Source organism: Rhinolophus sinicus, chromosome 17 (assembly GCF_057876585.1).
Source record: "Rhinolophus sinicus isolate RSI-liver-muscle chromosome 17, RSI-T2T, whole genome shotgun sequence".
NCBI lineage: Eukaryota > Metazoa > Chordata > Mammalia > Chiroptera > Rhinolophidae > Rhinolophus > Rhinolophus sinicus.
In genome coordinates this window covers 211,509,116-211,581,030 of record NC_142517.1, presented here as the reverse complement: position 1 = coordinate 211,581,030, position 71,915 = coordinate 211,509,116, and the positions used below count along the sequence as shown (strand labels likewise).

The 71,915-nt window shown below is 49.9% G+C and overlaps 1 long non-coding RNA gene across 2 annotated transcripts; it reads right to left on the bottom strand.

The window, feature by feature from the left end:
* Positions 1-15,635: 15,635 nt before the first annotated feature.
* On the bottom strand, positions 15,636-30,459 carry LOC141568574 (uncharacterized). Of its 2 annotated transcripts, XR_016019619.1 has the most exons (4): positions 27,520-30,459; positions 27,104-27,182; positions 24,396-25,131; positions 15,636-17,101 (listed from the first exon to the last, which is right to left on the bottom strand). It is a non-coding gene; the product is annotated as an uncharacterized LOC141568574 (long non-coding RNA). The 2 variants fall into 2 exon arrangements; XR_012491745.2 differs by lacking the exon at positions 15,636-17,101 and having other exon boundaries at positions 17,790-25,131.
* Between the last annotated feature and the right edge of the window lie 41,456 nt (positions 30,460-71,915).

Below are 71,915 nucleotides of genomic sequence, written 5' to 3'. Positions count from 1 at the left end.
CTTTTCTCTATTACTTGCAAGAGCCCTTCTCTTACTAATGATATTAGATATTAACTTTTAATTTCATTAATGTTTTTTTCTTTTTCTTTATAATGACACAATTACACACAAATTTGCATGGGGGGAAACTCCCAGCAAAGTGAACTTCTGAATAAAAAGTAGAAAACACTCCAAGAAACCCATTGCCATCGACACAACTCATAGAACCAAGTCATGGGAGAATTCATACCTAATGAAATAGAGGGAAATGGAACCATTTGTTTAAAGGGCTTAAACTTAACTTTAAGCCATTTCTTACACTTAATTTTTGTTAAACTTAACTTTAACAATTTAACTTAATTTTAACAATTTAACTTTAACAATTTAAAGTTAAATTGTTAGAATTTAGGAAAATAGAATGAATAACAACCATTAAGTGAGAATAGAAATTTCATGTTTAAGAAGAATGCCTATGGAAATCTTGGAACTGAAAAACACAGTCATTGAACTAAACAAACAAACCAAAAAAATCAATAGGTGGCTTAAATTGTATACGAGGTATAACTGAAGTGAGAACCAACAAATTAGAACACAGAACTAAGAATATCACTCAGAATGTAGCACAGAGAGATGAAAAATAAATTCAGAGACACACAGGGCTCTTATTGAGACGAAGATATATCTAATAGGAGTTCCAGATGGAGAAAATAAAGAAAGCGGTTGGATGGAACACGTAAGCAGATAACAGCATAGAATTATCCATAATTGAAGAAATAAATGAGTCCTCAAATTGAAGAAATTCAGAGATGAGAACGATTAAATTTTTTAAAATTTTTATTTATTTTAAGTGTGTTTTTCCAGGACCCATCAGCTCCAAGTCAAGTAGTTTCAATCTAGTTGTGGAGGGCGCAGCTCACAGTGGCCCATGTGGAGATCAAACTGGCGACCCTGGTGTTATAAGCATTGCACTCTAACCAACTGAGCGAACCAGCCACCCTGAGAATGATTCAATTTTTAAAAGAGAATCCAGACACAGACATAGGATGAGAGACATCAGGAAAAGATAAAATGTTTACAACATCAGAAAGAAATGACATATTAGCAGCAGAGTTTTCATCAATACAAATACATGCCAAAGCCTTGACAGAATAACTCCAAATGCTATGGAAAAATAACCACCAACCTAGAATTCTATGCTCAACTAAACTACTATCAATATATGTAGACATAGAATGATTAAGAAAAGTTTCTGTGTCCGTACCAGTGGCTTCCAAATTTGTCTACAAATTGGAATCACCTTGAAAGTTTAACAAATGCTGATGTCTATGTCCCACCCCCCAGAGATTGGTGGAACCTGGAAGTCAGACCCCAGAGATTGGGGTCCTGCCGAAGCGCATGACTATGTAAGATGACCGCCAATAAACATATTTTAAAGAGACAGAGAACAAAAAATTAAGTCCTGATTTAATTATAGTACTAACTGTTTGTTGCAAATGTTAGTTACACAATATCAGCTACAAACGCTCCATGAAGAAACACCCTAAAGAAACAAAGAAACAGAGAGGCCAAAAGGAAAAAGATGTGAAATGATACAGGCAATTGCTAAACAAAAGAAAGCTTAAACGGCTTTATGAATATTAGACAAAATAAATTTTAAGGCAAAGAGTATTATTAGGAATAAAAAAGATCATTTTTAATGATAAAAGCAATAACTCTCTAAGAAGATTAATAATCTTTAATACCTATACATCCAATAAGATAGCCTCAACTATACAAAGCAAAAATTGACAGAACTATAGGAAGCTGACAAATCCATAATTGGAGTAAAACTTTTAGTACACCCCTTTTACTAACAGATAAATAAAGCTTTCAAAATATCGGCAAGAATAGAAAAGATGGAAACATCATAATTTATCTATGGGCTATAGATAGATGAGAAACAGAGATGAGGGAGATGCAGGAGAAGAAGTAGGAGATGGAGAATGAGGTGGTGGTGGAGATTGAGAAGGAGAGAAGGAGACGGAGATGATAGAGACGATGGAGATGGAGATGGAGATGGAGAGGGAGAGGGAGAGGGAGAGGGAGAGGGAGAGGGAGAGGGAGAGGGAGAGGGAGAGGGAGAGGGAGAGGGAATCTCCCAGGCTCCCACAAATACAGATTATACATTCTTTTCAAACACATAAAATGTTGTTTTTCAATTTGACTGCATACATAATGGATCACAAAGAAAGTCTTGAAAAATTCCAAAGATTTGAAAACATGAAGTCTACAATGAATTTAAAAATAAAAATGTAAAGTCAGCTAAAATGCATGCATAGATTTGGAAACTAAATAACATTTTAAAATAATTAACGGGTCTGGAAGAAATTGTAATGGAGATTATGAATACTGAGAATTGAATGACAATAAGAGTTATACACAAAAATCTGTGGAAAGTAGATGAAGGGAACATTATAGGGAATTTATAATATCAAATATATAAGTTTTAGAAAAACATGAGAGATTTAAATTGATGAGCTAAGAATTCAATATAAGAATATAGATGATATAGAGCAGGGGTGTCCAAACTTTTTTCAACGTTTTTCACCAAGGACCATATGCGGTAAAATACACAAACAGCCGGGCCACTCACTCGAGGTGAAGTACATATTGCCTCACCTGGTTTATTTAAGTAAACTAAATATATTTTTGGAATTTGCTGCAGGTCAATTAAAAATGGTTTGCAGGCCGCAGTTGGCCCGCGGGCCGCAGTTTGGACACCCCTGATATAGATCAATGTAAAACCAGAGAATACAAAAGACAATAACAAAGGTCAAAACTGTGGAAATAATAAATAAGCAATAGGGAGAACCAAAAACATCAAGAGCAAATTCTTTTTAAAGGACTGAAAAAAATTATCTATTCTTTATTTTTCTTGATCAGTCAAGGAAAAGAAGGCATGAATAAATATTAGACATAAAAAAAGAATTACTGATAAGTAATGATTAAGAAACAAAAATAAACATTTTTGGACTAATATATTTGAAATCATATATATGGTGGACGATGTTAAAAAAAACACAAATTACTGCAGCTTCTATTTTAACTGCTATGCCCCAAAGACTACGATGAAGGGAAGATTATCTCCTTTTAAGAGGCAAGCATCCCTCTGGTAACAAAACAGGATAAGACGGACTGAAAAAGGAAAATTCTGCACAGCAAAGTAAGCAATCAAGGAAATGAAAAGGCAGCCTACAGAACAGGAGGACATATTTGCAAACCATGCATCTGATGAGGAGTTAGTGTCCAAAACACACATGCGCCCAGCAGGCTGGCAGGGTAGTACCACCGAGCACACTCTCCTGCGTGGCTTCAGGTAACAGGTCAAATTCTAGGAAACTGTCTCTTTTCGGCTAGTTTTTAACCTACAAAAATGAGTTTCCTCTGGCCCCACCTAATGTTTGCACTGTTAATCAGAAGGCACCCTACCCCCTGAGGGCGAGAACAGGGCAAGTGCTGGAGAGGGAGGGTGGGGTGGGGTTTAGAACCGTCCCGGAGAGAAAGTCACCAGGGTCAATTTTACAAATGGACGGATGGCCGAGAGGGCATTGGAGAACAGTGACGGTGTCACCAGTGGGCCACGCTACGTAATTTTCTCCCACAGAACTCAGCTCTCCTGCCACTATTGAGCCAGGTTGTGGATTCTGACGAGGCCCAGGGGCTGTGAGAGGCCCACACTCTCTCACAGCCTTCGGGCGGAGGGAAGGGAAGGGAGCTGGTGGGGAGTGAGCTTCCCTGAAAGGGGCTCCGAAGGGCGCATGTGCATGAGAGTGGGTTTCCCGGGTGTGGGGGAGGGAGCCAGGAACAGTGACACGGGCTGTCAGGCTGGGCACAGCAGATGGCGAGGCCCAGTGTGACCAGGAGAGTGTGATGTCCAGGGTTGGCAGAGGCGCGCGTGGTGAGGCCAGCTGGCCTAAGTGCTCTAACGATGCCCTTATCAGTCCTAGAAGCTTCCGTGACAGTGCTGGCTGCAGAAGGGGTCTCCTTAACCAGTTTCTGTGGACCCCTGAGGGGAGAGTTAGTGGACCTAGTTGAGCCATCCTGGGAGGGCCCTCATGACGCTCAGGCTCTGCCCTTGCTTGTGGGATGTCACTGTGGGATGTCCCACTCCTCGCCTGAGCCCTGGGCAGCACTACGTTTCTGTCCTGGGGCCAAGCCTGGGCCTCGGAACTTAGAACCTGGGGTCCGGCCCCGCTCGTGGCTCCTGGCCCCGTCCCTTTGGCAGCCTACAGCCCACAGACGGCCCAGCAGCCTCCAGCCTACATAAGCCCCCTTGCTCTCCTCCTAACCCTGCCTTCAACCCGCAGGGGCCAGAGCCACCTGTCAAACAGTCATGACAGCAGCTTCTCTGAAGCGCCTATGCAGTGTCATGCTTTCCAGCGAAAGGAGGCACAGCCACTATACTCAGGTTATTTGGATGTGGCTGGGGGAGCCATGGGGGTCTCCATCCTCCTTCTCATTCTCCACATCCCCAGGCAGGACATAAAAATGTCACTGGAGCACTCTGCACCAGCTGCTGTGCCAGGAGAGTGACGGGCCATCTGGATGTCTTACCACTGCTTCTGTGAAAGAAACTAAGCTCAAAACCAACTCAGCAAAACAGACCAAACCTTGTCATGGAGTCTCTGCCCCCTTTGTCACTGTTTCCCCTCAGGCCTCTTGGTACCATCAGAAGTATTGTGTCCCTTTAAGTCTCATCCAAGGACACGGCTGCTGTACTGCACAAGTCTCCAGCATCCATGACCTTGGGTACAAGTCTCCAGCATCCATGACCTTGGGGTACAAGTCTCTAGCATCCAAGACCTTGGGTACAAGTCTTCAGCATCCATGACCTTGGGCACAAGTCTCTAGCATCCACAACCTTGGGTACAAGTCTCTAGCATCCACGACCTTGGGCACAAAGTCTCCAGCCTCCATGACCTTGGACACAAATTCTCTAGCATCCACGACCTTGGGTACAAGTCTCCAGCATCCATGACCTTGGGTACAAGTCTCTAGCATCCACGACCTTGGGTACAAGTCTCTAGCATCCACGACCTTGGGTACAAGTCTCTAGCATCCATGACCTTGGACATCCATGACCCATAACTGGGCCTCCCTGCCAAAGGCTACTTGAAAGGGACCGAAAACCCTGAAACAGAAACCTAAAACAACAGACAGCGTTTAGCAATAGGGCCATGTGGAGATGCGGGCAGGCTGGACAGGAGAAGTGAGAGCCCTGCCCCACGTACAGCCCCGAACCCCAGGCCTGGGCCCTTTCCTGGGGGGGGGTGGCCTCTGGCTAACTGAAGGGAGCCTCTGCTCATAGAGGGGAAAAGTCTGCCTAACAAGGAATTCAGAAAACAGAGATTTCAGAGGCCCCGAGAAGAGGGTGAGGAGGTTTGGCACAGAGCCAGGGGGCGCCAGCTGAGCTGGCTGAAGTCTGGGAGATGGGAGGATATGTTTCTTTCTTCCAAATTATGAAGACCAAAGCGCTGTACCCTCCAACAACAAGCCACTTCCAGGGAAAGCCCCGCGTCTCCAGGCACACACGGGTCCGTATCAGCATCCACAACCACTTTGATGAGATGGTTCCTGTTAAAATTAATCTCCTCCATGTGGCGTCCTGCTTGGCCCACTTTTTGGCTAAAAATAAAACCTATTCATCAACAAATACTTTAATATTGACTTTGTTGCTGGAGCCCATGCTGGTTACCAGACTACAGTAACCATGTATAATAAAATGCCCTTGGTGATGAAGCATTAAATCAAGTGACACTCAGGAACACGAGCTTCTCCAGAGCCTTTTTTTATGTATGAACCATAATGGATGGTAACTGTGAAGCGTTTGTGTCCCAGACGGAGAACGGGCTCTTCCCGAGCGAGATCTGGTATCCCCTCCCCCGGGGGATCTCACCCAGACACGCTTCCGCATGGTCCTCCCAGCTCTGACGTGCATCTCCCACACACACTTCTAGTGACAGACGAAAGTGTGCATGAAAGTATGTCAATTTCTGAGTGTGATCTTTTGGCGTTCTAAAGATCTTTTGATGGAAAGCCATTTCTTGGGCAGTCTCCTCACCTAGTTATCATTCTAAAGAGGCACTCAAAGCATGAACACAGAACAACGGGGTAGAAACGGATGTAGCTTCAACTGCGATACCCTAAGATGGAAGTGACTTGTTGGTGAGGCCTAAGGAGTGTCACCAGGGAGCCTCCAAATGCACTAGGACATGTCCAAAAATGAGAATCGTAAAAAGAACAGACGTGAGAGAAGGGCCACAGTGTAGGGTTACAGGGCTGTTGGGAGAGGCCGGCCACCCCAAGCCGCCCACCCCCACCCCCCATGTCCCCGTACCTCCGTGCAGAGTGTGCCACACTACCTGACTTACTGGCCCCTGGCAATGAGCAGTTTCTATAGTTGATCATATGGGCAACCAGGCGGGTCAGGACACAGGTGAGACTGCGTCCACTTGCTCCCCGGGGAGAAGGCGAGTTTAATTGCTGCTACAGAGGTGCTGGGCTCATGGCCTGATCTCCTCCCTCGGCAGCGGCACAGCCCATTCTGTGAGCAGCCAGCATCTGGGCCCAGGGCGTTGCCCCATGGACGTGCGGGACGGGAACCAGTGCCACGTGCTCTGCTCCTGCTGGGCTGTGAGTAAGGACGAATGAACTGTCATGTTTGGCGCCACCGAGTGTCCTTGTGTGTCCTGGCGTGGGTGACTGGCTTCTGTGGTCACCCCCTTTGGTGTCATGTTGCTCCTTGCTGTCCTTGGAGAACTTGGGGTTCTTCCCCCCACAATGGCGGGCGCAGGTTCTAGCCAGGGAATGCACCGGCCCAAATATGCCAACCAGAAAAGAGAAAGGACAGAGAGGTGACGAGCAGGGAGTATGACAGTTCGGCACCTTTTTTCCTTTTCTCATGGACATTTCTCTTATCCTCCGAAAGAAAATAGAAAGAAAAGTCCAACACACACACCTCGTCCTCAGTAGCAGCTCGGTCTTGGCTACAGGGGGGTCTGGGGAGGGCCACGTAGCAGAGAAAAATGAGGGCAGGAGGGCACGACAGACAGTGTGGTGACGTGTGGTTTCAGAAAGCATTCTGGAATTATCCATCAGGGCCAGCCAGATCCACGGGCCAGTGACCTGAGTGGGTGGATTCTGAACCAGGATTTGCCAGTGCTGACCAGATGACCTGGCAGGTTGGGGGAGGGACCTAGAACCTCTCCAAGATTTGGGTGTCCTGTCCCTAAAACAGCGCTAAGGCGGTCCTCACCCAGCTCCAAGGGACGGGTGGTGTAAGGCTGCAATGACGGTACACGGTGGGGGGGAGGGGCCTCCGCTCACGGCCAGGGAGGCCGCAGGCCCAACACCTCCCACCTGGGCCACCAGTCACACCTTCCTCCACCTGCTCTTCCTTTCCCATCACCCTCCTTCCCTGCCTCCCTCCTCTTCTCTCCCTCAATTGCCAGTATGAGGTAGTTACACTTTCTTCCTTCCAAAGACAGTTGCAGGCTCTAAAGTCCCATTATTTTAAATTATCGGAGATGCTTATGTTTGAAGTGGAAGTTAAGCCTGTCAGGATATTTCACCTTCAAAGCCCTTGAGTTGGTTCAAACACCCCTCACATGTGATGCGCCCTTGATGGGGTCTCCAAGTCCCTTGGAGCCTGTCTGAATGAAATGAAATGGTTCACGCTGCGGCCCCTGGGGGGGGGGGGCGGGGGGGCTATGGCGGAGCTCTAGGAACTGTCAGCAGTGTCAGCTTTAACCAGGTAAATCACACGCCACAATCTGAAACATATGCATGCTTTCTTAGGAGGCAACTTCAGTGCTGAACTCGCCAGTTAGCACGGGAAAGCTGAGAATGAGGATGTTTCCTGTAGACGTAAGCAGCCAGTGCCCGGCCTCTGGGAGCCAGGGTGGGGGCTGGGCAGGCCACAGCCTCACCCGTCTGGCTCTGACTGCCGCAAACCCAGCCAAACCCAGCCAACCCTGCCGGGCCGCACCTGGGAAAGGTTGCCCAGAAACCCCATTACTCTAGAACGGCGGCAGGATATCTGCCTCTACAGAGGTTGAAACAAAGTTACAATTACTTTTCAAAATTTACGAAAAGAAAGTGAAATTTTCCCTTAAAAGAAATCATGTCAAATGAACACAGGTGGGTGGTGTGGGAGGGGGTGAGGAGACACTGCCTGATGGGGAATGGGTTTTGCTCTGGGAAGATGGAAATGGTTGGCAGCTTTTCCAGGTGCTGCAAAGGTGGCTGCACAGCCCTCTGAGTACTTGATCCATTAACTGCTCACGTTAGAAATGGTTGACTTTACATTATGCGAAGTTCACCTCTATAAACTATTTAAACAATCATTTCAAAATTCTCTCCCCCCTGGCTTGCAAGGTGGTCGGCTTTGGGTGAGGGTGCTGGGCGTGTGTGACGTACGACCCAGCAAGCTAAGCTCCCAGCTGGCACCTTCCACACTGGGGTCCCCTTCCCAGTTTGGCTCCGAAGCTGTGGGGAGACTGAGGGCAGGTTACCTGTGCTGCTGCTCGGTCCAGAGAGGCTTGGGAGCTGGTCTTGGTTTTTGTTTTTTCAGTAACCATAAGTTAATAAAGCAGTATTATGTTTTATAATAAAAATAAATGTCACATATATCTAATAAATATAATAGAAATAAAGAAAATTAAAATGGCCTGTTTCACTATTCAGAGACGGCATTTTGCATTCTGATGACTTCCCTTCGAGCCCTCTCCATTGTCACACATGCTTCTGAAAGGTTTTTGGATTTCCATCCCTTTCGCCCCACCTCTTGTTTTGGACCTTGTGAGAGACCTAGGCAGAAGTTACAGATACCTCTCTCCTTCCCTCTTCAGATACCCGTCCCAGGGGGAGCGGGAAATCGGAGAGACCTTTGAATCACCTGCATTGAGATGTGCTCTTTTAAATCTTTAGGTTTTTTGTACCTTCCTTTGCCTTCACAGTTTTGATTAAAACAATACCAGTTTTCCATCTCCTCTGAGGCATCTGTTTATTTTCTTTTCTTTGACTTTCAGAAAGCTTAATGTAGGACTTGCATGTGTGTGTGTAGCAAAGTCGAGAGCAAGGGAAGTGAAGTCTGGAGTAATTCTTTGAACTTGGTTCTACAGATATTTCTGTAGGAAGTAAGTGTTGTTTCCCTAACAGGAATTTGCATGTTTGCTAAGAGCCAGGACTGAATTTGGTCAGAGAACTTCCGGTTGAGAGCAGCCACTCTCCTCCGAGTTGGGGGCGGAGTCCACCTGGTGTTCCCGGGCCTCGGACCCAGGCCCCCTGCACATGGGAGGCCCCATGGGCCAGCACGTCAGCCTCTGGAGGCCTCTCCCCAGCCCAGCTCTCCCCACAAGCTCTGTCTCCCCCTGTTCACGCTCCTCTGTCCAGCCTGCTGGTGCCTGTGGCCCACCATCTGACCCAAGTGAGACACGTGCATAGCCCACTGTCCCCACGGGGCAGCTGATGGGGTCAGTCCCACCAGGTAAGTGACTAAGTCCCCAGAGCGGGCCACGTCTCTGGTGCTGGACAACAGAATGACTAAAGCAAACAGACCTCCAATGGTGGAGCCGACGCACCAGGCAGAGGTCAGTGGGACAGCGACTCTGGGGCAGCGCCCGTTCTCCCTGCCTGGTGAGGGTGCGGCTGCTCAGCAGACGTTGGGACAGAGAAGGTCCTATCAGGGATGGCCCTAGATCTTCCAGTCCAACGCAAGGCCCCACACGGCCAGTGCTGCCGGGCGGCCCCTGCCCTGCAGGCGGAGTTCTACTCACATCATCAGCTCTCATGGGAAACCCGCAAAGAAGGGAGTCCTTTGCCAAGAGGACTCAGAAGCTCGACCTGCCGAGCTCCCGGACCTGGGCTGTCCCACAGTTGCCCAGCTGTCTGCATTTGTGGCTCTCCATAGCTTCTAGGTTTACGAAAAGGCTCCACAAGCGAGTCAGCATCCTCACTATGTTCAGGTATTTTCCCCAAACTCCAGTGTTACCTTCCCTTCAGCCTACAATAAACACCCTGCTTCCAAAAGACGATCTGAAAGGCAAGCGGACTGCGGGTTCTCTGGCTTCCTGCACGCGCTTCCCCACCGCTGGGGCGCTCCACCAGGGCAGGATGCCAACACTCCCCTACCTGCCGCTGAGAGCCTGAGAAGGTTCTGCGGGAGGCAGACCCACCCGGACCAGAAGCAGAGGGCAACGAGGTCCCACGTGGTGTTAGAGGCCTTTGGCAAGGTGGTGTGGGAGCAGCCGGCTCCAAGGCAGGCTTCCACCGAGAGGCTGTCTCTCCTTCTAAACCCACATCTAAGCCTTGGCATCCGGTCTTCCCAGGCATGGGACTGTCTCATCTGGAGATCCTTAACTCAGTGACATCTGTATTCCCATCGTGGGACCACATTAGCTCCCCTTGGTGAGAAAAAAGAAAATCATCAGTCTCTCCAGCTAGTAGAGGAACCGTGTCTGGAACCACGTAGGGCTGTCTCTCAGCACTTCCGTGCCCATAACAACAAAGGTCAGCATAAAATTACAGCTTCCAAAGGGAAAGGCAATGTGACTGAGGATTCATACACTTCGCAAATGAAATTTTGGTCACTTCACCAGGTAAAGAATCCCCACTTGTTGAGGTTCTAGCTCAAGATGGGAAAGTACGGGATGCGTTATTGAAGAAGGAAGCACAGATGAGGAATACTGCCCCCGATCAATTACAGAAACGAGGGTGCTAGTGGTTTTGCGTATCTTCCTTTTGCTTCTTACGTGTGTGCTTTATTTAGATGTGCTAACCAACCATTTTTCTTTCCTCTTTCCTCGTTACCATTGTCATTTTATCTACACGTTGGTGCAGGTTGATTCTACAGTTTGGTCATTAGGGAACAGAATACCCATTAAGAGTGTGCACCTCCTTCCCAAGGAAGTCTTACGGGAGAAGGTACTTTCTTTAAGCTTGTTCCTTTCTCAGCTGCTCTGCCTCAGCCTGGAGGCATCCAGATTCCCTACACCTGCTGTCGTGTGTCTCAATGTTCCCTGGTCAAACTACTGGAGTGTTTTTCTCTCCCGACTGGATTCTGAATGATACAAAAAGTACATGAATGTCTTAAAGAGGGACTTGAAAAATATATATAAACCTCCCCTGATGCAAAAAAAAATATGTACCAAAAGATAGAAACAGCACAAATAAAATAGACCGCATAGGGAAAGACAATTTATAGAGACAATCTGGTAGAACTGAAGGCACACATTAATTAGATCAACCAATGTAAATTGGCTTAAATTATCTATAAAAGGAAAAGACTTTGAGCTTGATCAATAAAGCAAAATCCAATATTGTATATGAGAAACACATACAAAATAAAGAAATTCAGGAAAATAAAAGTAAAACTGTGGGCAAATATGTTCTCGACAAAGGCAGATTCAAAGAAAGCAAGGATAAAAATTTTGGTTTCTCAAAAGCTAGACTTCAAACAAAACAAAAATTTAAAATACAAAGTAGCAAACTTTATAAAATTAAAGGCTGCAATTTTCAGTGAAGACATACACACCAACAACTTAAGCCCGAACTTAAGGAGATGCGAGAAGAGAGCAACAGAAATACATTCTAGGAGAATCCAATACGTCTCTCTCAATAAAAGATAGTCCAAGTAGAAAAAAAAAGTTCACATGTAGAAGACAAACCACATCACCAATAAACAAGAAGGTATTATACAATATGGAACTCTGAACTCCAATATTGCAGAATACACATTCTTTTCAAGTGCATATAAAACGTTACTAATAAAAACCTCAATAGATCCCAAAAAATGAGAATAATAGACATTTTCTGACCACAATCAGCAAAACTAGAAATTAGTAACAAAATGAAAAAATAAAGAGGCCCTACAATCCAAAAAAAGTGTTATTTTAAAGCTCTTGGATCAAATAAAAAACAAAGACCAGTATTATAGAATTTTTTATAATAACAATGAAAACATTACATATCTGAATCTATGGTATATAACTAAAAAAATTAGGTATATATTTTCAAAGAAAAAATTTGTCCTATTAAATATATTATACATATAAATGAAGTAAACACCCAATCCAATAACTTATATATAAAAAGAAGCATAAAATAAACCCAAAAAAGGCAGAATGGAGAAATTAATGATTATAAAAGCAGAAATTAATAAGTGGGGGGAAAACAGTGAAACTAATAATAAATTGAAAAGGTAGTTCTTTTAAAATTTCAACAAAATAGACAACTTACTAGCCATCTAATTAAGAAAAAAAATGAAAGAGACAAAGCACAAAATTGAAAATTCATGCAAATATATTCAAAAACCTAGATAAAATAAAAATTTTTCTGGAAAAAATACAGTATATCAAAATTGGCCCCAGTACACCCAGAAAGCCTAAGCAATCCAATTACAATAGAAGAAATAGAAGTAAAGTGTTCCCCTCAAAAAGCACCAAACCCAGATGATATCACAGGGGAATTATATCAAGCCTTTAAAGACTAGATAATTCCACTGCTACACAAATTATTCTAGATCCTAAAAAGTTATGAAAACTTCCAAAGTCTTTCCATTAAGCAAGTGTAACATAAATCCCCAAGTCTGATAAAGATTATATCAGAGCAAAGAGCCGAGTACAAACCAATCACGTTTGTGAATATCAATGCAAATGTCTTAAAAATAATAGCCGTAAACCTAAACCTAAGATCCATCTGTTTAAATAAACTTGAACTTGTCCTTTATTTACATTGGAAGTAACAGAATGAACACACTGATGCATTTTACCTTCAAAAAACAATATAAAAAAATTACTAGCTGGAACCTGTAGAACAATCCAAGATGGTGGAGTAAATAAACACTGTACTTGCCTCATCCCGCGAACACATCAAAATTACAACTAAATTATAGAACAATCAACCTGGAGAACCATCTGAAGTCTAGCTGAACAGAAGTTTTATAACTTCTGGATATATAGAAGCCATGTTGAGACTGGTAGGAGGGCAGAGACTCAAAATGGGCCAGCCCCAAGCTTCCGTGTGGTGGTTGAGAATTAGGAAGGCTATCTCAGCCCCAACGGATCCCCCTCAGAGGCGTGAGGGACCCCAGCCCCAACTAGACCCCCAGAGTATGGGTGTCAGAAAGAGGAACCCCACAACATCTGGCTGTGAAAAACAGTGGGGAGTCTAACCATCCAGGTGGGACAGAAGACTGCAGGGAAACCCAGACGTCCTCTTAAATGGCCCGCGCACAGGTGCACTCGCTCACAGGCACTCACCTTGGGCTCCAGCGCAGGGGTGGTGACTCAGGGGGTGCCTCAGACACATATGGGGAGCAGACTGAGATGTGTGGCCTCAAGGGGAGGCCTAGAAGATCGTCGGCACTCTCCTTGTGTGAAGATCTCCTCTCCAGCTGGCAGGCGGGCACCATCTTTCCTATGTTGAGCCCGCCCCCTACACTTCCTGCCAAATCTGAATCTGCTTGGCCTGGTGGGTTCTGCAGCTCTACCCTACTGACTCACTGAGACCCTGCCTCATTCAACTCCTTACTACAGGAGGCTTTATCGGCAGCTGAATCTTACCGGAGCTGGCAACCAGTAGCAGGCAACAGTTGCCCTCCATGTGTCCTGGCTTTTTGTGACAGTTGGCTTACGTGTGTCCTGGCTTTTTGTGAAGCTACCCCAGGCCTAGTACTGGTGGCAGCTGTCCTCAGTTCGCAGTGTGGCCTCTCCTACAGGCCTCCAGGTCCAGCGCAGGCAGCAGACAACTGCACATTTCTTTGTAGCTCCTACCAGGGAGTCCCACCTGGTCACAGGCAGTGGGTGCCATGGGCCTGCACCGGAGCCCCTCCCAAGAGGCCCCAGAAACAACACACTTGGAGGTTGATGTCAGACCACAGCAGAGCACCACCCAATTAGCCCCACAAGTGGGACACCCCAAAGGCAGTCTCAACAGGCACCAGAGCCCACTGGGGCGAATCCCACTCAGTGGGCTAAGCCCCCTGCACAGCAGTCTACAAGCTGTGGATGTGGCCAAACCCCACAGCCAGTCAGCCTGAGGGTCAATCCCACCCACTGATGTGCCAACAGCAATCAAGGCTCAACTATAACAGGAGGGCACACACCCCCACACAAGGGACACTCCTGGAGCACCCAGAGGAGGTGACCAGGGAGACTGTGCCAGGGCCCCACAGGACACCTAGTACCTAAGGCCACCTGGTCAGAACTGGGAGACATAGCAGATCTACCTCATACATACAAACAGAAAGGCAGTCAAAATGAGGATACGAAATGCATCCCAAAAGAAAGAACGATGCATCTTATGCTAGTACAGTGTCAGATGGTTGCTGGCCTTATGGTGATCACTTCTTTAGGTATATAAATGTTGAATAAGTATGGTGTACACCTGAAACTGATATAATATTGTATGTTAGCTATGTTTTTTAATACAAAATCTTTTTTAAAACATCACTAAAAAAATTACTAACTGTCTGCTAAAAATCCCTACACAAAGACCATTCATTAGCACTGAGCACCCAAAGGCTCCATTGAGCTCTAAAGCAAACCAGGGTCGATTGGAAAAATGGCTGATTCCAGGTCTGAAGCAGGTAATTCACAGGAGAGTCTGGAAGAGCTTCTGACAGCCAGACGCTGTCAAAGACCAGCGGGGTGGGGTCAGCAGGAGTCAGGAGAGACTTCCAGCCTCCAGAGGTGGGAGAGACAACTGGAGCAGCAGTAAAGCGAGAGCAGCAATGGGCTGGAAGCTACCAAAAGATTTACATCTATGAGTTTATAATACTCGTTTAAAAAATTCATCTCAGCTTTGGAGGATGTTAGTAAATCAACACATTACTTTGCAAAGTAAAAAGGTGAAAAGAATCAGGCATCTATCCTGCTTTCCTATAAAGACTCTCCCTCAGAGTAACTGAGAGGAAGTTTCTCTTTATGGCGGTACTCCAATTAATTAAGTAAAGGAATGGCAGGATAAGAATGTGACTGATTTACCGCCCCTCATGAAATAATGGACCTAGCACTGAGCATCGATGCCTGCTCACATCACAGAGAGACAACCAGGCAGTATGCACCTGTGCTGGGATAACACACACCCACTATGAAGGATGCCTGTTGAAAAGTCACATTGGAAACCCAACAGTCGGTCTGCATCTTCCAGTGCCAAGCCTATGGGTGATCGGTCATTGGCCATACTGGGGGCAGGGAGAAGGGCGATCTTTCATTTCCCTTCTTGTCCTTTACTTTCTGATTCAAAGAGAGTTTAGGGTCTTGTAAGATCCTGGATGTGGCATGGTCACAGTTGAAAGAAATAATAAGGTGCAGAGTTGGATTCAAAGTGCCATAACCCCTTGAGACAGGTATTCCTTTTAAGCATTTTACAGATGAAGAAAATGAGTTTCCTAAAGTCTACAGCTAGCTTACACAGACCCAGGATTCAAAACTAGACCTTTTTTTTTAACGCACGTAATGGAGCCTGCCGTATACCTCACATTTCCTCAATAAAAACAGTTGCTTAGGATTTTTCAGCTCACCAGACACCTGATAGTCTCGTGCGTTTTCATTGTAATGGGAATGGTCATGAAATCAGAAAGAAAATACATTCAAAACTTTTTTGTGAATTTGGCATTTTATTTATAGATTTTTAAATCCCTTGTCTCTAAAGGATAAACTATGTTTGTCTTGCAAAGCCTAGCTTTGTAGGGAAAACAAAACAAAATCTTTGGAACATGTGTATTTTCCATAAAAACAAACAGCAATCAATGTTGCTACAGTCATGGAAACTCTGAATGTCTTCACCAAGGCATAATTCAAACACAGCTGAAATATGTTTTATTTAAAAAGTTTCCCCCAAAGTTGTCTCCTACTGGTTGATATCTTCAACATGTCCATTTGTTTGATTTTTAGCAGTTGGCTCTCACTATTACATATGGATGGAAGGAGGAGGATTTGAGGTGAATTAATGAATTTTCTGAAATGTGACATGTGTCCTAGTTTTCTGAGCATTCTTTTAAGTGGCCGATGTGTTGACACAACTGTTTACTTTTACCCTGATCGCTCACATGGTGTGACCTACCAGACGCAGGCAGGTCATGAAGAGCAAGTCACGCTTCTTGGCTCTCCAGAAACGTCCATCTTCATGCTGTCTTGTTGGGATGGTGGCACCTGAGTGGCCTCGGGTGGGGCTGGTTCCTGGGAGTCAGCTCTGTGCTCTGCGCCTGTTTGGGACCCTAACCCAATCAGTCATCAGCACCGAAGTTGACCAGTTCACTAAAGAAACCAAAAGCAGTCTGTTCCACTTCCTCAGACAAATGGCTGTGAGCCGAGCCCCAGAGTGTGGAAGTCAGCCCAGGTGTTACTGTACCAGCTATCACAACACATGGGGACACGCAGGTGATGGCAGAGTCTGGGCTGATAGAATCTTCTGGAAAGTTGCGGCTACCCAAAAACTCTTCAACTTTCTCTTCTAAAATATTTCACTTCACTTCCCTGCCTGTGTCTGCATAGGAACGCTCACTGAGCTGTTCTACGATAATCGGTTTCTGGCGTGAGCCCCCAGGAAAAGAGGCAAGAGTGCCCCCAGCACTGCGCTGGCAAGGAGCAGACAGGAAAGTGAGCTCTGTTCCTCCTGCTCTGCCCTTCTCAGAAAAAGTGGAGGGGATTGAGTTTTCTTTTCCACTTCCTCGGAGGCTTCCAACATTTGAATCCAAATAGCTTCACGATCTCTTTCCTGTGCCCCGAGTTGTAAGTGTCGGTGAGGACGGCTCTCCCACAAACACTGGAGTCCAGGATGGAGGTGGAACAGGCGGCTCTCGTTCTGCAGCAGCGGAGACGTCCATTCTCGGAACCCAGACTGCCCAGAGCTCTGCGGCGGACGTGCTGAGGATGGAAGTCTGCGGTCTTATCCTCAGCAACAACCAGCAGCTGAGCACGTCTCATTCAGACTTCCCAGAAAGCTGAAGAAAAGTCACCTTCCAGCGAGATCAAGCAGAGAAAATGTGACGCTCAAAGGGCTGGGGCGAGGTTCTCACTTGTTCTCAGTTGTTCACAAGTCCCGAGTTCCCAGAAAAGAGAGCCGGAGGGCCGCGTCCTGCCTGTGGGGATGGAAATGCAGCTTTTGTTGCTTAAGCCCCTGGGATGCAGTTTGTCCCTGGTGTCCCAATCCTCTGGCACCGTCGGAGCCAGCTGTCCTGCCAGCCTCAGTGGAGATGTGTGTGACTGAGGGAGGTGGTGGCCCAGCACCTTCCTTGTGTGAGGCACATAACTCTGCACCTACACACAGGTTCTCCTGAGCCCCCGGGAAGCACTGCGCAGCCAGATGGAGGGAGCGGTGCCTGCAATGGCCTTGGCCTCTCAGGATGGAAGTCCACCCCTCGGCTTTTTCCAGCCAATCCCATTGCTCAGACCCGTGCACTCCCACCCAAAGGGAAGGCAGGAGTAGACCAGGTGTCCTGGGCCCTTGGCCTCCTGTCCTCGAGCCGGCCCTGCCCCCAGCCCCAGCCCCCAGAAGAAGTGCATGCTGAGCTCAGGAGAGGGGCCAGGACTCGGATCCGCCTAGGGGAGCCCTCAGGGGGTTGTTAGAAACCTGAGAGGCCGTCCTCTGCTCAGTAGATGTGCTGAATTGGGTGCCTGCAGCCCGCAAGCTTCTCCGGAGGGAGAGGGCACCCTCCACGTCCCCACCCCCCTCCAAGGCTCTGTCACCTGACGTTTCCCACCTGCTCCACCTCCCTGGGAGGTCCACATTAGGGAGGCCACCCCACCCCCACCCCCGACCCCGCAGGATGTGCCTGTTGCAGGTAATTTAGCCCATCAGTCAGCGCTGGCAGGAACCACATTCATTACATCCAAACGACACTTGTCAGGAGAAAAGGAAGGACACGGGAGAGTCCTGAAGCCTCCAAAAGCCAGTCCCCTGCACCCATTTCACGCAGTGCCGAGCAAGCGAGCCACGTGTTCCTTCTGTGCCCTGTGCTTGGCATGAAGCACCACGCGGTCCACAGCACAGAGCAGCAGCCGGCACTCGCTGGGCCCTGGGGTTGCCACTTCCCACCTCTGAGACTGGTTTCTCGTCTCGCAGGATCATGCCAGTCTCCCCGTCTCACCAGGTTAACTGTGAGAAAGGCTGAGCATCTCAAATTGCACCCCAAACGGCATTTCTGGTTTCTTTTCTTTTATATTCATCACCACCCCACACTTGGAAGAGTAGTAAAAGGACAAACTCTGACCCCGGAGGCTGTGCCTCCTCAGATGCTGCCGCGCACACAGCCCAGTCTGAGGTCACCGCTGGGCACGGGCGCCACGCCGGCCCAGAGCTCCCAGGACAGAAGAGGCAGTTCCATGATGTCAGAAATCGCAGGGGCGAGACAAGCTTCTGAAACGGAGACCGTCCTGAAGCACATGTGTTCCCGCGTTTGAATAATTTATTTCTAACAATGAAAGCGCCCTGCTGCCAGGCTCTGTTACCCTGCTGCCCCTCTCACTCGCCACACAATAAGCCACCCGGGGAGTCTGTGTGTCCTGCGAGAGCCCCCCAGGTCAGCGGCTCCTCACCCAGAAGCTGGAGCAAACAGCCTGGGCCAGGGACAAGCCAGGGACAAGCCAGGGACAAAGGGCCCGTGGGCTGGCCAAGATCAGCCGTTTGTCCTCAGACGGCACCTGTCAGAACTTACGTTCCTCTCATCTCCCCACTGGGCACCACAGTACCTCAGCTCTCACTGGCGGGATTTGGGTCAGCCATCTACCTCCAGACACCATCCCTCTCAACGGGGAGGCCTGGCTGGCCCTAGTCCCCCAGCTTGGTGTGAAAGCCATGCAGTTGACAGCTTTCCATACTTGCCCACCAAGTGTCCACTCGATTCCAGGCAGCTCCATCTTCCCGCCTGGGCCCCTCATTCTTAACGCCCAGTGACATTCCTGCCGCCCCGCCTGGCCCTCCGCCTGGCTGCTCCCTGGGCTGCAGACGTAGCGCTAATCTGAACGCGCCCTCTGGCTCCCATGGCCCTGGAGGCCCTGCTGCATTTCCCCAGCTTCCAGGGCTTGTCTAATAAGCTGGCTGCCTCACTGCGCTGTGAGCAATCCATCTTGGTCCCACTTCTGGCTGGTACAGTAACCGGTCCTCCGGCTCACGTGCCTGTGAGCACTGTTGGTCTTTTGCTCCTGTTTCCACACTGTGTCTACACGCTGGCAGGAGCTCAGGTGACATTCTTTAGATCTGAACAGTGTGAGCCAAGCTGACAGTGACCGAGAGGGAGGCGGGGTGGGGCGGGGGCTCCTCTCCTGCACAGGCATCGGTCAACAGGCGGTCCCTTGTCAAGGGCCCGAGGAGCCCAAGTTGTCCATTTCATCAGTGTTATTTTGCTGCGTGACAACCTTAGTGGCCTTAAATGACATATTTCTTCCCTCCCAGTTCCTCTGGGTGAGGAGCCCAGGCCTGGCTTCTCTGGACACTCTGTGTCAGGATCTCACCAAGCTTTAACCCCAGTCTGGGCAAAGCCCCTTCCAGCTCCGATGCTATTGGCAGAGTTCCGCCCTTGAGACTGCCAGGCTGAGGCCTGTTTCCTGGCTGGTTGCTCCAGCACCAAGAAGCTGACCAGAGCTCTTTGCCACGTGGCCATCTCCGTAGACCATGTCAGCATGGGCCAGCAGCTTACTTCTTCCAGGCAGCAAGGGATCGTCTGTCTCTAGTCTAGGACAGAGGGTGACAGGAGGGTCAAATGACAGAACGTGACAGGAGGGTGACATCCCATCACCTGTGGTGGGCCCACACCCGAGCTGCGGGGATCACAGGCGGATGCCAGGGGGCAGGGACCACTGGCCACCACCACACCCTTCTCCCTGAGTCAGGTGCTCTCTGTGCCTCACTGGTCTCCGGTTTGTTTCCGTGTTTGGGGATGTTTTAGAATGCAAGCCCCCAAAGACCAGCATTAAAGCTGGAGGGACCCGGGGCGTCATCAAGCCCAGCCCCTGATTTAGACCTGGGCACCACGGCTACGGAGAGTCAGAGCTCCCGCAAGGCTCCAAGACCAGTAGGCGCGGAGAACGGCGGCGAAATCCGGGACGCGCCCTCTAAGAACCAGCTGCTTGCGCCGCCGCGCTAACTCAGTGGCGGTTTGCCTCAGGCCGCCTGGCACGGGTTGATGTCTCCTGTCACTTTGGATTGGCTGCACCACTTTGTCCTCCCTTTGCGTGGACTGCATTGGTGTCACCCCCTCTGGTTTCGTCCTCTCGATGACAACCACTCGAGATCCTCAGCTGGGAGCTCCCGGAGGGAGACGCTTTACCAGGAAACAACACAAGGCGGGGACGACTTACAAAGGGAACAGACATCTCCTTGGGGATCCTATGATAATCTAAACACTCCTCTGAGAGACATGAGCTTTGTCTGAAGGAGAGAAAGTTGCTCACACATGAAGAATGTGAGGGATAAAGTGAGACCCACTGGTGCCACCGTGGAGCAGGTGTCCTCCTCGCCACGTGACCTCTCTGTCCCCCAGCTCCCTGCTGTGGCACACAGCTCAGGGCTGGACAGCGTTTACACCTGCAGGCCCGAAACAAAATAAGGACAAACATGCACGGATGTGCAAGCAAGTGTGACTCCCAAAGGCAACGTGACCGTGCCGTTGGCAGCCCTGACTCCACGTGCTCATGGAGTCTGGATCACACGGAGTTCTGGAGCCTGCGGCCGGTCCCTCGTCCCAGCCAGCCGCGGCGGCGGCCGCAGTCGCTTTCTACTCCCTGCTGGTCTTTACAGGAAAACAGATTGAGGCACCCAAGTAAGCAGACAGGAAACAGATACCCCCCTTTCGGATGGCGACTTCAGAAAATCTTTTTAGAAACCTAGCTCAGGCACCCAAATTAGGTGTGTTTCAGTTAAAATAAACTCCCTGGCCATTCCACTCCTCATCCCACAAAACAAGAACCTCATAAAGAACCTTCCGGCAACTTCTAACCAGTGTTCAGTGCCCCCCCCACCCCCGCCCCCGGGGACATCTGTTTCTGAAAGCAGATTGCATTCAGCTGATGTATTCGCCAGATCAGTGGGACGTGCCCCTCGGCTTAAAATTGTCGAGTGTGTGCTGTTGGGGGGGCTGGAGGGGCACAGATGTCAGGCAAACCTTTTTAGCACACACAACCTCTGACGCACGAGTGTCTGCTGAAGTTAATTCGGGGCGGCATCTCCCCCCATGACTCACCAGTGGGTGGACGAGAGAGCCTCCTGCTGACCTCTGCAGCCATTGGGGCCCTTCAGAGTGTGAAATTTCAATTTCTACATCAGAGCTTTGCATGTCAGGCCCGAAAAATGCTTCATGTGGGAGCGACGTTGATGCTTTCCAGGTCGGCATTCGGGCTGGGGGGCCGGGCGGGAGGAGGACAAGGATGACTCCTGCCAGGCACACATCGGGTTTGCAAACCGTGTGGTAAACACACCGTCCCCCCGGCGGTCACTCCTTCCAGAGGATCCAGTTCCCCAAAGCCATATGCGATGGCCGGACTGCGTTCAGCCTCGGGGTTCCCCAAACTCCAGCTCACAGGCCCCCATTCCACCTTTCTGCAGCCAGACATGAAAGGGACACGGGTCGATGACAAAGCAGAGCCCAGAGAGGCCATGGGATCCTTGCCGGGCCACAGAGGAGGCAGGTGACCTGGGACTCTGGCCTCATGGCCTTCATTCCTCATGGTCTCACCTCCCTGTTCTCCCAACACCAGGTCTTCCCACGCACGCCCCCCTCCACCTCCCAACATGCACCCCCTCGCGCCCGAAGCCCTTCTCTCTAAATGGAATCCATGCAAAACCCAAGCACATAGCTGAGCTCTCTGCTCTCGGTGAGATGCAGAAATATGGCCTGTCCGTCTGCCAGGTGACAAAACAACTGTGTGCTCTTCTTCCAGCACTGCTAGCAGTCACAAGGGAGAGGGGATGGGACAAAGGACAAGAAACAGGGCCGTCATTGCAGAGGTGGCTTTGGGCAGGCCTCCACTCCCCTGCGGTCACAGGCTCATTTCTGAGAGTGCCTTCCTGAGGCAGGCTCTAGGATGCAAATTCTGGTAGCCTGGGAGTCCTGTGTGGGCCCCAGAAAGAGGAGGGTGTGGGGCCTCCGGCCTTTGGAAGGGTCACAATCACCTCTGTGCCTTGAGGAAGACCCAGTCACAACGGGCCGACCATGTCTACACCTGGGCAGCGCTTTGCAAACCAGCCCCTTCAGTCCACACCGCGTGGGTGCAGGGTGTTGGGAGCCCAGGCACAAGCTGCTGGTGCCGAAACCAAGGTATGACAGAGCGTGGGGAGCGAAGGGACTTGCCTGAAGAGTATTAGCAAGTAAATTCATCAGTACTCAGTGGCTGACTGGGTGCAGGGAGCGCGGGCGACAGGCAGCGCGGGCCACTCATGTCTAATGTGGGCCTCGGGCAATGAGGAGCAGAGAGCGCGCGGGAGGGGGTGAGCGCGCCCTTCACTGGCTTCCCAGGCTCTCTGTGACATCCAGCCGCAGGCAGCTGGTGGCAGGTCAGAGCCGACGACCTCAATCCGAAGCCCTCCGAGTAAAAGGTTCCAATGGGATCTTTACCCCAAGTCTCGTAACGTGAGGAGTGTGGACTGAGATATGTTTTTGCATTTTACTCAGCTGTGCTTATTGATGGCTGGGAGGTGACAATTCAATGCACATGGATCTAAGGGGACATAATTTGGGTCAGTGGTTCCCAAATAAGAAGTGACACCTTGAGGGCACAAGATGACTCTCTGGGGTATGAGGAAAATGTGGTATTTAAAAAACAAGAAATTAACTTTCCCAATATCTGAAAGACAGACTGAGTGTTGTATGTGTCACATATGTGCAAGGAATCCTTAAGTTTGTATGGATGAGGGGCCATTGTCACCATAGTCAAGAGAGAGAGACAGCCGATTTGGAAAAGACAGCCCCCAGGTGCGGCCCCCGCACAGGTGTGCTCTCCCCCTGACCTGGACAGAGCAGGTGAGGCGCGGGCCTGGAAGCCAGAAGGTACAGTGCGGTTTTCCTGGAGTAACTCAAGGACAAAATATGATCTTGGGTAGAATCATTCCATATCGTCCTGGGTCGCTACACTGCACACAGTCTGCACACACGTGCATGCACACATCTGGTCAGCGGAGTGACGGGATTGGCCTAAGTAGGTGGGGTTCCACACCCACTCTCCCCGCTTCAAGTAGCAAGAAAGGGCTTCTCCATAAAATCCCAAGCAAGATGGTGGGTGTCCTTCGGCCACATACAGGGAAACCTCTGGTTGGTGGCCAGTGCCCCTTAGAACTGGACCACAGTCCCCTTGGTCGGTCACGTGCACGCTCTGCCCCGGGGCACCCGGCTCAGCGCCCCTCCCCCAGCGCACTGTGCTTTGTGAATTCGAATTCACACCAGCCATGTGTGTGCAAGAGCTCGTCCCGCTCTCCATGCAGGATCCTTTACAAGCAGCGAAGACGCCTGCTCCCCAAGTCTCCCCTGGATTGGCTGGTTGCTCTAGCTCCTGCCTCCACACCATACATCTCTCTGCGGAGCCCCGGGTCCATGTGTGGAGAGCGTCCGGAAGGCAGCGCTCCATGTTTTAGGGCTGGGGCCCAGACCAAGGTTTAGTGCCACCAAGCGCCTTGCCAGGTGGCATGAGCCCGCCAGCCACTCCCAGGCGTAGGACTCTGCCCAGCCATGCCACGTGCTCAGCCTCAGTCTGGGCTGTGAGGCGGGGGAGCCCCACGGTGGCACCAGCACTGCGTGCATGAAGGACTCCGTGACCCAAACCAAACCAGCACTTTAGAATAGCAGCCACCTTGTTCCCACGGACACTTGTAAGTCTACGCTCCACCCACGATGTCAAAACAATGAGAAATCAGCTAAAAATGAAATCGGGGCCTGGACCCATCCTCACGAGCTGAGCGACCTCAGCCTGACCTTGCAGCCCAGCGGTAGTTGGTGGGATGCGGGGGGACAACGTGGCTCCAGCAGGGGTTTCTGCCTTTGTTCGGCAGCTGACCGTCGCGCCTCAGCCTTGCTGGACCTCCCTCATGCCTGTGTCTGAGAAATGGTGACAGCCCTAGTTAAACCCAGGAGCCCCACCCCAGCTGGAAGCATTTCCCCTGGACCCCGGGACCCATATTTGATAAATTAACTGAGCGAATGAAGGAAGAAACTGCAAAGCCAGGGCTGCCCCTCGAGGAGGGGGCCTGGCAGTAATGGGGTGCAGATGACCTGGGGACGCACCTCCCAGAGATCACCACCATTCAGAGGTGCCACATATGCCCTATCTGCTCAGAGCTGTAGCGTGGCGTTACCTGGTTCTCCTAGTACCTCTGCGAGGCACCAACTGTCACCATATTGCACGCAGGCGGACTGGGGGACGGAGAAGGGAGAGGCTTCGGAAACTCACCCAGGTCTCCCTGTGGGGAAGTCCCTGTTCAAAGCCAGGTCCGGCTGCCTTTAACTTATGTTCGGAACCGGTGAGGTGCGCTGCTGGTGAACTGTGTGTTAATGCAACCGCGTGCTTGCCAGGCTGTGCAGAGACGGGGCGGGAGCAAAGCAGCAGTGGGCAGCCTGTTGAGAGCCAAATCCAGGGCCCTGGGGCAGGCAGCGGTGATGGAGCATGGCCACCCCCACCCTCCATCTCCATCTTCCTCACGCACAATCCTGTCCAGCCACCAGGTCCTGTCTAACTAGCCCCAGGATGCCCTTCGGCCGCTAGTCAGCCTCCCAGGATTCCACCGCAGGAAACAGTCGTGTCCTGGACCTGGCCTGGAGCAGGCTGCCCTATCCCAGGAAAGCACACTGTGGGCACCTTCCAGTACGTCCCAGCTGCGCGCTGTGCCCACATGAGCACTGCTGCTGCTGCTGCGTCTGTTTAGAAGTAGTAAGTCAGCAGCCGCTGACAAGCGGGATTGGCATCGCGTGAATCAACAGTCCAAGCTGCCCCGGCCCTCGTTCCGCAGGCCACACGTGTGTGGCTTTGTGTTGCAAGAGCACTCGCTCTGCCGCCTCTCCCAAGGCTCATGGCTGCACCTGTGACGGGGCTTCCAGGTGGGCAATGGCCTCCGGGGCGCGGTGACATTGCCAGATATCTCACCTTTTTGTGAGTGTTCAAAAGGGGCACAGAGTAGGATGCTTTGAATCTGCAATTGAAAATAAGAGAGACATTAAAGGCCATCCTGCCATGAATTCCTGGGTGGCCATTAGCAAGCCACTTTAACGGCCTGGCTCTCAGTACCCAAGTCCAAACGCTGGTTTCGACAGTCCCTTCCAGCCACGACAGCCGACGTCCTCACAGCTCCTTGAGCGCAGATAGATCATGATTAAAATGCACCTAAGTACTAGAGACACTTGGACATCTCCCCACCCTTCAACGGCTGTCAGACAGCTTTTCCATTGCCCTAAGAATATCCATCATTTACTGGTCTGTTACTAAGATCCAGACACTGGGCCAAACCCTGAAATCGTGCTCGGATTAGCCCCTCTCCACCACTCTCCCAGGCAGCTCAGCACGGCTGCAGGGTCCTTTCATCCCAAGGCAGGTTGTCACCACCACGGCGGCACCACCACGGCGTCGTGTGAATTGCATTCTACTTTCTCGCAAGGAGCAGAATTAGTGTTGTGTTGGGTGCACGCGGGCTGTCACCTCATCTCCACCCCCCTCCCACATCCCAGATGCCGAGGGCCCGTGGACTGTGAAATTAGCAAAGGGTCATGTGCCTGTGAGGGGACAATAATGGACATGCTACTCAGAGCAGAACCGTGTCGGAGGCCAGGAAGGTGTTAGTATTTGCAGACATTTGAAAGCTATACAATTGAAATCATCTGCAATGAGTGTGTTATAAACAAGTCATGTGTTCACTCTACATTTTTCCTAAATATAAAACAGATTTGGATGGATTGTGTGTCAGTGGTGCAAGAGCCGTGGCCACGAACGTGGAGACGTGTTCATGCAGTCCAGGGGACCTCAGTCACATCTCTGTGAGCAGAACCCCCTCCTCCTTCTGGCCCCAAGGTGACTGTTTCCAGAAAAGCTTTAGCTGCTAAGCCCAGACGTCGGCTACATCAACTCACTCAGCTGCTTAAACTGAAAGACGGGTTCTTCAGAACTTAAGTGCAACATATATTCACGAAGGGGATTTCGTATCTGCAGCTTCCTTATTGTGTGACCATCACACTGTCACATTCTCATGGCGTAGAGTCAGGCGGTCAGTTTTTCCATCAGATTAGAACCACAGAGTCCGGGTTGTTGAACTGGAAGGGGTGTCAGAGCTCCGCTTCTCAGATGGGTCCATTTTACAGATGGGAAACGAGGCGACGTGGGAGACTCGCCTTGTCCGCGGCCACAGGGGTCGGTTCCACTACTGGAACGTGAGTCCAAGTCTTCAGACTCCAAACCGAGTTCTCTCCAGAGCTCATGGGTCCCGTCTTTAATCCACGTGGGAATGAGATCAGAAAACGGAGGTTTGCAAATGTCTTCAATACGCCTTCTGTTGCTCAAGATGAGTCCGTTGTACGAAGACAGAATGTTTATGGAAAATCACCTCCTCAAAAACTTTATTTTTCTGACCATCATCATCTGTTTGTGGAAAAACATAGCCCAGCGATAAACAACATCAGAAGGTCTGGCGCAAACCAGAGTTTGTTGCTGGGGTTTTCTTTTGCTATGTACAGAGGACTTTCGTTCTTGCCAAGCTCATTCCCTGTGTTGTGTAAAACTCTTCATCTGCAGCTGCATGGCCCTGAGATAAAGTAACTACCATTTTATATTGAGCAGAGAGCAGAGGTGAGAAACTTTCTCCATTAAAGGCCAGATAGTAAATAATTTGAGCTTTGAGGGCCAAATGGTCCTTCCTGCAACTGCTCAACGCTGCCCTTCTAGCATGGAAGCTGCCATAGACGCTGCGTAAACAAATGAGCATGGCTGTGTGCTAATAAAACTTTATTTCCGAAAACAGGCAGAGGGCCAGACTGGGCCTGCAGCTCCGAGTTTGCTGACCCATTTTATATGATGCCAACATACTTGAGTGGAAAGTTCAGTGAATCGTTGTGGTATCAATGGATATATTCGGGACTTTTACAAGCATCAGTTAAGCACTCTACCAACTTACTGACCTTTTAACGTTTTGCCTGGGCATGCTGTCATTGTGTGGTTGTCATCGCTGTCACATTTCAGAAAATTTTTCAAGGCATGCTGTTGGGAAACGTAGAGGAAGGGTCAGCCATGAGTATTTTCTAGATGTTCCACAAAGCTAGGGAGCATCTACAAATGCATGAATAATGATAAAGATCTTGGGTACAGGGATTTTTTTTCTCTCTCATGATCACTTTATGAACTAATCCTAAGCACCCTTCTTCCACATTGAGAATATTTCCAGTGAGGTCGAGAAAGCTCCACCTCTGGATTTCTACAGCGTGAACGGTGGCACATCGTGTAACAGCACAGCACACCACCAGCCACGTGGTGCAAGCTGCCTGTTAGGGAAGGTCTGACAAAGTCTGTCTGAGGGAACGCTTCCTGCATCACTCACTTGCCACCTGAGCCTGGCTGCTCCTTACAGATCTGCTGGCGTCACAACAGGCTTTGTTCCCCGGGTGTGCAGGGAAGAGACAGCCCAGAGCATGGGGATGTCTCCAAACCAAGGGACTCGTAAAGCACATCAAAGTATCCTACAGGAAAACATATGAAAAGAATGAATTAAGATGCAAAACAGGGCATAATGAATGAGTAAAGAGAAAAACTGAAATGGATTAATAAATCCAACAGCTGGGTCTCTGAAAAGATGAAAACGTGTAAACCACTGAGAATCCTAATTATTGAGAAAATAAAGAAAAATACACACTGTTGGGACTCTTCAAAGGGATATATAAGATATAGTGGAAATTTTAAAATACTAACAAATGTTCTAATAGACCCATGCTACTGTGTTTGGAAAAAAGAATCTCAAAACAGTAACTTCTCTAAAATAACAAATTGCCGACAGTGGTTCTGTGCAAGGGAGACTATCTGTAAGATTTGGGGGCCTAGTAAACACACCGTGTTTCCCTCTGGGGGAAAACAGGACACGGAGACAGGCAGGTGTGCAGCACAGCATCAGTGTCAACACTGGGACACCATGAGGACGCTGGCTTGGAGCCCACAGGCTTCCTGCAGCCCCTCCCCTGCCTCCCCCAGGTCTGCCCTCAGGCAGCCCAGGAAGTATGTTGTCACTAGGATTGTCACCTCGCCCTCGTCTGGAGGAGAGGAAACAACCCCCCAGTGCTTGAAACCTGGTAATAAATTAGCAAGAGAAATGGAGGTGCAGACACCTGTCTCACCACCCACCAGCCTGAAAACCCCTTTCCATGTGGAAATCCGAGCCAGTGAGCCCTCCACTTGAGGCTGGAGCCTGCCGCACGGAGGCAATTTGGACAGAACAAGGAAACAAGAAATCGGAGAGGAAACAAAAGAACAAAAATCTACCTCCAAAAAGTACCTCATGATGATGGTCTTACCAGAAAATTATTTCAAGCTTTCAAATAACACATAGCAACTGTGGTAAATGGTCTTTCAGAATAGAAAAGAAACTTTTAATTAAAACAAGTGGAAATGTTTACAGTTCATCTTAGAACCAAACATAATTCTTTCACCAGATTTCTCTTGTGAACATACGTGCCAAATTCCTATGTAAAGAACTAGGAAAGAAAGACCAGTGGTCTACAGAGGGAAAAAAAAACACTATCACCACGTAGAGATTACTCCTGGGCTGCAACGTGAGAAATCTATGAATAAAAATCATGTCAATTGGTCAAAGGATAAAAACCATATGATCATTTTAATAAAAGCCAAAAGGGCTTTTGATAAAATTTCATATGCATTCTTCATTTTATGTACACACACACACACACACACACACACACACACACACACGCTCACACTGGCTCCAAGACTGGCTTACCAGCGCTCATGGCAGATTGCATCTTACCCCCTGGTTAGATTGCTCTTACACCATGAGGTTCCGGTGTGTTCACATATGAGAAGGGAAAAAGCAGACGGACAGAGCTGGCCATGAGGGAGGGGTGGGGTGGGGGGAGCTGTGCAGGCACATGAGCGGCCCAGTCAAGAGCCGTCGTCTCACCGGGAAAGAGGAGACGGAAAGGGTAGGGCTGCCAGATAAAATGCAGGACAGCCAATTATATTTGAATTTTAGATAAACAAGAAATATTTTTTTTTACTATAGGAATGTCCCAAATATCCCATGGGACGTACTTATACTAAAAAATTATGTATTATTTGTCTGAAGTTCAAATGTAGCTACATGTCCTGTACGTATTTTTATTTGCTAAATCTGGCAATCCTACTAAGAGGCTACACCAGAGTTGAGCTCCCAGGTCAGAGAAGCATGCAGCACAGCAGACCAGAGGGCTCCCAAGAACTTGAAAACACCCAACAAGGTGAAAAAGCCAGCATTTGCTCCCCAGGCCCATGGACACGCAGCCACAGCCCAAAGAGCAGGCTGAAGTCAGCCCCCTGGCAAGGAAGCAACACCTGCAGCTTGCCGTCCCTTCCCACACACGCTGGAAGCACAGAGCTCAAGCTCTGACAAGCGAGGAGAAGGCAGATATGCTGCCCTGTGCACACTCCCCAGGAGGAGGGGGAGCGGGCGCAGAAAAAGAGGTCAAGGCAGGTCCCCTTCTTGCTTCAAGGTCCTCAGATCACAGCATGGGGGAAGGGATGAGCTTTAAACAGGACTTGAGAGTGGATGGATTTTAATAACCAAAACTGACCAGGGAGTTGTAGAATCTGCCCACCATGTTCCTGAGATGTGTGTTGCCATTGAGATGGTAAGTAGAGGAAAATAAAATCTTTGTATCATTTAATGCACCAGCCAATGCCTTGATTAATGATGAAATACTAGAGCTATTCCCATTATAACAAAAACTAAAACAAAGCTACCTCCGCTGTTATTATTAAATAACCTATGGTTCTGGAATTGCTAGCCAATGCAGGTAGAAAAGAAAACAAAATAGGAGACAGTATATTGGAAAGAAGGTAGCAATTATTATTTGCAAATGCTACAATTTTCCAACTGAAAAATTATGGGAATGAGAATTCAGGAAGCTGCCAAAATAAATATGTCAATATCAACTTGCTCCTTCCTCTCCCCACTCCCACTGAGGTCTACGGACCATCAGAGAGCAACCAAATGCATTTTGAGAGTCAAAGGTTCACAGGCATGGTAGGGATGAAATATTCGGCAATGCATTTGTGTACATTCTTCTTTTGCGTGTCTGAGCATCTCATCCCCTCCTTAATCAGGGGCACACTCTGCCCTGGAGAGGGAGGGAGATTAGGATTATTAGAGTAGGAAAGCAAACTGAAATGAAAGGCTTAACATTCATCTCTTACTTGAAAAATAGGAACTTCGTATCTGTAGCAAGAAAGCAAGACTTTGCTGAGACAGAAAAAGGACGTCTCCTGCTTCAGTACTCAGGAGGTAATCTATCTAGTAGCTTCACAGCAGTTCTGTATAATATGAGATCCTCTCCCACCAGGGAAAGAAGGAGAACGCCCCCTTCCTGTCCGGGGGAGAACTGCAGGTAGAATGAGAGAAGGACTCGTGGACTGAAACTCGTTCCAGGCGCAGTGTCTGAGAGGCCGAGGGGGATGCCACCGGCAGAGGGGCTTCTGCCTGCTTTCCTGCTTGGAAGCCCAGAGAAGATGCCCCTGCACACTGACCATCAGACGTGGTCACGTCCTCAGTGAGCAGAGCAGCATGACTGCACGGAGCCTCCCTCAGCTTGACTGTGCCATGACACGCCCAGAATCCCTGCCCGCCTGGGGGAGGCCAACGGAGGAGTGCTGCGTTCAGAGCCTGCCCTTGGGAGCGGGCTGGGGGTGCGTGACCCTGCGGCAAAGGTCACAAAGGAAGCCAGGGCAGATGGAGAAGTGGGGGAAGCAGAGCGTCTCTGGTGTGCCCCAGCCAGGATGGGTCACAGGTAGCAGAGGGCGATGACAGCACCCACCAGGAACACGACCAAGCACAAGGAGACCAGCACTGACCCCACCACCACAGCGTTCAGAAACACGCCAGCAATGAACTGTGGGGACCCACCAGGGAGCAGAGGGCGGGTCTGCAGCAGAAGCCAGCAAGACTCCAGGGACCCACAAGAACCGGCCATACCCCTGCCCCCAGCCCCGACGCCCACCCAGAGGCAAGCATGGCAGGGATGATGACATTCTTAAGGTGGGGAGTCTGTCTGAGTCACGCAACAGAAGCTGAGAAATTACTGGAATGACTGCAGGCTGTTATATCGCTTTTGCCTGCAGCCCAGCTAGTGGTGAGGACGTGGCGACAGAAGAAACAAACATTTTGTTTGCATGTTAGTTATTAATGAGGAAATGTACAACCCTCCGCAGAATGTTTTGTGTGTTGTTCATTTGGATGATTCTCTAGAAAACAGTGCAGCCCATCCTGAGTCGCACGGACAGCCACATCTGGACCGAGGAATGCCCCTTGACCTCCGTGCCTACGTTTGCTTGGGTGTTGAAACCACACTGGCACTAAGAACTTTCATTTTTTTAAATTGAGGTATAATTGACATATTACATTGGTTGCAGGTGTACTTTAATTGTTTTAGATAACAGAAAATAAGAGAGGGAAGTTTATATTTATACATTTATTCATTTATTCATTCAACAAATACTTGCCACACATATGCTAGGCACGAACAATAGTGAGGTAGATGGATGGATAGACAGACAGACTGGTAGACACATACATACATGGATACATAGACACATAGTTACATAGGTAGAAACTTAGAGACATACACAAACTCTAGGTTAGGTTTTGATAAGTGTCTGTGAAGTTTTCAGTGGAATAACACTGATAAGGATTGCCAGGGCAACGACTGGAGAAAGTTGTTCATTTTGCATCATTTTACATCAGGTAGTCAGGCAGGAGCACTGTGATGAAGTGACATTTGAGCTGAGCAGAGGCCCCTGATGCCGAGGACAGACAGCACACACACCAGTCCTGCTGGTCACTGGGCAAACTCCAGAGATGGGTGAGTTGCGGGTGTGAGGGTCCCTGCACAGGAATGTGACACTGACCGGGAACCAGGAGTGCTGGACAGGAGGCCCAGGAGAGGGAGCCGGACACGGGCTACAACAGAAATCTCTACCTAACTAAACTGACATACAAGAATTAGGGAGAAATGATGAAGAACAAGGCCTTCGAGAATTTATCACTAACCAACTCTCACTAAAAGGGCTTCCAGGGACGTAGTTTAGCAGCAGCTTTTGGTTGCATCGGTCCCCCCATTGTATCTTAGTTTGATGTTTCACTGATCTCTGCTTCTACATGTGTTAATTCCTTGCTTCTCTCTTAGCGTTTACCATGCTGTTCTTTCCATTTCTTTATGGCAGCAATGTCCAGTCTTTCTTCTTTTCTAATAAATGTGCTTACACTATCGATTTTGTTCTAAGTGCTACTTTAACAACATTCCACAAGTCAGGACATGTGGCATTTTCATTATCACTCAGTTCTTACTATTTTCTTATTTCTATTATTAGGTTGGTACAAAAGTAATTGTGGTTTAAAAGGTTAAAAATAATTGCAGGCCGGCCCGGTGGCTCAGGCGGTTAGAGCTCCGTGCTCCTAACTCTGAAGGCTGCTGTTTCGATTCCCACATGGGCCAGTGGGCTCTCAACCACAAGGTTGCCAGTTCAACTCCTCGAGTCCCGCAAGGGATGGTGGGCAGTGCCCCCTGCAACTAAGATTGAACATGGCACCTTGAGCTGAGCTGCCACTGAGCTCCCGGATGGCTCAGTTGGTTGGAGTGCGTCCTCTCAACCACAAGGTTGCCGGTTCGACTCCTGCAAGGGATGGTGGGCTGTGCCCCCTGCAACTAACAACGGCAACTGGACCTGGAGCTGAGCTGCGCCCTCCACAACTAAGATTGAAAGGACAACTTGACTTGGAAAAAAGGCCTGGAAGTACACACTGTTCCCCAATAAAGTCCTGTTCCCCTTCCCCAATAAAATCTTTAAAAAAAAAAAAAGAATTTTTAAAAATAAATAAATAATTGCAAAAACCACAATTACTTTTTGCACTAACCTAATATAAACTCTTCTTTGAATCACAGCATTTATAAGGGTGCTTTAAAATATCCAAATGCATCACTTTATTAAATGTATTGACTTCTAACCATTTCATTGATCAGCGAGCGTAGCCTGCACTATTCCAATTTTGTATTATTTGTTGAATCTTATTCTATGAGCTAATATGAGATCATTATAATAGTTCCTTGTGTTTCTGAAAAGAATATGCATTCTTGTCTTTCAGGTGCAACATTCTTTATCATTAGATCGCAGGTCTTAATTTGTATTTTAAAAGTCCATGTCCTTACTTTGTCACACTACAAGGGTGGACTTGTAAGCCTCTCTTTGGGATTCGGTCAAATAATGCTTTATATATTTTGAGGCTATGCTTTGGGGGCATGTAAGTTTATAAGTTTTTCCTGCTGAAATGTTCCTTTTACCATGTTATAAAGACCCTCTTTATCATGATTCACACTTTTTATCTTAAAGTCTATTTTGTGTGCTAATGTAGTTAACTTTTCACCGGTATTTTCCTGGACTATCTATTTCCCTACTTTTACTTTCTACCTTTCTATTTTCCTTATAGTGTATTTGTCTCACTAAAAGCATAGGGTCATATATTTGTAATTTATCTAATCTATCAGCCTCTTTTTCCAGCAAATTTGATTCGTTTATACTTCTTGTGGTTACTAACCTAGGTGGATTCTTTCTGCCTCCTCTGTTTGTGCTTCCTAGATTTTTCTTCCTTTCCTATTTTCTGGGGCAGTGGGTGGCAAATTACAGCCCACAGCCCAATCCCAGCCAAGTCAGTGCCTGTTCTTGTAAACAAAGCCATATCGGAGCAGAGCCAGCACTGGTTCAGTCTCCCCAGGGTCTGCTTTCAGCCTCAATGGCAGAGTTACATAGTTGCAACAGAGAGCAGAGGGCTCACAAAGTCTAAATATTTCCTATCTGGCCCTTTGCAGAAAAAGTGTGCTGACCCTGGACCTATAAGACTAGAGAGTTTCTTTATTCATTTTTCCTTTACTGTTTTGAAACTTGCAAATTCTACTTCTATTCTCCTAGTAGTTGTGATTAAAATTTTAACATGCAATCTGACAAAGTCCTTTTGTTTATTCAAATCTTGGATTTTTTTCTCCAAGAGGTTTTTTGGGGGGTGGCAGGGTGGGGGGAATAGGGAAATGGACTCCTCATAAAGGGTTTAAACATCATAGCATAGATTTTTCTGATTTTTAAAATCATCATCATTATTATTTTTAATTTTTAAAATGCCTGTATGCCTTTTTTGGTCCAATTGTAAATAAATAGGCCATTGTCCTGTTTTTTAAAAGTTAACCCTTTGTTCACCTGATCACTCAAAGATTTTAGAATCTTTGGATTAGACCCCTGCCACCGTCCGTATTACTCAATCCAGGACTTCAGGTCCTAATGTTTTCATACGTGTAAATAAGTCACGAATATTATATTGTTTACATTGTCAAGCCTTATTGACATTTATTCATATGTTTACTAATATATTTGCTTGCCATTCTGCTTGTTCTTTACTCCTTCCTTCTGGGTGCGATTTTTTACTTGCTAGCTACATCCCTAATGAGAGTCTGTTAGTGATACATTCTCTAAGGCTTTGTTATTTTTAATGTTTTCTCCCTAATTCTTACATGAGTTTAGTTAGGTAGAAATTTCTATTTTCTCTCCACACTGAACATCTAATTTACTGTTCTCTGGTGACTGTAAAGAAGCAGAAGTCGAGCTAATTTCCACTCCTTTTCAGGGAATCTTTTAGTTCTGGCTGCTTCTAAGGTATTCCCTTTGTTTTTGGTGCTCTAACATAGCTTACTATTAATATATCCAGGAGTAAATGTCCTTTTGTCTATCCTTTTTAGAACTACTTTTTTCCCTGAATCAGGGAATTCAGGCCTATGCTCAATTTTGGAAAATTCTCAGTCGTTATTTCTCTGAATATTGACTCACTCCCCTTCTCTGTCTTTGCTCCATGTGGGATTCCTATTGTGCTTGTATTGGACCTTCTTGGCCTGTTCTCCATAACTGTTCACCTTGTCTCCAAACGTTGCCATTCTTTATTTCCATGTGCTCAAAGCGATCTTCCAGTTTACTCATTCTCTGTTTTGTTGTGTCTAATCTGCTTTTAGCCTAACCATTCAGGGTGTTGTTAAATTCCGATCTCTATTTTTATACCTAGAAGTTTTCTGTTGTTCTTTTTACATCTTCCTTGTCTTTTTTTCTTTGTTGGTGGCTTGTTCTTTTCTCATTTTCTTTATGTGTGTTTAATCTTAGTAATTTTATAATTTCTATTTGATGATATTGTTTCCTGAAGTTCTTGAGGATATAATCCTGTTGTTTGTTGTTGTGTCTATGAACTTACTCAGAGTTTGTCTTTCTCTTTGGATTGGAACCTATGGGTTTAGAGCTCATCTTCATTGGGGTTCATCCATGAGAATTCCTTGTGCCATCCACAGAGGTTTGTGTTTTCTTCTGCCAGGTGGGCCAGAGCTATTGCCAGCCCAGGGTTAATTTTATCCTAATCTCTCAGACTGGGGCTCCATGCCACTCAGATAGTATAAATTCAAACCACAAATACCCCCGAGGACAGCCACCAGTGACAAGTCCCAAGGCAATCACTTTTTCCTCTTCATAATTGGGCCAAGGTTGGAAGGTCTGTCATCTCCCTGTGCCATTGCCTGGATTTTTTTTCTGGTCCACTTTTCCGTGAAAGTGTAGCTTTTCAAAGGAGAGGGATGAGTCTTGTGTAGTAATCTCAGTTCTAACTTCCAGTCTCTTATAAGCTCAAAGATTCATCCTGTGTTTCTGCATAGTCATTAAAATCCAAAAACCAATTAATTAAAATGACATACAAAGTAACCTCAACTCACATTTTGCCACTTTGGTACCTGCCCCTAGTGCAGCCCCAGCAACAATTCCCATATGTTTCTGGTTTCTATTCCCTCTTTGGTTTGTGTCCTTTTATAAAAGATAACTTTTAGGAGTGATGTCTGCTGTAGTTGTTATATCTTAGTCCACAATCATAGGCATTTGTATCAAGATGTTTTTCACCTTCTCTAGTCCATCAGAGGTATAAAGTGCGTATTAACACTAAACTACATATTTTAAACATTTAAAGCAAATTCTAATATCCAGATTAATTCATCTCTATTCAAGGGGAAAAAAAAGTGTGACTTAGGGAAAAGGGCCGCCACGTGGAGAGGGACATTTCTCATGCTATTGCCAGTCCCCTGCCTCACAGTCTTGCCACTGAGATTTTTCTGTCGTTGTAAATCCTGAAAGTAAGATGGTGGCCATGGAGGAAATAACTATTTACGTCAGTGAACACCTGAGATGCAAAAAATAATAACCAGAGTAAACAGAGCAGCTGAAAATGTAGCAGTGTCTGGAATCTTTCACAATGCTAGAACGTGGCCCCTTTTGGTGTTTCTGAAACACCAGAGCTTAGTTCCGGCTGAAGCTCTGAGGCCTCCTAACAAAAAGTCCCTCCAATGCCACGACTTTTAAACCCACCGGTATTTTCACGGTGGGAAGAGGAGTTCCCTGTAGCTCGTCTTATGGAAGCCCCACCTGCAAATGAGGGGAATGAGGCTCAGGGGTTAAGCAAGTCACCTAAAATGCCACCGTCAGCATTTTGTCATCGGCAGCTCCAGGATTTGACTATTTTTAGCAGAAAGAAAATAGTTTCCTATGTTCTTGTGAGCGAGAGTACAAGCCAGAATCTGTTCTCTTGCTGTCACGCCATCCCAGACACCACCTATAGGAATGCAAGCCACATTGAAAGGTCAATCAAACAGTTTTTCAAATCTCGTCCTAAAATGGAAACTGCGTGATTTCCAGCCAAGGGTGCTAGGCCAAGGGTGGATGGTCTGCAGCTTGGATGGAAACCAGAAGCGAGCAGCAGGTGTCCAGGCGTTGGAAAGTTGTCCTGGAAGCCGTGGCCCGAAGCAGCTGGAGGTTGTGCGTCTCCAGGACCGCGCTGGGGTCCGGAGCCGCCCATGGCTGGCACCTGTGTCACAGGCCGTTCGGGCTGCAGGGAGAGGTGTCCCACTTCCGCCAGGGACACGGAGGGCTGGTGTGACTCACTGCCTTTCATCTGCATTTGCTCTCTTGGCAGGAACGGTTTCTATTGTACCGTAACTCAGTATGACCCCATCTGTTTGGGGTGATACATTGACTGAAATCGCTCCTCCAGGAGAAAGCAGCTTCCAGTTCAGAGGTCTGACTGCTTGAGTCATGGCTTCCTGGCTTGTCCCCACCAAGAACTGGAAGTCTTAGTGCACAGACAGGAAGAATTGACCGCCAGCCCCTTCGGACCTCACTGGCGGGGGTGCAGGGCCTGAGCAGAGCTCGGGGCTCCTCTCCTGAGACCCCCCCCCCCCCGTAGCCAAGCAGCAAAGCATGGACTGATGGAGGAGCAGGAGCTCAGGACTGAGGTGGCAGAGCTGGACATCAGAGATGGGCATCTGGAGGACAGAAGCACACATCTGGGGATGAGTGTGCAGGAATCTGCGGGGGGCTGGGGTCCCCGACGACTGGCGCTGTGGCTGCTGGCTGGTGTTCCTCACATGTCAGACATGAAGCCGGAGTGGTGGGTCCGCGTACAACCCGTCAGGACGGACAGGCAGCCATTGAGTCACTAGCATGGGAGTCGCCAGAATGAGCAGCTCCCGGCGCATATATGTGTCCTCCCACCAGGGGATTCTGTGCTCGTCTTCCGGGAAAGGGCCAGGGTGAGGGCACGGAGACCACAGGCCCCCAGGCTACGAGCTCGGGCTGGGAAGGAACTCTCCACACTCCTTCCAGCATGGATTGCCCTGTCCATCCCCACTCAGTGCAGTAACTGCTCGGGGTGCCACCTGAGCTGAGCACGGGACTGGGTGCCCTGGGGTGGCCCAGAAGGACAGCCCCCGTCTGTCTCCCTGTCCCGGTCATGCCCTAGCCCACTCAGCCGATTTTCACACCCAAACACACCGGCTCCACTGCCTACACCTAGAACCACCAATTCAGAAGGGCGGTGTGTGAGGCAGGTGGAGCACGGACCTCTCCTCCACGGCACCCACAAACAGGCAAACAAAGGACGGCCTTGGGTGAGAACACGGAGACCCCCACAGACTCAGGAAAGTTATTTAACCTCCACAGCTCCTCCCGTGGGGATCAAACTCATTTTCGGGAGTTACTATGGGGATCAACTGAAAGTGACCATAACGTGTTCTCAAGGATGTAAGTTGTTAATTTCTAGAGAAACCCAAGCAGAACAGACGGAGGAGGGACACAGCAGTTCCCACCCCCACTGGGCAGCCCGAGGTTGGAGGTGGTGTCCCAGGGAGGCAAAGGGCCCGGGTCCTGCTATAGGGGCACCTCAGCTCTTTCAGCCTGGGAGCGTGGAGCTCAGGAGACCAAATGTGACTTTATTTGAGCCAAAGAAAGGCCCCTGAGATGGACCACTCTACAGCCCCGGCGAGAGCCACACAGCACGCCTCTGCCCACGCCCTCCTGTCACGGCCTCCCCAGGGCCACTTTGCAGCATCTGGCAGCCATGGCAGAACCTCCCACTCCGAGGGGGTCTGCCCCCCGTGGGCGTCGCCAGGCGGGAGGAAGATGTGGCTTTCCCTGTGGGCCCACGCAGAGCTCCCCTAACCAGCCACCGCGCCCAGGAGGCCCCGCCACATTCCTGGCAGGCGGGCCTGTCTCCATCATGCATCGCCACACATGTGGGCCCCATTTGCAGGGGGCGCAGCACCGGGGTAGGGAAATCCAGAGGGGTGGCTGCTGGGACTGGGCTTAAACATTTCCACCTGAGAATGTGGAACGGGTACCCCCCAAAGTGATGAAAGGGACTGGAGAGGGCGACCCTGCGCGTGCCAAGAGAACGCGGGGCAGGGGGCTCCCGACGTGGGAGGCAGGAGGGGTCCCTAGGAGGCAGCACACGGACCCAATGAGCCCAGAGACCCCCCAACAAGCGGCTGGCGGTGGGGACAGATGGCGGGTGACAGGAGCTCATGGTTGGCCGCTGGATGTGCTCTGCCACCGGGGTTCCCAGATAAGGGTGAGGCCAGCCCCACGGAGGCTCGGGCCCTCAGCCCTGCCAGGCTCCCGCCAACCGCCAGCTCAGCTGTGGCACATGGGTTGCTGTGCTCATGGGGGCATCAGAGGCTCTGCGGTGGGCAGGGAACCCTGCCCAGGATGTGCCCGGGACCAGCCAGTCCAACTGCCACTTCCCAGGGAAACAAGCTGAAATGCAGGGAGGGCAGGCGGCTGGACCCATACAACCCAGGTGGGCAGTGGCACGCCCACTAGCTGGGTTAGTCAGCGTCCACTGCCACCAGCAGCTCGTCCTTTCCAGGAGGCTCCATGAGCGCTCTTCATAGACCAGGACCCTCTGTCCTGGTGCTAATATTTGAAAACAAAATGAGCAAAACCACAGGAAGGGCCCCCCACCCCCTGGGTCTGGCCACACAGATGCCTGCGGTCAGGCCTCACTACACCAAGCCCACCATCTCCAGAACCAAATCCGCCACCACCAGTGGCAGGCGGGGCCCCACAAGGGAGGACCCACGCCCTCCAGGTCCGTCACCATCCACACACCAGGGCCAGCCCCGCTGCCCCTCCTTGAGTTACTGCGTTCCCTATTTCTTCCAAGACAAAACGGACCCATTAACATTTTCCTATCATCCCCCCTTCCCCTCCCCACCAGTCCCACCCAAAACGATGGCTTTTATTGCCATCTGGGGTCACAAGTTTAGAGGCACACCAATACAAAAGACTGGTGTACGTTGGTGTCTGGGTCACGTCACGGCTAAAAATCAAAACACGGTTTGACTTGCCACAAGGCAGAATCAGATGACACAGGAGAGGGGACAGCATGGGGAGCATGGCCCCTGGTCCTTCATTCACAGGTCACACGGCCCCCCAGGGTCTTATCCGTCGCACATTTTAGGTGATCCCAGGACGTCACCCCTGCCGACGCTGCGGACGTGACCAGGTGTCAGCACAGATGACAGAGTCAGGTGCGCATTTTAAGGGCTGTGTGAGGAGTGCACTGGGAACCACAGAATATGTGACAAAATAACAACACGACACATTTCCCGGGGCTTGCCTTGCCTAGGAGTGTCCCAAGTGCTTTTCAAATAGTAATTCACGCAACGCTGATGACCCCCAGTGAGGTGGCTGGTGTCCTCCCCGGTCTACAGACAAGGGAAATGAGGCACAGAGAGGAAAATCCACAAGGTCTGGGAATGACCCAGAAGAGAAGGAGGAGCACTCCGAACCGGCAGGAAAGAGAGAAGGGATCCAGGGAACATTTAGTGACCTGCTAGGGCTGGGAAGCTGGGAGGACCCCTGGCCTGGTTGGGGTCCCCGGAGGTTCATTTAAAGGAGAGATGAGGAGACTCTATTGGGGACAGCGTGACTGGGGACTTGTGCAGGGCACCCGGGGGACGCATGCTACAGAGGACTGGTCATGTAGGTCTGGATTCTGAGCGACCTGTCCATAGTGGGCTCGAGCAGGCCCAGAGCGGGGTCCGCACGAGGAGTGCAGCCGGGACGGCCGCGGACCCCGCTCAATCGCAGGCCTGGAAAAGAGAACCCCCTGCCAGAGGAAACCCGTCCAGGAAGGAGGCCTCAGAGCATGGCGAGCACAGGCCAGAGGACTCTGGGAGAGCCTGGCAAATGCTGAAGATTGCAGCGAGGAAAGGAACCTTTTACACTTCCAATAAGTGGTTTTCCCTTTTAGGAAGGAAAAACCGCTTTAAAAGAAAGAAGGCTTCCAAAGGGAAAAGTACTGTTTAACCTCCAGGCAAGTCCTAAGGGCAGGAGGAGAGGGTGGCGGGAGGCGGGCAGGATTCTCGCGCCCGCAGAGCCACGCCAGCTTGAGAAGGTGCCGAGCTCCTTGGCGCAGGGCCCGCCAGCTGACTGCAGCTTTGAAAAACAACTTCCTGTCAATAAAGCGAACAAAAGCTTGGACCCATCTTCAAAGTGATGAGTTATGCTGAAAATATGTTCTTGCGAACTGGGGGAATGGATCGTTCGTGGTTCTTTGGCATTCGGGAGAGTTTATAAATAACCACTCAGGTCTGCTTGGGTTACGCCTGCCATGGGAAAACGCGCCGCTCCCGCGAGCAGAGGGAGACCTGGAGACCAGGAGCCATCTGTGATCCATCAGGAGATTAAAATTAGCCCACCGCTGTGCCTGGCCGGCCCCCCGGGCAGGGCTGGACAGGGGGTGCCTGGAGGAGCCCAGGTCACATCCTGGTGTAGGGAGGGCGAGGGCTACCCCAGCCTCTGCTCCGAGCTGCACGAGGCAAACCCCTGGACCAGCTTCTCCATTTGCATTTTGGAGGGAAAAAAAGGAAGGCGAGAGTGTACATGTGGTTCCCATCGGCCTAGGAAAGTAAAAACATGTGCTGTCATTTCTAGCTGACATGGCCCTTGTTCTTTTAATGAGAAAGTCCCAAAGCAGGCGCACGAGTGAAAAAGAAGCCACACCGCCTTCCTCCTGATGCCACAGCGCGCCCACGGGGAAGCCATGGGCCCCGGACGGGCACTCGTCTGTCCTCACCCTGCCTGCCAGCACAGGGGAGGGAAGCGTGGGAAAGACGCACCTCCAAGCCTAGCCATTCCTTCCTCGTGTCGAGGGTGCGGCCCAGGCAGCTCATTTGTCAGCGTTTAAACATCATTACGGCATTAACAGCCTCTCTGGATGCCAAAGAGTTGGCTTTGCACGCCTATAAATTAGAGGACATCAAACCGGGCCTTATTGAGACTCCGCCAATCAGAAGTAAAACGCCCATAACTTTTTACAATTGTCTGCATTCTTCCAATTACATTAAAATATTTATTTGTACCTTGCATGATAGATTTAAACGTTTTATTAGCAACATTTAATAAAACATGAAAGCGGTTCTTTCACCAGAAAGCAAGACACGGTGCCTGCTGGCGGAGCCGCGGCCATCACGCCCTTGGCGCAGCTGACCGCACGTCAGACAGTGAGCGGCTCTGCACGGCTTTGCAGGCGTGTCGGCCCGAGTACACAGCTGGGCGCTCAGCCTGCTGCTCACGTATGGCTGCCCCTCTTCCTCAGCAACTCCCTTCAGAGCGACCTCCTGCTCTGTGTCCCTGGGCCTGTCGTGGGACTTTGTGCCAGGGCCACAGTGCACCCCCTGCCAGTGGCCACAGGCATGTCCTGGTGACCCAGGGAGTAGGACCCCACGGAGAGTAGGACGCTCTTCACCATTCCATCATCGCCGAGAGGACACAGTCAGCCAATCTAAGAGCCCCAAACCCCTTCTTCGCTCCGCCCTTTCCTGGCTGTGTGGTGTGGGCCCTGGGTCTCCCCTCTCTGAATCTCGGTTCCTCTGTCTCTAAAATGGGTGCAGTCATGAGCGCACCTGAGAGCCACCGTCATTCCCCCACCCTCACTCATCACGGATGCCACCTGCCTCGCCATTCCAGAAGCATCTCCTTCCAAGGCCGTCTCCATCCCATCATCCACACGCACACACACACACACACACACACACAAACACACACGCACACAAACACAACGGAAGTCCCTCTGGTGCTAACTGGCCAAGTTCTCGGGAACGGAACGCGTCCCAGCAAAAGGATGCAGGGGCCTCCCTGCGGCTCTGTCCCTGGGTGTAACAACCACGTTACCACCAGGACTCACTCTGTTTAGCTAGTGCTTACAAGGTGCTGAGCCCTGAGCAGGCCCCGTCGCTGTGAGGTCACCCCGCCCTCCAAGGGAGGGACTCCAGCGCGATGAGGAAGCCGGGTCTCAGGGTGGTTGAAGGGCTTGGCCAAGGCAGCGTGGGATGTGCCACGTGGGCCAGTGCCAGGGCCTGGCGTGTGACATGGCTCTCCACTGCCCAAGCAGAAAGGGTCACAGCCAGCTACTCAGGAGCCGAAGGCCAGCCTCGGCTGCCCCGGAAGAGGGTGAACAAGTAGCCATCTCTGCTGCTGGGCCCTTTTTCTCACATAAGAAGAGCACAAGGGGCAAGTTTGGCTGCTCAGATGCGTCCACAGACCAGGGCTCTGTTGTTATTCCCACCAAATCAGCTGCCGCTCGCTCTCATGCTTGTTTCTTCATGGTTGCAAGTGGCTGCTGCAGAACCAGATGTCACATTTGCATTCCAGGCAAGAAGGGGAGGAGGTGGGGAACTGTGCCAGCCCCATCTGACCCCTAGTACAGGAAAGCACAAACTTTCCCAGGAGCCCCCTGGGCACATAAAGCCTCATTGGCTAGACTGGGTCCCATGGCCTCCCTGAGCAGCAAGGAGGCTGGGGGATCCGGGAGGAGGACTCACGGACCGGATCGCTCTAGGGATGTCAGGGTCACGTCCCCTGCCTGGGAAGAGGGGAGTAGGGTGGCACAGACAGCCACGGAGTCCGCTACCGTGGGCAAGAGGACCTCTGCATAGCGCTACAATGGCTGGATAATGTGCCCCCAAAATGCATGTGCACCCAGGACCTCAGAATGTGACTTTATTCGGAAATAGGATTTTGCAGTTCGTTAAGAATCTTGAGATCTAATTAGTTAAGGACCTCCTGTAACAAGAGAACACAGATGGACTCGGGGGAGAGGCTGTGTGAAGGCAGAGATGTGATGGGGCCACCAGCCCAGGACCCCCGGGGCCACCAGGAGCAGGAAGAGGCTGGAAGGACCCTCCCTGGAGCCTCCAGAGGGAGCAGAGCCCTGCCCACACCTCGATTTCAACTTCTGGTCTCCAGACTGTGACAGAACAAATTCCTGTTATTGTAAGTCACCCAGTGAGTGGCCCTTTGTTCCAGCAGCCCCAGGACTCCAACAGTGCTGTGTGAAGTGTTCTAACAGAGGTGTGAAAAAACGGCCCCAGAGGCCAAGGGGGCGGGGAGGACACACATTCACAGAGTAGAGGAAACTGGAGCTGAACTGCTCCACAGGTGGGAGCAGCGGTGCTGGGCGCTGGGAGCTGAGGATGTGTGCCTAGAGCAACTCAAGCTTTCTGCTGCTCTGCTTTGTCCACAAAAGACCCCGAAAGCATCTGAGTATTGATTCGGGGTTACCAATACATTTGGCCAAGTACCTAAGTCGCAAATATGAGATCTGCAAGCACTGATGATTGACTGTGTTATAAAGTCGTTGAACACACTTCTGAGCCCAGTTGCTCGTCCCCATGGAAGCTGCAGTTCCAGGCAGGGGGCAGGCAGTGCCTCTCAGGGGAAGAAGGGCTTCTTTGGGCAGCTGTCAAGGGTGGGCCGCTCTGGAGGGCTTTGGGCTGAGGGGGCTGCATGGAGACACCTCTGGCTTTGGGGGGACCCGAGCAGGACCCGTCTGTACACCTCTGGCTTTGGGGGGACCCGAGTAGGACCCGTCTGTACACCTCTGGCTTTGGGGGGACCCGAGCAGGACCCATCTGTACACCTCTGGCTTTGGGGGGACCCGAGCAGGACCCGTCCGTACACCTCTGGTTTTGGGGGGACCCGAGCAGGACCCGTCCATACACCTCTGGCTTTGGGAGGACCCGTCCGTACACCTCTGGCTTTGGGGGGACCCGAGCAGGACCCGAGTGAGGGGTCAGACGACCCGCGGCTGCTGGAAGTCACTGGTCTGCACAACCACTGGCATGTTTCTCATGGATCAGCCTCTTTTCATCTTAATTAACTACCCTTTCCACATCACAGGGAGACGAGCACGGGTTCCTGGAGCTCAGGATGAGATCACGACGGCAACGGGAGCCCCATTTGGGGGTGACGTCTTCTCAGGGTCAACAGCACTGACGTGATTTGGGGACAACCAAAGTAAGTGCTGGTCTGCGCAGAAATGTTCACCTTTTTTCCAGTAGGTTTTTGGGGGAGGGGGCCCCTGGGGCAGGGAGGGCTCTCTGTTCTGTTATACAATGTGTGTGCTGCTTGGCTTTAAGCTGCAAGCTTTTAGAGGTTTAGGGAATCAGAGCCCTGTGGCCACAACTCAATTTTAAAAGGAAACAAAGGGAAAGCAATGAGTTGACCAGTGTTGTTTCTCCCTCCAAGGCTAACCCAGAGGTTAGGGTTAGGGGTAGGGGTAGGGTTAGGGGTAGGGGTAGGGGTAGGCCTCTGCTGAGACCGTTCGGCTTTCCTTCCAGTCCTGAGAGGAGTTTCTCTCACCTCTTGTAAAGGTGATAGTGTGTGCATCGATGAGAAGATCAGAAGAGAGAACTCAGGGCGCTGCAATTCAGGCTGGGTCTGAGCTCGGGATGTTTAAACTGCAGAGGGCCCGTCAGCGGGGTGCCTTCTCGGCCATGTGGGTCTTTCTCGTAGGCAGGTAGGCACCTCAGGCAGGTAGATCTCTGGGCTCAGGTGTCCATGCCATGCTTACTCTTGCAAGTGCCTGTCAAAATACTGGCAAGGATGCTGCATCCACTCTTGGTAAGGGGACAAATGATGACTTTCTGCTGAACAGTTTGACAACTAATTTCAAAGCCTCAAAGATAAGCACATCCGTCCTCATCCCCCTTGGGATGGCCAGTGTCAGAAAATCAGAAAACATCAAGTGTTGGGAGGCTGTGGAGAGATTGGAACCTGTGCACGGCCGGTGGGAATGTGAACCGTGCAGCCGCTGTGGGGACCAGTGTGACCTTCACATATTATAGAATGACCATGCGACCTAGCAAATCCACTTCTGGGCCTGTACCCAAAGAATCAAAAGCAGGAACTCAAAGAGAGCTATACAGCCATGTTCCATGGCAGCATTTCTCACATCAGCCAAAAGGTAGGAGCAGCCCAAGTGTCCATTGCAGAATCAGCAGATAAACAAAATGTGGTCCATACATCAGGGGATACTATTCAGCCTTGATGGGGACAGAGTGTCAGTTACGCCAGATGAAAAGAGTTCTGGGAATGGACGGTGGGGATGGGTGGACAACAACGTGAATGTGCTTAGTGCACATTTAAAAATGGTTCAGATGATAAATTTTACGTTATGTGCATTTCACCACAATTTTCAATTGCCCTAACACTTCCATTCTAGTTTGTTTTCTTACCTGATTAACCTTCTGTTGTGGGGATTCTGCTATAAGCATGCTCTTATCAGTATTATTATAGCAAAAAAGCACAAACAAAATCAGCCTAAATGCTCGACAATAAAGAGTTCATTAGAATTCTGGGCAAGCATTAAAAATAATGGGATCAATATATATTTGTTGATCCAATTTTTATAAGATAATTATATATACATATATTTGGGAAAATTTCAAAAGACTTATAACAAACTTAATTATAGATTATCTGATTAATGTAATTTTTTTCTTAATTTTGCTTAACCTCTGTTTTCTGCTTTTTTTTTTTAATAAGTGAGTAATAGTTAAAAATTCAACAACATACAAGCCACAACATTACCCTGGATGGGGTGACACAGAACTGTGAGAGAACACATTGCTATTATTTTAAGCCACCAAGTTTGTGGTAATTTATTACAGAAACCCTAGAAAACTAGTTAACAGGCACAGTCTCAAACTTCCATTTGGTGAAAATGTCTCTACTTAATCTTGCAAATCACAACCAGCCCGTCCACTCAGTAACCCATTGCTTTCCTCAAACTCGATTGTGAATAGGTTTCCAAAAAAGGACAAAGGACGAATCTCCAAGGGGATGCATGACCCGTTGAAACAGGGACTTGAGTTTGCTCAGCAGGTGAAGGCCAAGGTGGGCCCATCTGGCTGCGAGGGACCCAGGCTCCCGGCCCCACTCGAGCAGGCGGTCCTGTGATGGGATCAGGTAGCACTGAGAGTCCCAGGAAACGTCACATTGATGGTGTGGCCAATGGCCACTGCCCGATGGCCTCCAGATCTGGCTGTGATGAAAGCTTGTCTGGCACTGCAGCCACCCTCCCTGTAGCACCCTGCGCCTCGTTTCCCTGCCGTTCTCATTACCGCCTCACTTCCTAATGGGTTACTCACGTGCTATGATGATCATGGGACCGGGGTCTCTGCCAAGGCGGGAGCTCAGTCTCTCCTGCCCCCTGCTGTTGCCAAGCCCACAGGACCATGCCCAAATGTGGTTGGTGCTCCTAACCGAATTAATGGACTGAGTCACAGACTTTTCTAGAACTCAACTGCCTGCTGTTTCTCTGGGCTCTTGCTGCTTCAGAGGGAAGAGGGGTGTGGTAGACATTCATGCCCCATGCTCACCATGCCCCTCAGCAGTGGACGCCCCGTGCATGTCCACCACGGGGCTTACTTAGCCTTCCTGGGGCAGCCCAGATGCACCGGGGACTGACACCAGGGTGAGGGAGGGTGTGAGTCCATGAACAGGCACCCCAGCCTTCGAGTCCTTCAAGGGAACAGCAGTTCCTCAGAGGTCCCCATGGTGGAGCCCTGAAGTCCACAGCAGGGCCCTGCTCACCAACTGCCCCTCACCGACTTTCCTCCCTGCGCCCACTCCTCACCTGGCTTCCTCCCAAATCAATCCCTTGCCTCTGGGTCTTCCTTGCAGGTCTGTCTTCAAGGACATCCAAACTGACACAGGGCAACTGGCCCCGCACTAGCTGTGCTCTCACTCAACAGTTAACATGTGCTCTTTGCAGCTCAGTGTCACGTGGGTCATCAGGTAAGTCTGGAAAGGTTTTCTTCCGAAATCACCAGACGCTGGCAGTAATCTAGATTCTGGGTCTGCAAAGAACCAGTTTCTGCCACGCAAAACAGCCATTCGGAACACGTTCTGGCAGATGAGTTGCTCATTCAAAGCCTCGGGACAAGTAGAGGCCAGCATGCCTTCTTTTCATGTTTGCAAGTGTTCGTGTGGACAGCCCCTGGGCTCCGAGATGTGCCCAGGAACCCGCAGAGCTGGGCAGAGAACAGGAGTTGGAGGCAGGGATTTCCATGGATTGAGTTCCTTCTAACTGGGAGACGTAGCACAAAGCAGCAATCCTGCTGTGGGACCCACGTGGGGGAAGAGATGGTGCCTGCCAGGAGATGGCCTCGTCGGCCAGCTATGACTCCTGGCCCCCCAACATGACGCTCCCCCATTCCACAAGGGCCCCCATGCGCTGTCTGCTGGCACTCACCTACCCACACGCCTGGCCCTGCCGTCCGAACCACTTACTCCAAGACTGAGCTCTGTCGGCCTTTGTCTTGCCCATGATGTTTCAGTCATTCTGAAACCCAGCTTTTTGCTGCTTTCAGTTTCTTGTTGGAAGAGTGTAAAAGCCGTGGATCAGACAGAGGCTGAGCTTGATAGCATGGTGACAGGAAATGAGATTTGCTGAACTGAACATGGAACCTGGAGGGTAGACTCAGCAGCCATAGAAACCACTTGCCTTCAAGTAGATGGGCCAAAAAATCTACTACTGGCTGCATAGGGCTCAGCGGGGAGCGAGCACAAGTGGCCTTGCTGGGGCGGGCAGCCCAGCCGAGGCCCAGAGGCAGGGAGGCCTGGCCACAGCAAGGCACATGCCGGGGGATCTGGAGGCGGCCAGGAAGACTGGGAGGGCCTTCCAAGAAAGGACATTTTATTACATTTTTTTCTAAATATAAATTAACGAGTATTTATATTATGGAAAATTTGGAACCTATAAAACTTTTGAAACGCTGATTGAATTCACAAGCCCAGGTCATGCCTTTTCATGTCGCTTTAAAACTTGTGAAACCTACTTTTTGTATTTGTATGCCATTGTTCTGCTAGAGCACAATTTCTGGAAGCATTCTCCTATCATTAGGTACTTACGTTATTTCCAGATTATTCCAGATGATCACCACGGACATTTTGTTCATAAAGCTTGTCTCCCTTTACCCAGAAGCATGAGGGCTGGGTCAAAGGTATGACCTCCACCCCCCGCCACTGCCACCTTCAAAGTTTAATATTTAAAATAACAATTTTGTTATAACGCATGAAATAATATACTCATCATAGAAAAAACTACTTAAATAAAACATAGTGGTGGACTTCCATTTCTGGCCCAGCAAGTCAGGAGCTTGGAACCCATCACTCCACCCTAATAATATGTAAAAATCTGAACAAACCGAAAAAGCAACAACTCTTCTCGGATCCTTCAGAGAAGTGAGGTCACGGGCAAACCACTGCTCCCAAAACTGGAGAGACCAGCAGGCACACACAGAGACTCACAAGTTACCAGAGCAGACGTGTCCATGGGAACCAGTGCTGCGGCAGAAAACCTGACCCGGAATTGACAGGTCGCTGGAGGCTCGGTGTAGAAAAGCTAGAGACTCCAGGAGACCCATTCATCAGGGACCCCACACTTTTGGGAGTTTTATCTCCAGGAGCTCAACCAGGTTCTCACAGTGAAGATGGGAGAAAACCCCTCATGCTTTTGGCAGGGGGTGGGGTAGGGGGAGGAAAGGAACCATTCTGTAACATGCAAGAGTATTCTGTTCTTCTCATGAGGCTGCCCTCAGGGAAACTAGTTAAGCAGAGCCTAACCTGAGTGAGGGTTACCAGAGCCTCACTGACCTGGAGGAAGGGAAATAGCCAGCTCCAGCAAACTCCAGCTACCCTGTCCCACCTGAGGCGGTGAGAAAACCTGAGAAGCCCTTGTGAAGATCACAGTCCAGAGTCACAGGCTCACAAAGCTCTGAGACCTAATCATAGGACTACAGAAATCTCTCCTCCCCATACCTTGCTACCACATCACTACAGGCCGATCCACCAGAGTCCACTTCATACAGTCCATCAATTCTGGCTACCGATAAAAAATTACAAGGCATACTAAAAGCAAAAAAAAAAACAACAACAAAAAAAAAAAACCCACCACGTTTTGAAGACAGAGCAAGCATCAGAACCAGACTCAAATATGGCAGGCATGTGGGAATTATCAGACCAGGAATTTAAAACACCTATGATTAATATGCTAAGTGCTCTAATGGATAGTGAACAGCATTCAAGAGTAGATGGGCAATGTAAGCAAAGAGATGAAAATTCTAAGAAAGAATCAGAAAGAAATGCTGGAGATTGAAAACACTGCAACAAAAATGAAGACTGCCTTTGATGGGCTCGTTACTAAACTGGACACAACTGAAAAAGAATCTCTGAGCTTGAGGATATGTCAATAGAGACTTCCAAAACAGAAAACTAAAGAGAAAAACGACTGAAAAATAAAATATCCAGGTCTAGGATATTTAAGGCCCAATATCCAATTGTGGGACAACTACAAAAAGTATAAAATATGCATAATGGGAATACCAGAGGGAGAAACAGAGAAAGGAACAGGATCAATATTTGAAAGCATGATAACTGAGAATTTTCCTGAAATTAATGTCAGACACCAAACAGCAGATCCAGGAAGCTCAGAGAACACTAAGAATTAAAAATGCTCCAAAACCCACGACTACATATACCATTTTTAAACTGCAGGTCAAAGTTAAAGAAAATATCTTGAAATAAGCCAGAGTGGAAAAAACAACTTACCTATAGAGCAAAGATAAGAATTATATCCAACTTCTCAGAAACCATGCAAGCAAGAGAGTGGAGCAAAATATTTAAAGTGTTGAGAGGGAAAAAAACACCAACCTGGAATTGTGTACCCTGCAAAATCATCCTTCAAAAATGAAGGAGAATTAAAGACTTTCTCATACAAAGAAAAACTGAAGGAATTTGTTGCCAGTAGACCTGCCTTTCTAAAAATGTTCAAAGAGGTTCTACAGAGAGAAAGAAAATGACACAGGTCGGAAGGGGATCATCTGGAAGGACAGATTATCAGTGAATGAATAAGTGAAGGCAAAACAAAAACTTTTATTTTCTCATTTGTAACTGAACCAAGAGATAACAATTTGTTCAAAATAATAACAGCAATGACGTATTAGATTATATATGTATACTCGTACAAGTGGACACTTCGGTCAATGTTTCTCAAGCAGTAATTTGCCATAATCACAAGTGTCTGGACAACAACCAAGATGGCGCAGTAGGTAAACGCTGTGTTTACCTTCTCTCACAACCACATCAAAATTACAACTGATCTACAAAACAACCGTCATTGAGAATCACCTAAAGTCAAGCTGAACTGAAGCCTTTCAACTAAGAATATGCAGAAAAAGCCACCTCCAGGTTGGTAGGAGGGGCAGAGACGCGGAATGGACTGGTCCCACACCCGCATGTGACTTTTAAAGAATGGGAGGCCTATTTCGGCTGTTGGGGTTCCCCCTCACCCCCTAGAGGAGCAAGAGATCCCAGCCCCACCCCAGCCCAGGGTTCCAGTGCCAGGGAAAGAAGTCCCCAAAAATTTTGGTTGTAAAAACCAGCGGACGTTGTGACTGAGTGAGACTGAGCGCAGCTGCACTCACAGGGGCTCCTCTTAAAGGGACCGCGCAGGGACTTACGCACCATCGGAATCAGCCGCACCCGCTCTGAGCTCCAGCTCTGGGGCAGCAGCCAGAAAGGCAGTGGGGACAAATGGTGGGGAATTGAGTGGTCTGTCTTGGGACAGGCGCTGGAGAGGCGGCTTTCTCCTGGACGACGGAACTGGCGGAGGCCATTGTTTCTTTGTTGAGCCCCCCTTCCCGGCTTGCAAACACAGGCGGCCACCATTTCTGAGTCGCCACTGTTCATTTGCCCCACCCAACTTTCAGGCACACCCAGGCTGCTTTCAGTGGCTTTTTCATGCAGACCACCTGCCTTGGCTCAAGCTGCAGACTTTCCTAGGGTCTCTCAAAGGTTCGCGGGACCCAGACAAGCAGCATCTGGCTTGAGCATGTCCTGTACCTCTGGCAGAGCAGCCCTAAGCCGGCTCTCGAAGGAGCCAGCCTTGGTTCATGGCTTGGCCTCTCAAGGCACTTCCAAGCACAGCATGGGCAGCAGACATCTGGGGATTTCTTTCTGGCTCCTGCTGGGTGGCCCAGTGGCCAGCTTCAAAATGAGCTGGAGCATCACGTAGCCATCTCCAAGAACAACACACCCAAGGGGCGGCCTGGGCAGGCACCAGAGTCCTGCTGAGGCAGATCCTGCTCCGTAGGATCAGCCCCTGCACAACAACTCCTCCACTGTAGTCAAGTGAGCCCAAAGGTCTGTCCCTCACATTGATGTGTAATTATCAACCTAGGCTCAACTACAAGAGGTGGGCACACACAACCCACACAAGGGACACACCTTAAATGTGTGACTCAGGTGACCAGAAGGACTGCACCACTGAACCCCCCAGCACACCTACTACACAAGGCCAACCTAGTAAGACCAGGAGACATAGCAGCCCTACCTAATACATAGAAACAAACACAGGGAGGCAGCCAAAATGGGGAGACAAAGAAACATGTCCCAGATGAAAGAACAGAACAAAGTTCTAGAAAAAGAACTAAGTGAAACCGAGATAAGCAATGTATCAAACACAGAGTTCCGAACACTGGTCCTAAGGATGCTCAGTGATCTAAGGGAGAACTTCAATAGAGAGATGAAAACCATAAAAAAGAACCAGTCAGAAATAAAGGATACAATAATGGATATTAAGAATATATTGCAGGGAATCAACAGTAGATTAAATGAAGCAGAGGCTCCAACCAGTGATGTAGAAGACAAGGTAACAGAAAACATCCAACCAGAACAGCAAACAGAAAAAAGAATCCAAAAAATTTAGGAGAGTTTAAGGGGCCTCCAGGACAACATCAAGCGTACCAACATTCACATTATAGGGGTACCAGAAGGAGAAGAGAGAGAGCAAGGAATTGAAAACCTATTTGAAGAAATAATGACAGAAAACTTCCCTAACCTGGTGAAGGAAATAGACATACAAGCCTAGGAAGTGCAGAGTCCCAAATACGATGAACCCAAAGAGGCCCACACTGAGATACATCATAATTAAAATGCCAAAGGTTAAATACAAAGAGAGAATCTTAAAAGCAGCAAGAGAAAAGTAGTTATTTACCTACAAGGGAGCCCCCATAAGACTGGCAGCTGATTTCTCAACAGAAACTTCGCAGGCAAGAAGGGAGTGGCAGGAAATATTCCAAGTGATGAAAAGCAATGACATACAACCAAGATTGCTCTACCCAGCAAGGCTGTCGTTTAGATATGAAGGACCAATAAGGTGCTTCGCAGACAAGAAAAAGCTGAAGGAATTCATCACCACCAAACCAGTATTACGAGAAATCTTAGAGGGACTTCTTTAAGATGGGAGGGGGGTTAAGAATGTGTGAAAGGGGAAGGGATTAAGAAGAACACATTAGTGGTTACACAGTAGTCATGGGGGTGTAGGGTACAGCATAAGGAATATAGTCAATTATAATGTAATAACTAGGTATGGTGCCAGATAGGTGCTAGATCTATCAGGGTGATAGATGGGAACGGGGTTGGGGGCAGGGTGACAAAGGTGAAGTATAGTCACTCCACAGGATGTGGAGCACAGCATAGGGAAGGTAGTCGACGGTATTGTAACAGCTACATAAGATGTCAGAGGGCAGTAGCTTGGGGGGTGGGTTATCCCTTTATGAGGGGTTTAAATGTCTAACTATTACATTGTTTTGTACACCTGAAACTAATTTTAAAAAAGAAGAAGTGTCTGGATGCTAATGGGAACCACTTTGAGCACCTCTTGAAATTGCGAAAGTCAAACATGACTTGTATTCATCTTTTATCAGTATATATTGAGTGTTACAATTTTAGTACAGTTTTCCTTTCTTAAAATGTGTATACATTTTTGGGGCACCCTCTGTATAATCACCAGTGAGTGGCTGCGTCAAGGGTGAAATCAGCCTTTCCCCATTGAGTGTGACGTTGGCTGTGGGCTTGTCATATGTGGCCTTTATTATGTTGAGGTGTGTTCCTTCTAAACACACCTCGTTGAGCGTTTTCATCGTGCAAGGATGTTGAATTTTGTCAGAGGCTTTTTCTGCACCTATTGAGATGATCGTATGCTATTTACCCTTCACTCAACTAACCTAGTATGTCACATGTACTGATTTTCGTATGTTGACTCATCCTTACACCCCAGGGATAGGTCCCACTTGATCACAGTGTGTGTCCTTTTAATGTGCTATTGAATTCAGTTTGCTAGTATTTTTTTTTTTTTTTAAAGAATGTTTGCATCTATTTCCATCAGGGATATTTGTGCACAGTTTTCTTACAGTGCCCTTGCCTGGCTTTGGCATTAGAGTAATGCTGGCCTCATAAAATGAGTTTGGTAGTGTTCTCTCCTCTCCAAGTTTTTGGGAAAGTTGGAAAAGATTAGTTTTAATTCTTCTTTAAATGTTTAGAGGAATTCACCATGAAGTCCTCTGGTCCAGGGCTTTTCTTTGTTGGGAGGTCTTTGCTTACTGATTAAATCTCCTTACTCATTATTGATCTGTTCAGATTTTCTGTTTCATCATGATTCAGTTATATGTAGTGAGAATGAATTCCTTTCTTCTAGGTTGTCCAGTTTGTAGAGAGAAGTAAAATTATCTCTGTTTACATATGACACGATCTCATTATAGAAAACCCCAAGAACTCCACCAAAAATATTGTTAGAACTAATAAATTCAATAAAGTTGCAGGATGCAAAATCAACATTAAAAAATCAGTTGTTTTTATACAGTGACAATGAACTATCTGAAAAAAAAAACAAACAATCCCATTTACAATAGTAGTATAAACAAGAAAATACTTAGGAATAGATTTCACCAAGGAGGTCAAAGATTTATAAACTGAAAACTATAAGCCTCTCATAAAAGAAACTGAAGAAGAGGCAAATAAATGTAAATACATCCCATGTCACGGATCGGGAGAATTAATCTTGTTTAAGTGCCATGTTACTCAAAGCCATCCACAGATTCAATGGAATCCCTATCAAAGTTCCAGCTTTATTTTTCACAAAAATAGAAAAAAATGATCCTAAAACTTGTATGGAACCACAAAAGACCCCAAATAGCCAAAGCAATCTTAGGAAAGAAGAACAATGCTAGAGGCATCACACTTCCTGATTTCAAAATCCTTATTACAAAGCTGTAGTAATCAAAACACTATGGTCTCAGCATAAAAATAGACACATAGACCAACGGAGCAGAATTGAGAGCCCACACACATATAATCAACTAATTTTTGACAAGTAAGGATCCTCAATGCAGAAAGTCTCTTCAATAACTAGTGTTGGGAAAACTGGACCCTTCTGGATCTGATTCCTTCTGGGAAAGGCAAAACCATGGAGATAGTAAAAGGACCCGTGGTTGCCAGGGCTTGGGAGGAGGGAGGCATGAACAGAAGGAGCAGAGAGGACCGAGGGCGGTGAAGCGACTGTATGGTGCTGTAATAGCAGATAGAGCCTTTGTAGTTGTCCAACCCCACAGAATACAACACTAAGAGTGAACCCGGGCGTAAACTATGGTGTGTCAGTGTAGGGTCATCAGTTGTAACAAGTGTGCCACCTGTGGGGGGTGTCGATAGTGGGGGAGGCTGTGGGTGTGTGGGGGAGGGGGGCATATGGAAAATTTCTTTACCTTCCCCTCAGTTTGGCTGTGAACCTAAAGCTGTTCTTTTAAAAAAAAAAAAGTCTATTTTAAATAATAATAATGTCAATAACACTAGATCATCCAGAGATAACCACTTTTCCCCAACATTTTATTATGAATAATTTGAAACACACAGCAAAATTGAAAGAAGTCTGCATCTTGTATTAGGCTGAATAATGGCCTCCAAAGGCGTCAGGCGCTAAACCCTGGTGCCTGTAAATCTGGCCTTATTCAGACAAAGGTCCTTGCAGTTAAGCAAGGATCTTGCGATGGGGAGGGGCTGTTTATCCTGATTTTCAGGCGGGTCCTAAGCCCAACCAAAAGTGTGTTCATCAGAGAGCAGCGGAGAGATTTGCTACAGAGGACAAGGCAATGTGACCACAGAGGCAGAGACTGTAGTGATGTGACAGGCACAGGTCCACAGGAATGACAGTGCAATGCAATACACTAGGGCAAGTACAGGGGTCTTGGCCAGTCCTTAGAAGAGGCACCTGACTCCTGAGAGATTAAAAAAGGTTTCCAGAAGAAGTGACAATCAAAGAAAGCCACAAAGGATGAGTGTGTGGGTGTGCATAGGGACGAGGACCATGGTGGAAGTGGAGAAGTGTCCTCCGTCCACTGGCGACCGTAGCTCCCTGTGGGTCTACGTTGGGGGGAGGGGAGGGAGGGGACACAGGGACCTGGGCAGGTCTTCCTTGGCTGGTCCTGCCCTGCTGGCTAGGGCAATGTTCTTGGGGCTGAAAGCTGACTCTTCATCTTAGATGAGGTCTTTGGAGACTCCTCTGATCCCATCACTGGGTTTCCCATCTCAATTCCCTCGCTCACCCCAGGAATGGTGCCACCTCTCGGTCCTTTCGTCCAAGGTCTTTTTAGCCCTCCAGGTGGCCCTTGTGGTCAGGATGTAAGTTGGCCCCGAACGGCTCTCTCATGCTGTGGGACCTATGTGAGGTCTCATAGTCTGCCCCAAAGCACTCTGGGAGTGTGGATGCCTCCTGATCAAAGGTTCCGGTCTGCTGCGGCAGCCCCATCACACAGCCTCTCATCCCTCTGGGGTCAGGGGCTCCCAAGCACAGAGCACCCATACACCGTCTTCCCAGTCCCATCCTTAAAGCTGCTTTCACAAGGCCAGGGTCATCATAAGACCCCCTCTACCCCTTTCCCCTCCAGGACAGCGCTCCCAAAACAGCTCTCTCCAAAGGAATCCCCTTCTGATCTCCAAGGACCCTTCTCTTGGCTTCTCCGCCTCCTCTGTAGGCTAGAAATGAGTGGTCCACTTCAGATTATAAAGTTGGTTTTCTTCTGCCTCCTTTACAAGCCTTGCATGGTGGCCTCAAAGCTGTCTCTAGACGATGGCCTCTGTCATCGGTGCCTCAGGTAGGAAGAGCAGAGGCCCGTTTTCACATCCCCGGTCATTTGCTTTTCCTCCAACCCCCCTCCCTCTTTCCCCAGCCTGTGGAGTGTTTATCGAGTTGAGGGTGGAAAAACTCTCTCACATTCATTTCTCATTCTTCCCAAATCTGTTGTTTATGGTACAAACATGTTTATAACATTGGGTGCACAAAAATTTAACCTTTTAAGACTACAAAGACCTTTTCTCAATGTACGGTCTCATCTGGGAAGTTTCAAATGTTTCAAAAGCTGAAAATAGTCTCCTTTGTTTTCTGTTGTTCCGTGGGGGCCTCGCTTCTTTGAGCCTGGGGTCTTGACAAGGCCCACTGCTGCAGGATCCTGAGGCAAGGGTCATTTGACAAAGGGCGATCACCAAGAGTGGGCAGCACTCTGCACACCTCCCCACAGGGTAGCCACCCTGCCCTGGCCGCCCTCGCCAAGCCACCCCGTCTCTTTCCAGACTGCAGACAGATCCCACCTGCTCTCCCCCTGCCTCTCCCATTCCTCTCACCCAACGCCCTGTCTGTCTCTAGTGGTGGCCAGAGTCACAGCATTCCAGCCTAAAATGGGCCGCGCTTAAAGCCTCAGTGGTTTCCCACGGTGCAGTGAAGGGAACGCAGTGCCCCGCGAGGCGTGAAGCCTGTAGCTCCGCCCCACCAGCCCCACGAGCCCCTCTGCCGGCTCCTTTCATGGCGCCGCACACCAAGGTTTCTGCTCCTGCAGAACCTGCTCACACCGCGTCCCCTCCGCCTGCAACACTTCCCCCAGTGTTGCAACACCCTTACTTTTCTGATTAACTTTAATGTCACCTCCTCAGGGAGGCCTGCCCTAACCACACTATCTAGGTAATGTCCCCCAGTTTCCTTTTGGTGCACACAATTTCTTTCTCTGATCGCACTTATTATAAATTACAATTATGCATTTATGGTCTGTTGACCTGTTTATGAAATGTCTCTCTCACTGTAAACTATAACCCAAGATCCCAGGTGATTCTATACACAGTCTACAGTACACAGCAAGTGCTCAATAAAACGCCTTGGCTGAGCAAATGCACAAACAAGTGGCTGAGTCACAGAAGCCTGGCAGGTCGGGCGGGCTCAGGTAATTGTCCGTTGCAAGAAAGCCCAGACAGAAGAGGAAAAGGCCAAAGGAGGCTAGTGAGGCCAAACGAGTTGCTTCCAGACGTTTCCTAGTATCAACAATGCTGCCAAGAACCCACTGGCATAGAAATGTTTGTGTGTTTCTAATTATCCTTTAAAAGTCAGTGACTGGAAATGGAAATGCTGGTCCAATGGCACAAATATTCTCAAGGCTTTATGTACATGTTCCCTTCCAGAAAACTGTCACTTGGTAAACGCGTGTGTCTGTCTCCCTAACGTGTGCACACTGGGTGACATTAATGTTAGAGGAAGAGAGAGATATTAAAAAACAAAACAAAACAACAGGAAACCACACATAGAGAGACTGCGGACATATTGCATATTGTTAAGTTGGCACTGGAGGCCATGATATACTCTCTCAGTGTGGGTGAGTGGCAGATGTACTTTGTCCATTTTCTTCTCTTCACGCCTGCCCTGGCTCTTCCCAGCCCTGCACGCACACGTCTTCATGCCATCGGTGCTGGGTGTGGCCATGCAACTGGCTTTGGCCAGTGGGACATGACAGGTGTGTTGGGCACAGGGGCGTTACATGCTTCTTGCACCTCTGACCCTCTGTGAGTGGGTCCCAGAATGAGGTGTGTGAAGCAGAAGTGGCGTCAACCCTCAGCCTAGAACAGGCCCTCTAATCTCAGCTGGGTCCCAGCCCCTCCCCAGGTGTGTGTACCCTGCGAGGGCTGTGTAAGATGACAGGAGGAAGTGGGGACAAGAGTGAGGGGGCCACCATGATATCTCAGCTGGAGATGGCTGTGATTTGTGTTAGGGTGATAGGTGGATTTAGTAAAAAGTAAATAAACAAGTGTTAAGTGAAATATCTTTTTTGGATATAAAACTGGTAAGATTTACTGGCAGGTCAGTGTGGTGGGTTAAAGGTGACTACAGCTCCTTCTGTCAGGTGATGGGTCTTTTCCCTCCCCATTGAATCTGGGCTGGCTGAATTCTTTGACCAATAAAATGTGACACAGGTGACATGGAGTAAATTGCAAGGTAGGCGCTAAGAGCTTCAGCTTTCACTTTTGCTCTTGGGACACTACCGCTTGGAATCCAGCCACCAAGATGAGAAGCCCAGTCCGTGGGAGCAGCCACTCGGTGGAGAACCAGGGAACGCTGGCTGGTAGCCCTTGCTGAGCCCCAGCCGACAGCCAGCACCAGCTTGCAGCAATGTGAGTGGACCCTTTATCCCAGCCTCCGACTGGGTCCCAGCCAACACACGGGGAGCAGAAGAATCAGCCAGCTGAGCCCAGTCAACCTGAAGAATCACGAGAGAGCATGAATGGCGGGGGTGGCTGTTTCAATACAGTGTCAACTTTAGAGTTTACTATTTAGAGAAGCAGCCCCCCAAGAGCATCAGCCAAGGACCTCCCACCTGTATCTGGACCTGATCTGGACATGAAATCCTGGACCTCAGGCCTGAGTCTGATGTCATAATGGATCAGGGTGAAAGAGTTATGAGAAGAACGTAAATAATTCATAGCCACAGAGAAGACTGCACTGGATTAAAGATGGCCCCACATTCTTTGTCACTCCTCCTGTGAAGAAGCCAAGCCACGTGGAAAGGCCGCATGCAGAACCGCCAAGGAGCTCTGGTGGACAGACCCCACCTCAAGCTCCCAGCTGAAAGCCAGCACCCACTGCCAGCCATGAGGGTAGGTGATTCCAGCCCACTTCATCCTCCAGGTACAGAAGCCAGAACCACATAAAACTAAAGAATCACCCAGCTGAGCCCACTCAGCCCAGAGAATTCACATGACAGCAAATGGTTGCTGTGCTCTAAGCCACTAAGTTTGGGGTGAGTTTGCTACACAGCAATGGAGAGCTGAAAGCACAGGTGTGAGAAGAAAAGGGGAGTCAAATTCAACTCCAAGCTCTTTGGCCTGAGCACTAGGCAAACGGCGTGTGGCTGGACCACGGGGAAGGATGGGACTTTAACCTAGAGGGAAACCAAGAATCTGGGGTTAGATATTTTAAATTTGAGGTGCCGCTTGGACACTGAGCTGGAGATGGTGAGCAGGCGATGCAGCTTTCAGGGGACAGGACCCTTTGGATTCAGGAGTCAGCACTGCACTGATGCTGTATACAGCTGTGGGCCGGGTGGGGTCTCCTGCAGAGCAAATGCAGCTGGAGAAGTCACTGAGGGGCCACAGCTGGGCTTTGGGACACGGAGACAGTACCTGTGAACACTGGGGAGAAGCCAGAAAATGAAGGATGAGCATCCGGGAAGCAAAAGCAGATGGTGTTACAAGGAAAGGTGGTGGCCGAAGGTGAGGGAGATGGAAGTGGCAGGAGACCTTCTGTGACCTTGAGAGCAGTTTCAGTGGTGTCGAGGGCGTGAACACCCATTGAGGTGGATTGGGAAACGAGTGGGAAGCAAAGAAGTGGACAGAGAAGAGAGCAGACCGACAACACATTTGAGAAACCTTTATGTGTTGCAAGGGGCAGAGGGCAGAAGAAGGGCGTGGCGCTGGGGGAGTATTTGTGATGACATGTGCCATTGTAGCACGCTTCTGAGGTAAGGGGCAGGATCTGGTGGAGAAGAAAACTTGATGACATAGAAAAGAGACATTGAGGAGCACACCCGTGAAGGGGGGATGGGGTGTTTGCAAAGGTGAACTTGCCCTTGGGAGCACAGACGGGTCACCCTCTGTGCCAGGTGGACCCAAGCACAGGTGGGTGCAGATGCAGGAGAATTTGTAAATTGGATAATGAGGACTTCTAACTTGAGGGCTTTCAAATAAGAAGTGAGGACATCAGTGAGTGTGAAGAGTGAAGGATTGTGAGAAACTTGAAGAGAAAGGAGAAAGCGTGGTGAGCCTTTCTGATGAAGTGAAGTGATGGGGTGAGTGAGCGTGACCACAGCTGGGCACAAAGACATCTCCCAGGAGAGGGAGAGAAGCTAGTAAATTCATGCTAGATGTCACCTTGCGTGGTCTTAGGACGAGCGGGGCCTGAAAACATGACTTCTCTCAGCCGATCAGGGCTGTGACCTTGAAGAGGGGGAGGTGGGGTCTCTGTGGAACCGGAAAAGGTGTAATCAGAACTGCTATGCTTTGAGACTGAAAAGAAAAATTTGCAAAAAATGCTAACAATTGGTGAATCTCGGTCTTCATTATTTCTATTCTTTCTAACCTTCTCCAGGTTTGAAATTTTTCAAACTGAAAGTTGGGGGAAGAGAAAAGGAAATTCTGCTTGAGCACTTAAGCTGTAAATCTTCAGGTAAGGGGGACTGACTGCCGCTCGCTCTCTAATACTGGGAGAACGGCTCTGAAGGTGACGGATGTGGGTTTGAAAGAATTGAGAATCAAGAGCAGCATAAGTGGGGCACAGATAGAGTGGAAAGCTGTCTACCTCCAAAAGGCTGAGGTCACCTGTCCTGGGAGCGGGCCCAAGGAGGCAGCTGGCCTCTGGGTGGCCAGTGTGCCTGCTGGATCCTGGACCACAGCCTGAAACAGCGACCCCACATGGCAGGAAGAGGCACTACAGGGGTGGGGCCGGCTCACTCCCGGGGAAACCAGACTCAGTGACCCCACCCCCAGACAGTGTAAGACTGATGTTGCGGGGGAGGGACAGGGAACTTCAAGAGGAAAAATCTAGTCCTTTCCCCCAAAATATGTTGGGCACATATTTCAGGGAACAAAAGTGCCCTTCTCAAACCCCAGAGTTTATAGGACAAGAAAAACGTCTGCTCCCTACATTTACAGCCAGTGCTTCTGGAGGGAGCACCCCATTACAGATGGGGCGTTTGGTTCCTGGCTCTGTTCTCCAGGGAACCTGGGCCAGAGCATAAGCTGAGTCAAGAAAGGTCAGTGACTGTCGGGGGTCGCTGCCCTGTCACTGGCAGGGCAGGGGCAGCTCAGCCTCTGGTCCCATCCAGGCCGGTTCCGCTACAGTGCCCCACCCCGCACCCCCCCCAGGCCCCGACACCCCATTGGGCTGGACCAGTATTTCCCAAAACGCATTTGAGGAACACAGGATGGGGAGACACACCGTGAAAATAAGCCATTCATTAAACGCTTGTGAAAACCTACATTCTGAAACCCCGTGGAGACGCGTGTCAGAGCTTGGGCTGACCCAGCGTCTCCTACACTCATCTGATGTGACCTTTAGAAGAGCCCTCCACCTGGGCTCTGGGACCCACTGTGGGAAAGACTCCTCTGAGGACTGTATCCCTGCATTAGTCTCCTGGGGCTGCAGTAACAAATGGCCAGAAAACTGGGCAGCTTAAAGCAACAGAAGTTTATTTTCTCCCAGGTCTGGAGGTCAGAAGTCAGAGCCAGGTGTCACAGGGCCAAGCCCCCTTCAGAGGCGCTGTGGGAGGGGTGGGGGAGGGGAGAGGGGACGGGCCCTTCCTTGGGGAGGGGGAAGGGGAGCGCCCTCCCTGCCTCTTAGGCTGCTGGTGGCCCCTGCACTCTTTGGCCTGCGGCCACAGTACCTCAGCCTGCCTGTATGTCCCCTTCATCTCTGTCTCTTATGAGGACACCCTGTCCCTGGATTTCCAGAATGATCTCATCTCAAAAGTCTTATCTTAACAATATCCTCAAAAATCCTTATTGCACATAAGGTGACACTCTGAGCTGCCAGGTGGACTTATCTTTGGGGGGACACCCTTCTGTCCCTGTGGCCCTCATTTATCCTTCTCAAGCAGCCAAGAGCTGGGCCTCTTTCCACCTCTTGTTTCTAGTTATTGGTTCCCATCACCTCCCCGCCAACCTCCTTCCCCTTCTGATGATGCGACCCACTCAGACACCATGCCGCGGTGCGCACCCACCCCCAGACCCCGCTCGGAAGCTCCGCTCAGGCCCCAGAGAGGTGGCTGCACAAGGAGGCCCACGACGTCCCTTTGTCTCCAGCCAGGAGGGCTCCGGTCTGCAGGTCCAAGCCCACGGCCCAGGTGGGCCTGCCCAGGACCTGCGCCCCACCGCCCTTCATCCACCCTCTTCCAGGTCCTCTTCCGGCTTTGGCATCTCAGTTCAAGTTCAGATTTCGCCGCGCTGGGCGGGCCTGCGGTGAGCGGGGGACGCTGGCTGCCACCCAGCGAGGGGGAACCTGACAGCAGGGAGGCGGCGCGGCGTTCCTGAAAAGACCTCCGAAATTCAACCACGTAGGTCCTGGCGGAGACAGCCGTTGCTCCCGGAGGGCTGGGGTCAGGCCGCCGAGGGCTCCAGCGCTTATTTTTGGCTGTGACCAGAAGTGCGTGCGGAGGCTAAGAGCCGGGGAATATTGTTTCAACTGCCTTTAGGAAGACTAGCTCCACGTCGTAAAACTCTTGGCTGGCACCTTTGCTCTTAAGCTTTCAGACTTAAAGCCGCTGCTGTTTCCCAGCGACACTAATTAACATCCTTTTAAAGACCGGGCTGTGCCCCGCACAGGAAGGCTCTCACCCGGGGAGCACTTCCACAGGTGAACTGGCTCCGTAAAAGCTTTTAAATGAATGCCATTCCCCATAACTCTTACTTCTCCAAAAGGAGAGCCTCACAACCGCACTGCCTCCCGCCAGCCGGCATGCGGGCGGGCCTGGGTGGAGAAGCGGGGCGAGGCCGGCTGGGGGCGGGGCTCCACGGGAGGCCACACCCCTGCCCCCTGCGAGCCGCGCTGGGGGCGGGGCTCTACGGGAGGCCACACCCCTGCCCACCCGTGAGCCGCTGGCGCCGCAACTGAACAGCATGCTTCTGGAAGGGAGGTCTCCCCTGCTTCACACGCTGTTTCTCTTCAGGGGAGGTTATCCGTAGGGGACTGAATGCTCCCCACGTTTTTATAGACCTTAAAGACAGAGAAGCGACCGTCCTGGCCAAACCCTATAATGACACCTCAGCGTGTCACCGCGTCCCGTCCTGTAGGACAGTTGATCTGCGAGGCGAGAATTATTACCTCCTAAAAATGCACAAAAAGACTCAGAGAGGCCGAGGGACTTGTACCGAGTAACAGAGCAAGTAAGCGGGGAAGCAGGGGTTAGGATTCCATTCTTCCGGCTCCAAAGTCTGTGTTGCTTCCACTGCTGGGAAGCACGGGCTGATTTTTAAGTACAGTCAGGCCGTGTAAAGGTTTTGGTCACAGACGGACAGCACAGACGACAATGGCCCCACGAGATTAATTCCTATCATCTAGTGACATCAGAGCCGTCACTGAGAGAGAGGCGTGTTCATATGCACTGTCTGCTAACAAGCAGACCTATGATGAGAAAAAGAAACAAACCAAGCAAACCGCCATGGACGAATTTGTGAGAGTAACTAACTGTCCTCGAGAAGAGCCTCAGGCAGGCCCTTCAGGACGTGTTCCAGGAGAAGGCGTCATTGTCACAGGAGGTGACAGCTGCTGGTGTGTCCTTGCCCCTGAGACCTTCCTGTGGGACTGGACGTGGAGGTGGAGACGTGACACTGACGGTCCTGACCCCGTGTGGGCCAAGCTAACGTGTGTCTTCGTTTTAACAAAAAAATTGAAAAAGCATTAAAAAAATTTTTAAATTTAAAAATAGAAAAAAAGCGTATAGAATAAGGATATAAAAAAAGAAAAATATTTTTGTACAGCTCTACGAAGTGTTTGTATTTTAAGCTGAGTGTTATTACAAAAAAGTTGAAAAGTTTTAAAAAATTAAAAAGTGTATTAAGTGACAGTAGGCTAAGGTTAACTTATTATTGAAGAAAGGAGAATATCTTGTTATAAATGTGGTGATAAAGTCTCCAGTCACGCACAGTCACGTGCTGGGCCATCCCCCCCCACACACACACACACACACACTCACTCCCGACACCCGGGAGCAGCTTCCAGTCCTGCAGGCTTCATTCACAGTGAGTGTCCTGCCCAGGTGGGCCGTTTTTATCTTTTATACCATATTTTTGCTGCATTTTCTCTATGTTTAGCTACACAAATACCATTGTGTTACAGTTGCCTGTGGTGCTCAGTGCAGCCACATGCTGTACAGGCCCGTCGCCCAGGAGCAATGGGCTGCACCACACAGCCAGGTGTGCAGTGGGCTGGACCATCCAGGTGTGTGTGAGTGCCTCTCAGTGCTTGCAGGACCACAACGACATCCGCTAAGGATGCATGGAGCTACGGGTGCTACTGGGCTCCTGACTGGCCAGACACGGGAGGGGCAGCTGCACTCTCACGGCTGTCCCCAGGCCCCTTTGCGTCCTCCCTTCCCCACCCAACCCAGTAACTAACTAATCTAAACCTCTCATCCTGTGTAAAACTTCTCCCCACAAGCTCTGGTCTGACCCACAAAGTCCATATACCAGCTGGGCACTGTGAAGAGGGTGGTCTGCGTCCCCACTGGCCCTCCTCTCCCACCCCACCCTGCAACCCTCAGCTCTCGGGGTGGTCAGGAGTCGGGGAGACGTGAGGGGCTGATGGAACCCCCACCACAGCCTTGCTCTGGCAACTGTCCACACACTCGCTCGCCTGCGGGCACTGCCAGTCCCTGTGCCCACACTCGTCGACCTCCACGGCCCTCGGCTGCTCTCCCCACGGTCCATCCATCAACATACCTCCTGCCTTCCCCCCAGCGGGAGCTTTCAGACCAGCTGGAGCTCAGCCATGTCCCAGGGCCCCCGCTCAGCAGCTCTGTGTCACCGCAGGTGGGGCGCAGGCAGTGCCAGGATCAGTGACATAGCGGGGCTGTGGCCCAGCCAGGATCAGTGCCGACCAGCAAAGGCCAGGTGGGACACCTCCCTGACCCCAGCCCAGGGGGCGGGAGGAAGCGTCCCGGAATTGACGGTTTAAACCACACAGTCCATCTAGAAGACACTGGATTTCGTTTCTATTATCAGGCTATGTGGAGCCTCTCGAATCCGAACATGAGTTTGGTCATAGGAAAATAATTACTTTTTGAAACTTTTTATTCAAGTACACTATACAGACAGAAAAGTGTGTGTATCCTGAGTGTGGGGCTCAGTGAACTTCTCACCAACTGAGACGCCCAATAAAATTGTTGCTTTTCCAACTTGGCGTGTGTGGCCTGTAGGAATGTCCCACTGCACAGGAAATGAGTCTTCCTGCCAACGAGGGCTGAAATCCCCTCGCAGAGCGCCCTTCAGACACACGCCACCCAGGGCGGTCCCAGCCGCCCAGGACAGCGTCCCGTAGAACAGACAGGTTCTTGTTGCCCATGGGGACAGAAGGTCCTTGAAGAAGAGACCTGGGCCTGACCCCGCCCACGTGGAATATTCCTGAGAGTCAGTGCGCCCGCCCTTCAGAGTCACCTGGGAGCTTGTCGAGGCCGGAAGCCCAGGCTGCCTTCACCCCTGCAAGGCTGGATCACTCTATAACCACAAAACGTGTAAATACACGGACCCTAGGTCCCACTCTGCTGGGCACGTTCAGAAAATGTCAGCAAATCCTTTTGTTGTCTTCAGAAAGCTAAAGAACCTCTCGAGGGCTCGTGGGCCAGGGTGTCAGTCTGCTCAGGTGCTGTAATAAGTCCACAGGCTGGGCGGCTTACACAGCAGAAACTTATTGTCTCACAGTCTGGAGGCCATATGTCCAAGGTCAAGGTGTCCCAGGGCCGGTCTCTCCTGAGGCCTCTCTCCTTGACGTGCAGATGGCTGTCTGCTCCCTTTGTCCTCACGTGGTCATCCCCCTGTGTCCAAATTCCCCTTCTGATAAGGACAGCAGGCACCTTCAGTTAGGACCCAGCCACGTGATGTCACTGTAACTTAATCACCTCTGTAAGGCCCCATCTCCAATACAGTCACACTCTGAGGCCTGGGGGGTTAGGGCTTCAACATAGGAATTCTGGGGGGACACACTCAGTCCGCCCCGGCCAAGTACCTCCTTACCTGACTCATACAGATACTGGGTGCTGGGTCAGGGGGACATATTGCAGAATCCTATCTTCAGGAGAACAGAACAGGATGTACGATAAGCCACCCCGGGCAAGCAGCCCCTGCCCCGGCTGTCTCCACACAGCTGATTCTGGCCGAGCGTCCACGCTGCACACAGACTCCAGGCTACGTGCCTCTTATTGGGGAGGGATATGTCAGGCATCCAGGGGCTGCAGCAATCATCCTGGTGACAAATAACTGGGACACACACTGAGGCGTGGCCCGCAAGGGGACGGGTAACTGTGGAATCGCTTGCGGACGTCTGTGAGCAGGGAAGAGACCAGGCTGCACAAGGAGACTCACCACGTCGGGTAGGACTGGGGACGCGTTCCTGACAAACAAGAGCTGAAACCGCGTCCCTGTCTAGACTCCGTAACTGCAAAGGTGTTTTATTTCCTGGAACATTTAGATCAAAGGACATCGTTTCAGGACTCTGAGCTGCTATTGCCATTTCTCTGGGGAAATCATCAGACGCAATAGCCAGTTCCTATCAGTGCGGCTGAAGGGGACGAGACAATAGACGTTGCCTTCCCTTCGAAAGCAAGACCCCTCAGCGACCCCTGCACTTGCCAGTCTCATGTCTCAGGAAATGTGTCGCTTGAAATGACTCTGCCCCAAGAGCAGATGAAGAGTGGAAATTCCTTTGGCAGAAGGAAAAAGAATCAAGCGCTGTCGATGAACTCGCCCCCGGCTCCAGGGGACACACACGCGCTCCCCGGAGCCATCAAAAACAAGAATACTCTCCATTTGCTGCTTCTGGAGCGCTGACGACAGTTTCTCCACCTACATCAGCTGGTGGGGGGGCCCCCTGGGTCACCTCATGTTGTCCAGGCCACCCGTCCACCACTACTGCCTTCACCTTCTTCCTAAGAATGGGGAGACTGCGCCACCGGAATGTTCTTACATTCCACTTACATCATTCCCATTTCTCTTTAGACGAGGTCAGGGTCACTTACGTTTTCTGTGTAAGGGGACCCTGAGGCCACCCACACGGTGAAAGCTGCGTTGCCAGAAGACTCCCCAGATTCCATGTATCTCCTTCCTAGGTCTGGAGTCTTAACCTCGCTGCTGAAGGTTCAGTCTTTTGCACTCAGGTATGAGTTTCCAAACATTTTCAGCAGAAGAATCATTTGTAAAATGAAAGATTTTTGAGCCCATTCCATGTGACCACAGTTCCATCAAATGCCGAATCAGCCTCGTCTCCTAGTTAATGAACACACAGCAATCTAATTTATATAATAAACTACAGTGCAGCTCTTCCAGCAGCAGAGGCTCAGAGTCTGCTTGGCCCTGGGTAGGCCCCAGGCAGCTCAGGAGGGTGCAGCCTGAAACCTGCTGGGGGCACCGGACCCCTCCCCACGGAGGGCATGGCCAACCTCTGGAGGGACGAGGGACAGCTCAGATATCAGCTCGCAATGTGCTCCTACATTTATCCCTGTAGAGGCAGGTGTAAGCCCAGCAACATGCCAGGTACTGGGTTCATGTCTGAGGATAAAACACCTAATATGGTCTTGTCTTCACACTCAGAGCACAGACAAGTCCCTGGGGTGGAGAGGTGGCAGTGACAGAAAACTGTCACTCACTTAAGTCAGTCATGAAGGAGAAGAAGGGACGTATAGGGAGATACACTGGGCGTCTCGCAAACTACATTGTAAATAAGTCAGATTTTCCCAAATTTTTCTGATTTTAATGCCACACCCAAAATTTGACTAAATCATTTTTTTTTAAAGCAAGCTTTAACTAGAAAAAGATACAAAAAGCTCACAGGCACTTCACAGAAGAAAAACATAAAAGTGGCCCATAAAAGAAAAATGTATATTAAACCATGCTAACCAGTGTTTTCCTCTTTATACTTTACTATGTTTTCTAAATTTTGTAAATCATCATATTATTATCATAATCCGAAAAGACTACCGACTGCATGAATCCATTTATATAAAATTCCAAATGGGCAGAACGAGTCTGTGCAGCTGGGAGTGAGGGTGGAGGCCCCTCCGGGGGTTAATACTCGCTGGGACGAGGGGAGGCGTCTGGGGCCCGGTGGCATTCTAAACCTTGACCTGGTGGCGATTACACGGACCTGTGCACGTTGTCAAAATTCACCAAGGTGAACACTTAGAAAGTGCGTACTTTTTTTGTATGTATGTGTATTTTAATGTTTAAAGTTTACTGTAAAAAAAAATACATATGGCAAAAGATACCAAAAATAGAAAAAAATGTACAAAATATATTTTAAACAGAGATGACCAATAAAGCGTAAAGGCCTAAAATGTACAGCAAGCCTGAACTCACAAGAAAAAGCCAATAGAAAAGTGGGCAAGAGACATAAATGGGCAAACGAAGTGGGCAAAACGACTAAATGCCCATCCAACATGAGAAGACGCTCAAAATCACCAGAAGTCAGGGAAATCAGATTAGAGCAACACAGAGACATCACTACACCCACTAAGACCGCAAACATTTAAAAATAAAAACAACTGCAATACACATTGCTGGTAGGGTAATGGAGACAGGAGTCTCCAACACACTGCTGGCGGGAATGTGAAGAGTTCTGGTCGTTTTGGGAACCCGAGTGGCAAATGCTACTAAATTAAAGTGGAATGCCCTCCAGGTAGAATTCAAGATCATAGGAACTAAGAAGTGAGACAAAGTGTTTTGGATTTTCAGAGTATTTTATATTTTGTGTTTCAACTTGACTTCTCCTCCAAGTTCACAGGAGCTGCAGGCTCATATTGTAGGTCCCTGGTAGACTGTTCCCCTGTTTATTCGTCACGGAAGAAGGGACTGACCCAGACCATGCTTGCTCCCTGCGCTGACAACTCTCTGTGCCCCCCCCAGACACCCAGGGAGCTTCGGGCTGGTGCAGCACCTTCTCTCTGGTCTCCCGGCTTCCTACTCAGCCCACGCAGCCCAGCCTGCACACTGCCGCCTGCGGAGCCTTGGAAAACATGGGCGTCACCATGACATCATCTCTCAGCTGCTCTTAAACGGAACTCTCCTGCCGTGGCCTCCACTGGCCCCTGACGGCCACTCCGGTCTGACTTCTCACCACTGAGCCCCTCCCTGGCCCACTCCCAGCCCAATAGCCTTTCGTCACTTTCGGGACCGCACCAAGTGCTGGGTCACTTGACAGCCTTCGCTCAAGCCTCCACACTGCTCCTTCCATCCCTGGTCTGGCGCCTTGTCCCACTGGCCAGGGTCTGGAGACTATTCATTCTCCGGGTCCCCGGGACCTTCCCAGCAATCACGAGTGAGTAACTGTGTGGTCCCATGGGTGACGTCTGTCTCCCTCAGAGACTGGCTTCCTGGAGCAGAGACCACATGTGCCTTCATCTGCTGTGTCCCCAGCTCCCAGCAGGGTCTGTGTGTGGAAGCACCCAGCTAGTCACTGCCGAACGCTACACTGCATCCGGCCCTCTGTGCCTGGCGGCTGGAACGTCCTCGTGGACAGGAAGACAGAGCTGGTGTGCGATGAGACGAGGGCGACAGAGGCGGGAGGTGGGGCACACCGGTGTCTCTTGGGGGTGGCAGGCGCTCAGGCGCCCCATGTTTCCCAGGAACGCCCAACTACCTCGTGACGGGGGGGCGGTGCGGATGGACCCCAGGGTCCACCCTAGGGCCAGATGACTGGCTGCAGCTCCATACCAACAGCTGGTGGCCCATGACCTCTCCAGGCCAGTTTCTGACCTAAAGACGGGCGGGCAGAGCGAGGAAGAGGCAGACAGGACAGCTGGGTGCCACCCGGGCAGCCACGCGCATCCCTCACCAGAAGGCCTGAGTTCAGTGTAACACTCTGCTGACCCTGTCTTGAGAGTCTGAAGACTTTTATAAACAAGGGGCCCCCACTTTGCCCCAGGCACCCCACATATTGTGTACCCAAGCCTGGTAACACCTATACAAGGGGAATGCTGGGATAATGGAAGGGGAGCACCTGAACCCGCCAGGTACTTGGACAGTCCCAGCAGGTGGCATCTCTGTCAGGAGGGTGGACAGGCTCATCGGGGACCAGTAGCCTCACTCCTGATGGCACTGTCTCTTGGCAACCCCAGGGGACTCTGGGGCCACAGCCACTGCTATGGGACAAAGTGGAGGGCAGAGGTGCAGCCCCCCCCCACCGCTGTTCCCCTCCACTGTGAGGAGAAACGCTAGCACGGTCTGGGAAGTCTCCCCTACTTCACAGAGACGCTTTTGTGGGGGCTGGAATCACCTTTCCCGCCAGGGAGCCCCCAAGCCGCAGTGGGTCTCTCTCTCTCACACACACACACATACACACGTACGCACACGGCTCTCCACGCCGATGTGACCACCGCAAATTCACCGTGGCAGCTTTATGACAGGGCAATGGGCCCCAAAGGGGAGAGAACACTGCTGAGTATCAACATCCTGCCCAATTAGGAAGGAGATATTTCCAGAGTCATATATGCAAACAGTCGAAAGGCAAATGGTTTTCATAATGACTTAGTAAAGGCTCCGCCTGGACCGAATCCCCGAGCACAGAAAACCCAAAGCACTTAGCCTAATGGATGTAAGCACCAGCACGCATGTTCTGAGCGAAATTCTCGGGATGGCCGTGCTGACACAGGTACACGCTCCAGTTGGGGGTTCTGTTCTGGCTTGTTTCTCAGCGGCCCGGGACGCCCAGAGCTGGTGGCCGGGCGCTGCGTTCCCCTCGGTGCCTCTTACTGCGGCTAGAAATGAGATGGAGGACCCAGCCTTGAAGGGTGCTGGAACGGCACGTTGTAAACCTGCCCAGCCCTGGCCAGAGCCCAAGCCCCACACTGTGGATAACAGTCGAGATTATTTTAATACCTCCTGCTCTTAATTTGAAAAGCAGATGAGAAAAACACTTGCGAGAATCTCTAAAAGCACAGCTAAACCCTAAATGAACTTCACCCTATTTCCGCCATCCTCAACACATTTTGCTCTGTAGGTTACTGGCTCTTGAGAAAATCGTGCTGGGCTAAGAGACGGGTGGGGCTGCCCCAGGAGGGTGGTCCCAGGAGGGTGGTCCCAGGAGGGAACGGGAAACCATCAGGGCTCTGATGGCACAGGAGAAGGGCCCTGGGGTGTAAGGGC